The sequence below is a fragment of the Nerophis lumbriciformis genome, linkage group LG25 (assembly GCF_033978685.3).
Source record: "Nerophis lumbriciformis linkage group LG25, RoL_Nlum_v2.1, whole genome shotgun sequence".
In the NCBI taxonomy this organism is placed as follows: Eukaryota; Metazoa; Chordata; class Actinopteri; order Syngnathiformes; family Syngnathidae; genus Nerophis; species Nerophis lumbriciformis.
In genome coordinates, this window is record NC_084572.2 from 12,595,469 (window position 1) to 12,657,500 (window position 62,032).

Consider the following 62,032-nt stretch of genomic DNA (forward strand, 5'->3'; position numbering starts at 1 on the left):
GCACAATCTCAATTTGATTAAATGTGAGCACCCCTCGCCACCCCGTAAGGGACAAACTGTAGAAAATGGATGGATGGATGAAATATATCAAAAACACAGATCAATCCCACTTACATACCTGCCAACTTTTGAAATCAGAAAAACCTAGTAGCCAGGGTCCAGGGGCCGCAGGCCCCGGTAGGTCCAGGACAAAGTCCTGGTGGGGGGTTCAGGCTTCGCCCCCCGACGCAAAATGATTATTAGCATTCAGACAGGTTAAAATGTTGCTAAAACCATCACTTTTCTATCAGTCACAGTGACTTTTCAAAACAAAAATATTACAGCAAAAATCATATGGGTTGATTGACATGTTTATTCTGTAAGCTAACTTCAATAGTTTGAAATTATTTTGACAGTTAATGCCAGTTATCCTGTCAACCTTTCACAAGACTTCAATTTGTTAATTGAAAGTATAAACAGTATAAACACTTTTTATAGTAAACAAATGGTAAAACAGTACTAAACAATTCCATTAAAAAAAAATTGGTGTCATTATTAACTTTCTGTCCAAGCTTGTATAATCTACTGCCTTGTTCAATTGTAAAAAATATTCTGTGCCTAAAATTCACATTTCTATCACAATTATCATACTGTAAACATGGTAAGCTAACTTCATTAAAATTAATAGTCCTGTCAATAGCATGGAATTACAATTCAAATGTAGTTTTTTTGTAAGCCTTTCAAAAGAATTCAAAATATGAAAAATTAATGAAAATTAATGTAAGCCATCAGACACTTGAAAAGTGGCACATCACATCTCTAATGTAATCATTTTAACTTTTCAACAGAAATAGCACTGCAAAAATATTAAGGACATACTTCTGTATTTTGGTAGTTATGCTGTCAACATTTAACAAGATTTCTTCAACTTGGACTTGAAAGCATAAATAGTATAAACACTTTTAACAGTATAACAGTACTAAACAATTCCAATAGATAACATTGGTGTCATTACCTTTTTGTGGCTAAAATCCGAAAAAGGTTGAAAGTTTTCCACTTGTATCGCTAGCAACGGCATTAGACTTGTGTTTTTTTGTCCCAACGCGGTCTTTTACATCGCTAATTCCTCCGTGTCCGATCGAAAAATCTTGTCTGCACAAGGTGCAATTCGCGTAGTTTTCACCCTTTTTGGAACGGATAATTATTCCCGGATAGGCTTTTGAATATTCTTCACGGAAACTGCAGTTTTCTTTTCGGTTTAAGACTCGTTTGCGATTTTTCTCCGGCTGATTCCATGATCGTTCGCTCGTTTGGAAACAATGCCTCGTGCTTGGCAGCGGTGCTATAAATAGCCTCGCGCATTTAAAAATTTTTTTTTTTTTTAATTAATGAAAAAACGTATTTTTTATCACTGCAACCGTAACCCGGAATAGGTTGATGAAAACCGTACTAATTACGGGAAAACCGGAGTAGTTGGCAGGTATGCACTTATGTATTTTCTTCCAGTAAAAAACAAAATGATGACTCATGCTTATCAGTCACAGCGAGTACTTTGAACACATCTTTTGTGAGCCAACAGAACTTTGAGATGAGGTTTGACGCTGCAGTTTTGCCGACTACTCTGCAGAGGGCAGTGTTCATGTATCATATTAATGTTAAACTCAATGGATTGTCATTAGTCCACTTTATGTTCTTTGTTGCAAACTGGTTCTGTGTCAACTATACCTGCAAAAAAATAAAAGAAATAAAAAAATACCACAAAGCTCATTTTACCTTTGCTTGAATCACAGACACTGCACAAAAGAGGGTGGAGCGGTGGCATAGCTGCGTGACCTTTCACCTTTGCGTGTGTGCCTTGATGGCGCACAGTAAATCAGCACATAAGGTCAGTTAGTGTTTTGGGAAGCCACACAATGCCATCTTGTATTGTCTGATTTGGTCACTTTATTAGGCACAACTGCTAAAAACTGTGTAAAAAAAATCCGCCAATTTTGAGTGGTCACGATACAATTGCTTGCAGTGATATTGTTAGAAAATATTATGATATCGTACATGTTGGCAAGATATTTTGTTAATATCATATGTTGAATTATTCTGCTATTACCACTGCTGTATCGTGATACTATTTTATCATTATACTAAACGCAATCATCGTACATTCACTGTATATCCGTACCATTAATAAATGATAAATGATAAATGGGTTGTACTTGTATAGCGCTTTTCTACCTTCAAGGTACTCAAAGCGCTTTGACACTACTTCCACATTTACCCATTCACACACACATTCACACACTGATGGCGGGAGCTGCCATGCAAGGCGCTAACCAGCAGCCATCAGGAGCAAGGGTGAAGTGTCTTGCTCAGGACACAACGGACATGACGAGGTTGGTACTAGGTGGGGATTGAACCAGGGACCCTCGGGTTGCGCACGGCCACTCTTCCACTGCGCCACGCCGTCCCTTAATTAATAAACATGGTAAATGATTACAATAATATCATATCATGAATCATGACAATGGGTGGTTATCGTTCGATTCCTGAATGGTGATATAGAGTGTACAGTATATATCACAGGCCAAATCACGTTATATAACAACATATCGTAAATTACTCTGTGATTTCCACCACAGCGAAAAGCGACAATCGCTGAGTCGTGATACCATTGATACCAAAGGCCAAAGAAATCTTGATATCGTATCATATTGTGCCTTAAACCTGTGCCTTTTCACAGTAACCCTTCTAACAATTGCTGTATTGTGACATTGATATTGTTGGCAAGCTATTTTGCTAATATCACACGTTGAATTACTCCGTAAATGGTATATAAGTAAATAGAATTTGATGCCAGCAACATGTTTCAAAAAAGCTGGCACAAGTGGCAAAAAAGATTGAGAAAGTTGTGGAATGCTCATCAAACACTTACTTGGAACATCCCACAGGAGAACAGGCTAATTGAGAACAGGTGGGTGCCGTTATTGGGTATAAAAGCAGCTTCCATGAAATGCTCAGTCATTCACTTTGTGAACAAATGCGTGAGCAAATTGTGGAACAGTTTAAGAACGTTTCTCAACCAGCTATTGCAAGGAATTTAGGGATTTCACCGTCTACGGTCCGTAATTTCATCAAAAGGTTCAGAGAATCTGGAGAAATCACTGCACGTAAGCGATGATATTACGGACCTCCGATCCCTCATGCGGTACTGCAACAAAAAGCAACATCAGTGTGTAAAGGATATCATCACATGGGCTCAGGAACACTTCAGAAAACCACTGTCACTAAGTTGTTCGCTACATCTGTAAGTGCAAGTTAAAACTCTACTATGCAAAGCCAAAGCCAATTATCAACAACACCCAGAAACATCGCCGGCTTCGCTGGGCCCGAACTCATCTAAGATGGACTGATGCAAAGTGGAAAAGTGTTCTCCTCAGTTCTCAAACGTTTACTGAGTGTTGTTAAAAGGAAAGGCCATGTAACACAGTGGTAAAATTGCCCCTGTGCCAACTGTTTTGCAATGTGTTGCTGCCATTAAATTATAAGTTAATGATTATTTGCAAAAATAAATTAACTTTGTCGGTTCGAACAGTAAATATATTCTTTTTGCAGTCTAGTCAATTGAATATAAGTTGAAAAGGATTTGCAAATCATTGTATTCTTTTTTTTAATTACGAATTACACAACGTGCCAACTTCACTGGTTTTGGGTTTTGTAGTTACACTCATCAAACGATTAATCAAAGCAACAGAATAAATATTGAAGTTTATTCTAATCGATTAAATCGATTACTCGTTGCAGCCCTGTAGTGGTACTACTGTTATTACTGGTAAATGATCATTTCGTCTTTGTAGTGACTACTACAGGAATAGACCATCATAGATTTGCGGTATACTGCACTATCAATATAAAAATGTTGTCAAAATAATGTATTGGGAGTAGGGTTGTACAGTATAGTAGAGTAACACGATACTAATGAATCATATTCGGTACTTTATCGCCTCTGAAAGGTACCGGTCTACACCTACATCCACTGTAATGATACCAAGTACAGTAGACTAGACTTCCTTTTTATTGTCATTCAAATTTGAACTTTACAGTACGATAAGAGCAACATTTCGTTGCATTAGCTCGTTGTAGTGCAGGATAAAAGAGCAATAAGGTGCAGATATAAATAAATAGATTACTGTACAGATAAATATATTGCACTTTTGCATATGCATCCACGTTTATTGATGTATGTTATATTGTCTTTATATTCCAGCGACTTAATCCGTTTTTGGGGGGAATTAAGGAGATTATTATGATGCGTTCAAGAGTCTTATGGCCTAAGGGAAGAAGCTGTTACAGAACCTGGAGGTTCTGCTACGGAGGCTGCGGAACCTCTTTCTAGAGTCTAGCAGTGAAAACAGTCCTTGGTGGGGGTGGGAGGAGTCTCTGCAGATTTTCTGAGCCCTGGTCAGGCAGCGGCTTTTTGCGATCTCCTGGACAGGAGGAAGAGGAGTCCTAAAGATCTTTTCCGTCGTCCTCACCACTCTCTGGAGAGACTTCCAGTCTGAGGCATTGCAGGCTCCAGTCCAGACAGAGATGCTGTTGGTCAGCAGGCTCTCTATAGTGCCTCTGTAGAATGTGGTGAGAATGGGGGGAGGGAGCTGTGCTCTTTTCATCCCACGCAAAAAGTGCATGCGCTGCTGAGCTCTTTTTACAAGAGCTTCGGTGTGTAGGGACCAGGTTATATTGTCAGTTATCTGCACCCCCAGGAACTTGGTGCTGCTTACCATCTCCACTGCTGTGCCGTTGATGAAGAGTTGAGTGTGTGGCTGGACTGGTAGCATATCTCGTCAATACTACTATGATTACGTCAATATTTTTTGGCATCACATCTTTTTCTTTTTTTTTTTAATGTATATTATGTTTATAAACTCAGGAAATACGTCCCTGGACACATAAGGACTTTGAATATGACCAATGTATGATCCTGCAACGACTTGGTATCGGATTGATACCCAAATTTGTGGTATCATCCAAAACTAATGTAAAGTATCAAACAACAGAAGAATAAGTGATTATTACATTTTAACAGAAGTGTAGATAGAACATGTTAAAACAGAAAATAACCAAATATTAACAGTAAATGAACAAGTAGATTAATAATTAATTTTCTACCACTTGTCCTTAATCATTTAGACAAAATAATAGAATGGAAAATAACACAACATTTTACTGCATATGTCAGCAGATAAATTAGGAGCCTTTGTTTGCTTATTTACTACTAAAAGACAAGTTGTCTTGTATGTTCACTATTTTATTTAAGGACAAACTTGCAATAAGAAACATATGTTTAATGTACCCTAAGAGTTTTTGTTATAAAAGCCAATAATGCAATTAGTACCGGTACCAAAATATTGGTATCGGCACAACACTAATCTGGAGTTGTTCCCACTATTGTACAACACTGCGATATCGCATACAGAAGCAAACAAAAACACATTGGTGAAAATATTGTAATCATATCATATCTACTCCCTAAAACAACATGTCCTAGGTGACTCACAGCATGCTGTACTTGTGTAATGTTTGCCATGTGTCCACAATGTCTGGCAGATCTATTTGCAGAATAATACTTACAGAGGCCTGAATGATGTCGATGAACTCCACCGCCTCTTTCTACCACTTTGTTGCAGCCTCGCCCCTTTGTGTGATCTTCAAGTAATTGTACTGCGTGAGTCAGTGCTGATGTGCGGACCCTGTGTGGCAGAACGTGCACTTGATAGGGGAGTGTGCTATTTGCTGGCACTGTGAATCATAGGCGCCGATCTACATTTCTGCCAGTGGGTGATCGGTGTGTGTGTATTAGTGTTGTCCCGATACCAATATTTTGGTACCGGTACCAAAAGTATTTCGGTACTTTTCAGTACTTTTCTAAATCAAGGGGACCACAAAAAGGGGCATTATTGGCTTTATTTTAACAAAAAAAATCTTAGGGTACATTAAACATATGTTTCTTATTGCAAGTTTGTCCTTAAATAAAATAGTGAACATACAAGACAACTTGTCTTTTATTAGTAAGTAAACAAACAAAGACTCCTAATTAGTCTGTTGACATATGCAGTAACATATTGTGTCATTTATCATTCTATTATTTTGTCAACATTATTAATGACAAGTGGTAGAAAATGAATTATTAATCTACTTGTTCATTTACTGTTAATATCTGCTTACTTTCTCTTTTAACATGTTCTATCTACACTTCTGTTAAAATGTAATAATCACTTATTTTTCTGTTGTTTGATACTTTACATTAGTTTTGGATGATACCACAAATTTGGGTACCAAGTAGTTACAGGATCATACATTGGTCATATTCAAAGTCCTCATGTGTCCAGGGACATATTTCCTGAGTTTATAAACATAATATAAATTAAAAAAGAAAAAAGATTTTGTGATGCCAAAAAATATCGATGTAATCATAGTTGTATCTACTATATACGCTATTGTTTGTGGTATCATTACAGTGGATGTTAGGTGTAGATCCACCAATGGCGTTTGTTTATATTGTAGCGTCCCGGAAGATTTGGTGCTGCAGGGAATTCTGGGAATTTGTTCTATAGCATGGGTGTCAAACTCTGGCCCGCGGGCCATATTTGGCCCATGAGGCAATATCAAATCAACATTAACATTAGAGCTGGCCCGCCGGTGTTATACAGCGGCTGTGCCGCTGTAACACCACATTCACCGCTAACATTCATACTTGCCAACACTCCCTATTTTCAGTGCCCCTCTCGAAAGTCTCCCGGGGCAACCATTCTCCCAAATTTCTCCCGATTTCCACCCGGACAACAATATTGGGGGCGTGCCTTAAAGGCACTGCCTTTAGCCTCCTCTACAACCTGTCGTCACGTCTGCTTTTCCTCCATACAAACAGCGTGCCGGCCCCTGTCACATGATATATGCGTCTTCTACACACACATAAGTGAATGCAATGCAGACTTGATCAACAGCCATACAGGTCACACTGAGGGTGGCCGCATAAACAACTTTAACACTGTTACAAATATGCGCCACACTGTGAAACCACACCGAACAAGAATGACAAACACATTTCGGGAGAACATCCGCACAGTAACACAACATAAACACAAAAGAACAAATACCCAGAACCCCTTGCAGCACTAACTCTTCCGGGACGCTACAATATACACCCCCCCGCTACCACCAAATCCCGCCCCCCCAACCCTGCCCACCTGATCCCCGACATTAATGAACTAGCATCCCAGAAAAGATGCCAGGTATCTGGCTTGGGCCCACCAGATTAGATCAGTGTGTTGCAAACTGAGCCGTTTAAAGTCCTGAATGGTTGGTTTATTCATTGTTATTTTATTTTCAAATGTATTAGCCTGTGGAAAAAGTTAATGTTGACCTCAGAAGGCTGCAAATAGAAAAGAGGCATTCAATTTTTTATTTACATTTGATTTAATATACCATTGATATTTTTTTGTTTGTTTTTGACAGTTGATTTTGCACTATTAAGTTATATAAGCATTGCTTGTTCCATATTCAGTGTTAAAGCAAATCAGTGTAGCAAACGGAGCAATAATTAACGTTTTATTCATGCACTTTCTCTTGCTACTTCAAGGCTTGAATGTTTGATTCATTCATTATTGTTATTTTATTTTCAAATGTATTATTAGCCTGTGGAAAAAGTTTATTTTGATATTTACCTCAGAAGGCTGCAAATAGAAAAGAGGCATTACATTTTTATTTAAATTTTATTTGATATGCCATTGATATTTTTTAATTATTATTATTATTATTTGAAACTCGATTTTGCATGTCACTATAAAGTTATATAAGCCTTGCTTGTTCAATATTTAATGCAAAACTTGTTTGGGTCCCTATTAAAAGGTTAATTGGTTCAACCTTGGCCCGCGGCTTTGTTCAGTTTTACATTTTGGCCCACTCTGCATTTGAGTTTGACACCCCTGTTCAATAGTGTTTATGTTGTGCTGCAGTGCAAAAATATTCTTCCAAAATGTGTTTGTCGTTGTTGTTTAGTTTGGTTTCACTGTATGGCACATATTTATGACAGTGTTAGCATTGTTCATACTGCCGCCCTTAGTGTGACATGTATGGCTGTTGAGTAAGTATGACCTTTATTCTCCAGTGTGCAGTGTTTTCAAAGTCAAGATGAATGTGTTATTAGTTTATTATCAGGCACAATGAAATCTTGGTTAGGCTTTGTTAATTATACACTATATGATTTGTGACTTTTTTATTATGTTTAATGGACCAAATACGCCACAAAATTAACAACAACAAGATTGTTTTTTCAATAATTATTATAAAGATTGAAAGCTGCCATCAACCCCACGTGGGTGCTCGGGCCCCGAAGCACCCACGGGATCGGCGCCTATGCTGTGAACGTCTTTACCGCCCATTTGAGCTCATATTTGTTGGAATGGCACATTTGGATAATGCATGTAGCAGTTCTGATCATGTCAGTGACACACGTCTAAAGGGAGGCTTGACATTTAATAACAGCACTTATGTGAATAAAAAGGACAGTTCCTTTTTATTCAACGCATCTTCGGGCTCTTGACTAAGTACTGTGGAACCTGTCAGTATTTGACACGTTTCATATGGTAATCACGTCCTAAATCCTATTCACACGTTTTTTTTTATCTTTATGACTTGACACACTTTTACTGTACATCCTCTCCAACACGGCCACACAAAGAAATGGTGATGTGAAGATGAGAGAAAATGGACTCCTGGAGTGCATTCTGTCGGAGGTGTACCCAAAGGCGACACTCTCGTCCAAATAACCCAAATTGGTGTCATGCTGGACATGAATAAGGAGATGAATAATTTACAGGAGGCCACTGAGGCATATCTCTGACGCATTTCTCCGCAAACATACTCTGGCAGCAAAAAGAGGACACATTTATTATAATATGATAGTTCAAAAAATATGTTATCTTGTTATCTACCTTGATAGATCACAAAAAACAGCAGAGCACTCCTGTGATGCAGATTTTTAACGAGCACTTTTTTGTAGTTTGGTTTGGTTAGGTAGAAGTTTATTTCGGATATGTATACAGTCTCAATTATGATACATCACATATTTAAAAATGTTTCCTTTACATGTCTAAAAAGAAGTAGGTAGAAGCAAAGGTTATCTAACCCTAACCCTTTTCTACTTCATAGCAATTACTAACACATACAGTATGTTCTCTTTTGTACAGAATTGACATCCATTCATTCTTAATACAACAGTTCTCTTTATAAATATTTAAGTCAGTTATGAGTCACTCAATGAGATGAATAATATCTTCTTTTCAATAAGTTCATGACGTTTTTCGTAGTTTGAACAACCTCTTAAATTGTATCATATTAGTACATTGTTTGATCTATTTACTTCATCCATTCTATTATTTAATCCGTCATACAGATTTCTTAAATGTATTAAGTGTTGTACGTGCATACAAATGTTTTAAATTAGATTTTCCTCTAAGGTTATATTTGTCCGCTTTTGTCGAGAAGAATTGTTGTAGATTCTTGGGTAGCAGGTTATAGTTTGCTTTGTGCATCATTTTAGCTGTTTGCAAATGCACCAAGTCATTGAATTTCAATATTTTCGATTCAATAAATAAAGAGTTTGTAGGTTCTTTATATCCAACATTATGTATTATTCTAACTGTCCTTTTTTGTAGCAGAGTTAGTAAATGAAGCGCACATTTGTAGTTGTTTCCCTATATTTCGACACAATAACTCAGATATGGTAACACTAGTGAGCAGTAAAGAGTGTGCAGTAGAGATGCGCGGATAGGCAATTTATCTCATCCGCAACCGCGTCAGAAAGTCGTCATCCATCCGCCATCCACCCGATGTAACGTTTGATCTGAACTGCATCCGCCCGTTGTTATATATCTAATATTAATTAAAAAAAAAAAAAAAGGGTGAAAACTACGCGAATTGCACCTTGTGCAGACAAGATTTTTCGATGGGACACGGAGGAATTAGCGATGTAAAAGACCACGTTGGGACAAAAAAACACAAGTCTAATGCCGTTGCTAGCGATACAAGTGGAAAACTTTCAACGTTTTTCGTCGCCCAAACAGATTCTTTGGATGTGATAAATGCCGAAGTTTTATTTACGGAGGCAATAATTGAGCATGGACTTCCAATCGCACTGGCTGATCACATGGGACAGTTAATAATGTAATGCAACCTTTAAAAATCATTACGCGGTGATCGCGATCCCAAAAATAAACTTTTCTTGCATGATAATGTCCAGAAAATTTCGCTTTATATTACTATAGAGTCCTTTTAACGAATGAGTTTGATGGTTTATCACAAACCTTAAATGAAATTCCATGGCCACCGTCCTGCTCTCTATATCAACCAGGGTGAGCCCCACCCCTTTCGTGAGCGCACTGAGCGCGGAGTGACCCCTTTTACGTGCCCCGGGCAACAGGGGTGGCAAGCAGGTAAGCTGCGCGGGCGGAGCGCGCGGAGTGACCCATGTTACGAGCCGGGGGTGGCGGGCAGGTAAACTGCTTACCTGCTGCGCGTGACGCCGGCCGCGGCGAAAGCGGACGAGGCGGGGTGTCGGTGCGGTGGGCGCGGTAGTGACCCTGGACGTGCGTCGGGCCCTTCTCGCGGATCGCCTCAGCTACGGCTCCCGGTGGGGCCCTCTCGGGGGAAGGGGCCTCGGTCCCGGACCCCGGCGAGGCGTCCCTTCTCCGCTCCGTAAAAGTGTCCATCTCTTTTCTTTTTTTTTCTTCTGTTGTGGCATATGCAGCAGGTGCCTGCTCGTTTTTCGTATGTGGGTAACAACATTTAACTATGTATATATATTTCCCAATTGGTTTAACTGCCACCCGCAAAAAAAAAAAAAAAAAAAAAAAAAAAAATCTAATTAATCCGCCCGACCCGACCCGCGAGCCGATAAAATCTTATTTTTTTTAATTTCATCCGCCCGATCCGCGGATAATCCGCGGACTCCGCGGTTGTGTCCGCAAACCGCGCATCTCTAGTGTGCAGTGATTTTTGGTCTAAAACGTATTTCGCTTTATTCATTATAGAAATATTTCTTGCCACCTTAAGTTGCATATATTTTACGCAAGACTTCCAGTTCATTTTATCATCAATTATTACACCCAAAAATGAATTTTCTTTTACCCTTTCAATATTTACTCCGTCTATCTGTATTTGTGTTTGACTTTCCCTTATACCAGGGGTGGACAATTAATGAGCAACCCGAACACTGCTGGAGGGCCACACCGACAATATTTCAATTTTTGATATACCGTAAGATAAACAATAATAATTATAATATTTTCATTTAACCTAACTTATCTTCATACAGAAGCAGCTGGCTTTTGATGGTTTTATTTTCAACACTTTCTTACACAACACTTCCTGATGTATATTACAATGCAAACATTTCAATTTCTGTCACTTTATCCTGCATCCTCTTTGTTGTGAACGTAGCACGCCTGTAAGGTGATTGGCGAAGCAGGAGGAAGCGTTGCTGTTGCGGAAATGAGGAGTGAGGATAGACGTGCGTGTGGAAAGAACGAGATAAGTTGAGCTGTGTTAGTATAGGTTGCTCAATAAAAGTTTAAAAAGAGCGTCAGACTTGGTGTGCACTTCTTCTGGACGCTACAATTGGTGTCAGAAGTGGAATGAAATGCCTCCCAGTTCGCTTTGCCATCAAACCTGGAAGTCTTCATTGAGGGCGGAATTCTCCCATGCCAAGCTGCACCTGTAGTGACACTGCCTCTCTCTGCGCAAAGTATTACTTCTGACACCAATTGTAGCGTCCAGAAGAAGTGCACACCAAGTTTAACGCTCTTTTTAAACGTTTATTGAGCAACCTATACTAACAACACAGCTCAACTTATCTCGTTCCTTCCACACGCACGTCTATCCTCACTCCTCATTTCCGCCACTCAAGAACATCAACTTCAGCAGGTCGTTACACTATATTCTTTAAACACAGCAACATGTGTACCACACATTAAGCACACGGCTTTACCTTTCATTTCTGTAAAGAAATACTTGGCAGTCCATGTCTTGTTGAAAACACGCCATTCCTCATCAACTTTTCTTTTTTTAGCGTCTCACTTGTCGCTGTGCACCTTCACTCACACCCGGACATACGCCCATAATTAACACTTTTCAAAATAAAAGCAGCACAGTTGTGTTGCACGCACGACATTAGATGTTTTTTTTACATTTATTTTGTAATTTGTGATTGCCGCTGTTCACATTCACTCACAATCGCGCACGAGCATACGTCCACACAGAAGTAACACAAATAACACTTTTCAAAACAAAAGCAGCACACTCGAAATAGATACTTTTTTAAATGTATTTTGTAATTTATGATTGGAGGCAGCACGGTGGAAGAGGTTAGTGCGTCTGCCTCACAATACGAAGGTCCTGAGTAGTCCTGGGTTCAATCCCAGGCTCGGGATCTTTCTGTGTGGAGTTTGCATGTTCTCCCCGTGACTGCGTGGGTTCCCTCCGGGTACTCCGGCTTCCTCCCACCTCCAAAAACATGCACCTGGGGATAGGTTGATTGGCAACACTAAATTGGCCCTAGTGTGTGAATGTGAGTGTGAATGTTGTCTGTCTATCAATCAATCAATGTTTATTTATATAGCCCTAAATCACAAGTGTCTCATAGGGCTGCACAAGCCACAACGACATCCTCGGTACAGAGCCCACATAAGGGCAAGGAAAAACTCACCCCAGTGGGACGTCGATGTGAATGACTATGAGAAACCTTGGAGAGGACCTATCTGTGTTGGCCCTGCGATGAAGTGGCGACTTGTCCAGGGTGTACGCCGCCTTCCGCCCGATTGTAGCTGAGATAGGCTCCAGCGCCCCCTGCGACCCCGAAGGGAATAAGCGGTAGAAAATGGATGGATGGATTTATGATTCGCCTCACGCGGGCCCGACAGGGCCGCAGAATGCCCAGGTCTGCCTTATACTGTAACCAAATAGCATTATTTGAGATTTACTGAGATTCAAAGATTGTCTGTTTTTGTCAAACCATCTTTTTAATTTGTTCATGTCTGTTATTATTTGTGTTATCTTCTGTGTGTTCTCGCCTGGACAAAATGTTGTCGTGTCCTCTGCAAATAACTTTAAGTTTAACTTTCTAAACTTAAATGAGAACAAGACGGAAATTATTTTATTTGACTCAAAAGTCAAACAATGCTCCCCCCAGTGACCTGGACTCCCTGATGACTTATTTCAAACCCACAGTCACAAATCTTGGTTTTAAGTTTGACAGTTATTTTGAATTGGAACACCAGATTAACTCAGTTGTACGATCTAGTTTTTATCATCTAAGACTTTTAGCAAAAATTAAATCAGTTTTATCTTTTAACGACTTTGAGCAGGTAATTCTTTTATGCTTTTATTTCATCACGTTTGGACTACTGCAACTCTCTCTACGTTGGAATGAACCAGGCCTCAATCGCTCGATTGAAGTTAGTCCAAAATGCTGGCACTAAAAAACATGAATACATTACCCCCTTTTTAGCGTCCCTTCACTGGCTCTTTAATGAGTTTTAAATCACATCTTAAGATATATTTTTACTCTTTGGCTTTTAAACCAGCATGAGAGATGAGAGTTGTGTGATTTTAGTCTATTTTATTTTCTCCGATGTATTGTCTGTATTTATTATTTTATAGTTAAATGTTTTAACATTACTGACTCTCCTAGTATGTATGTCTCAACTTCTGTGCAGCTCTTTGTGAAACTTCTATTGTTTTTTAAAATGTGCTATACAAATAAAGTGGATTGGATTGGATTGGAAGTCCTTCGTTACTTTACAAATGGCGATAATTTTGAAATTGAAAAGTCCCAGCATAGAATTTCTGACATACAGAGAATCTTTGACTAGTGTTTTTTGTAGTAGATTACTAAAAACAGCAGTGGTCCTTGTAATTTAGAAAATCTTAGCATAGCGTTTTTATCGTAGATTACTAAAAACATGCAGAAGATTGTTGACTAACATTTTCATAGAACATTACTAAAAACAGCAGAGCATTTATATCATACAAAGAATTTTTGACTCACGTTTTTGTAGTGATTACTAAAAACAGCAGGTTCCTGTCGTAGAAAAATCTTTGCATAGTGTTTTTATCGTAGATTACCAAAAAATAGCAGAGGATTCCTGTCATACTGAGGATTGTTGACTAATATTTTCATAGAAGATTACTAAAAACAGCAGAGCATTTCTCTCATACAAATAATTTTGGACTCGTGTTTTTTGTAGTGATTACTAACAACAGCAGGTTCCTGTGGTAGAAAAATCTTTGCTTAATGTTTTTATCCTAGATTACTAAAAATAGCACAGGATTCCTGTCATACAGAGGATTGTTGACTAATATTTTCATAGAATATTGCTAAAAAAAAGCAGAGCATTTCTATCATACAAATATTTTTTTACTTGCATTTCTGTAGTGATTATTAACAACAGCAGGTTCCTGTCGTAGAAAAATCTTTGCATAGTGTATTTATCATAGATTACTAAAAATAGCACAGGATTCCTGTCACACAGAGGATTTTTGACTAATATTTTCATAGAAGATTACTAAAAACAGCAGAGCATTTCTATCATACAAATAATTTTTGACTCGCGTTTTTGTAGTGATTACTAAAAACAGCAAGTTTCTGTGGTAGAAAAATCTTTGCTTAATGTTTTTATTGTAGATGACTAAAAATAGCAGAGGATTCCTGTCATACAGAGGATTGTTGACTAATATTTTCATCGAAGATTACTAAAAACCGCAGAGCATTTCTATCATACAAATAATTTTGGACTTGCGTTTTTGTAGTGATTACTAACAACAGCAGGTTCCTGTGGTAGAAAAATCTTTGCTTAATGTTTTTATTGTAGATTACTAAAAATAGCACAGGATTCCTGTCACACATACGATTTTTGATTAATATTTTCATAGAAGATTACTAAAAACAGCAGAGCATTTCTATCATACAAATAATTTTTGACTTGCGTTTCTGTACTAATTACTAACAACAGCAGGTTCCTGTCATAGAAAAATCTTTGCATAGTGTATTTATCGTAGATTACTAAAAATAGCACATGATTCCTGTCACACAAGAGGATTTTTGACTAATATTTTCATAGAAGATTACGAAAAACAGCAGAGCATTTCTATCATACAAATAATTTTTGACTCGCGTTTTTGTAGTGATTACTAAAAACAGCAAGTTTCTGTGGTAGAGAAAAATCTTTGCTTAATGTTTTTATTGTAGATTACTAAAAATAGCAGAGTATTCCTGTCATACAGAGGATTGTTGACTAATATTTTCATAGAAGATTACTAAAATCAGCAGAGCATTTCTCTCATACAAATAATTTTGGACTCGCGTTTTTGTAGTGATTACTAACAACAGCAGGTTCCTGTGGTAGAAAAATCTTTGCTTGGTGTTTTTATCGTAGATTACTAAAAAATAGCACAGGATTCATGTCATACAGAGGATTGTTGACTAATATTTTCATTGAATATTGCTAAAAAAAAAGCATAGCATTTCTATCATACAAATATTTTTTGACTTGCGTTTCTGTAGTGATTACTAACAACAGCAGGTTCTTGTCACAGAAAAATCTTTGCATGGTGTATTTATCGTACATTACTAAAAATAGCACAGGATTCCTGTCACACAGAGGATTGTTGACTAATATTTTCATAGAAGATTACTAAAAACAGCAGAGCATTTCTATCATACAAATAATTTTTGACTCGCGTTTTTGTAGTGATTACTAACAACAGCAGGTTCCTGAGGTAGAAAAATCTTTGCTTAGTGTTTTTATCGTAGATTACTAAAAATAGCACAGGATTCCTGTCATACAGAGGATTGTTGACTAATATTTTCATAGAATATTGCTAAAAAACAGCAGAGCATTTCTATCATACAAATATTTTTTGACTTGCGTTTCTGTAGTGATTACTAACAACAGCAGGTTCCTGTCGTAGAAAAATCTTTGCATAGTGTATTTATTGTAGATTACTAAAAATAGCACAGGATTCCTGTCACAGAGAGGATTTTTGACTAATATTTTCATAGAAGATTACTAAAAACAGCAGAGCATTTCTATCATACAAATAGTTTTTGACTCGCGTTTTTGTAGTGATTACTAAAAACAGCAAGTTTCTGTGGTAGAAAAATCTTTGCTTAATGTTTTTATTGTAGATGACTAAAAATAGCAGAGGATTCCTGTCATACAGAGGATTGTTGACTAATATTTTCATAGAAGATTACTAAAAACAGCAGAGCATTTCTCTCATACAAATAATTTTGGACTCGCGTTTTTGTAGTGATTACTAACAACAGCAGGTTTCTGTGGTAGAAAAATCTTTGCTTGGTGTTTTTATCATAGATTACTAAAAATAGCACAGGATTCCTGTCATACAGAGGATTGATGACTAATATTTTCATAGAATATTGCTAAAAAAAAGCAGAGCATTTCTATCATACAAATATTTTTTGACTTGCGTTTCTGTAGTGATTACTAACAACAGCAGGTTCCTGTCATAGAGAAAAATCTTTGTATAAGGTTTTTATCGTAGATTACTAAAAGTAGCACAGGATTCCTGTCACACAGAGGATTTTTGACTAATATTTTCATAGAAGATTACTAAAAACAGCAGAGCATTTCTATCATACAAAAAAATTTTGACTCGCGTTTTTGTAGTGATTACTAAAAACAGCAAGTTTCTGTGGTAGAAAAATATTTGCTTAATGTTCTTATCGTATTTAATGTTCTTATCGTATTTTCATTGAATATTGCTAAAAAAAAAAAAGCAGAGCATTTCTATCATACAAATATTTTTTGACTTGCGTTTCTGTAGTGATTACTAACAACAGCAGGTTCCTGTCGTAGAAAATCTTTGCATAGTGTATTAATCGTAAATTACTAAAAATAGCACAGGATTCCTGTCAGACAGAGGATTTTTGACTAATATTTTCATAGAAGATTACTAAAAACAGCAGAGCATTTCTATCATACAAATAATTTTTGACTCGCGTTTTTGTAGTGATTACTAAAAACAGCAAGTTTCTGTGGTAGAAAAATCTTTGCTTAATTTTTTTATTGTAGATGACTAAAAATAGCACAGGATTCCTGTCACACAGAGGATTTTTGACTAATATTTTCATAAAAGATTACTAAAAACAGCAGAGCATTTCTATCATACAAATAAATTTTGACTCGCGTTTTTGTAGTGATTACTAAAAACAGCAAGTTTCTGTGGTAGAAAAATCTTTGCTTAATGTTTTTATTGTAGATGACTAAAAATAGCAGAGGATTCCTGTCATACAGAGGATTGTTGACTAATATTTTCATAGAAGATTACTAAAAACAGCAGAGCATTTCTCTCATACAAATAATTTTGGACATTACTGACTCTCCTAGTATGTATGTCTCAACTTCTGTGCAGCTCTTTGTGAAACTTCTATTGTTTTTTAAAATGTGCTATACAAATAAAGTGGATTGGATTGGATTGGAAGTCCTTCGTTACTTTACAAATGGCGATAATTTTGAAATTGAAAAGTCCCAGCATAGAATTTCTGACATACAGAGAATCTTTGACTAGTGTTTTTTGTAGTAGATTACTAAAAACAGCAGTGGTCCTTGTAATTTAGAAAATCTTAGCATAGCGTTTTTATCGTAGATTACTAAAAACATGCAGAAGATTGTTGACTAACATTTTCATAGAACATTACTAAAAAAAGCAGAGCATTTATATCATACAAAGAATTTTTGACTCACGTTTTTGTAGTGATTACTAAAAACAGCAGGTTCCTGTCGTAGAAAAATCTTTGCATAGTGTTTTTATCGTAGATTACCAAAAAATAGCAGAGGATTCCTGTCATACTGAGGATTGTTGACTAATATTTTCATAGAAGATTACTAAAAACAGCAGAGCATTTCTCTCATACAAATAATTTTGGACTCGTGTTTTTTGTAGTGATTACTAACAACAGCAGGTTCCTGTGGTAGAAAAATCTTTGCTTAATGTTTTTATCCTAGATTACTAAAAATAGCACAGGATTCCTGTCATACAGAGGATTGTTGACTAATATTTTCATAGAATATTGCTAAAAAAAAGCAGAGCATCAAATCAAATCAAATCAAATCAACTTTATTTATAAAGCACATTTAAAATTTACCACAGGGGTAGCCAAAGTGCTGTACAATGAGCAGGTTAAAAGATAAAACGAGTACCGAGCAAACACAACACAACACAAACAGAACATGATAAAAAAATAAATAATTAAAGTAGAATTAATAAAAACATAAAAACATAAAAACAGGATCACAGCAGGTGTATTATGGGGCGCCATTGCAGGATGGATATCACTCAGTGTTAAAAGCCATGGAATAAAAGTATGTTTTTAAGAGAGATTTAAAAACAGGAAGAGAGGAGGCTTGTCTAACACTCAGGGGTAGGTCGTTCCAGAGCTTGGGAGCAGCAACGGCGAAAGCTCTGTCACCTCTAAGCTTCAGCCTTGTGTCAGGGACCGTCAACAGCAGCTGATCGGCTGATCTTAAGGATCGGGTGGGGCAGTAAGGCTGAAGGAGGTCGGAGAGATAGGTTGGCGCGAGGTTGTTTAGACATTTAAAAACAAATAAAAGGAGTTTAAAATGTATTCGGTAACGCACAGGGAGCCAGTGAAGGGACGCTAAAATAGGGGTGATGTGCTCACGTCTGCGGGTCTGTGTTAGCAGACGAGCAGCAGAGTTCTGTACGAGCTGCAGGCGGGCGAGGGAGGCCTGGCTAATGCCAACATACAGGGCATTACAGTAATCAAGACGAGTCGAGATAAAAGCGTGGATTAATTTCTCAAGATCATGTCTTGATAAAAGCGGTTTCACTTTCGCTATTTGGCGTAATTGATAAAAGCTTTTTTGAACGACGCTGCTGATTTGTTTTTCGAATTTAAAATCTGAGTCAAACTTTACCCCCAGGTTTGTGACAGAGTCGCTGAGATACGGGGTCAGAGTGCCGAGGTCAACGTTGGGGGAGGGAGAGCGACTTGGACCGAACAACATAACTTCTGTTTTGTCTTCATTTAGGCTCAGGAAGTTAGCTGAAAGCCAGACTTTGATGTCGTGCAGGCAGTCAATAAGACTTTGAACCGTGTTATTTTGTGCCATGGGAAAATAAATCTGGCAATCATCGGCATAAAAATGAAATGCAATACTGTACTTCCTAAAAATAGAACCAAGGGGGAGAAGGTAAAGCGCAAATAAAATTGGGGCAAGGATTGAACCCTGGGGGACCCCATGTGGTAAAGGAGCTGTGGACGACATAAAACTGTCTACTTTTACACAAAAACTCCTGTCGGTTAGGTACGACCGGAACCAGTTGAGGGCGGCGCCCTTAATGCCCACACAGTTCTCAAGACGAGTGATTAAGGTGGCGTGGTCGACGGTGTCGAACGCAGCAGACAGATCTAAAAGCACCAGGACAACATATTTACCAGAATCAGTGGACAGGAGGATATCGTTAAAAACTTTTAGAAGCGCTGACTCTGTGCTGTGGAGGGCTTTAAAACCGGACTGGAACAGCTCAGTGATACCATTATCCTCTAAGAAGGGCAGCAACTGACTGTAGACAACCTTCTCTAATATTTTGGAAATGTATGGAAGATTAGAGATAGGTCTGAAGTTAGAGAGGAGAGAGGGGTCGAGGCTGGGTTTTTTAAGTAGAGGTCGTACCACTGCATGTTTAAACTCTACTGGAACTATTCCAGAAGAGAGGCTACTATTGATAATGTTAAGGACACTTGATCCAATAGTAGCAAGTACCTCCTTAAACAGGCGAGGTGGGAGGGCATCTGCAGGAGAACCAGAGGGCTTCATATGACTAACTGTGTCACTTAAAAAAGAAAAGGACACCGGCTCAAACTGATGGAAAACAGAAGAGAAATGCAGGGGAACAGAAGGGTCATATGAAGGCTGAGATAGACTGGCTCTAGTTGACACAATTTTGTCAGTGAAAAAATGGAGACAATTTTCACAGAATTCAAAAGAAGCATCAAAACCAGCAGATTTGGGAGCATCAATGACAGTGTTAATAGTTTTAAACAGAACTCTGGGGTTGTTACAGTTAGAAGATATAATCTGAGATAGATATATATTCATTTCTGCTTTTACAGTCATCTGAAAGGAAAACAGGCTTTCTTTAAAAATGGCAAAGGACACATGCAGCCTGTCTTTTTTCCATTTTCTCTCTGCTCTTCTACATACGCGCCTGGCAGCCCGAGTGACGTCATTCAACCAGGGTTGAGGCGTGGTTTTAGCGCGGCGGCATTTGAAAGGCGCGATCGTGTCCAGTGTTTGTGAACAGATAGAGTTGAACCCAGAAACCAACTCTTCAGTATTCAGACACACAGATGCTGCAGAATTATCATCACAAAGAGTCAAAAAAATAGAGGAGAACCGAGCAGGAGACGAAGAATTAAACATGCGAGAGCGTTGGGGCGGTGCGCACAATTTAACTGGACACTGCGTGGCAATATCAAACAGGATCGGCATGTGATCAGAGAACACAGCGTCGCAAATGTCCAAATTAAAAACACACAAACCATACGAGAGCACTAAATCGAGTGTATGCCCGCGTTCATGTGTAGAACCACACACAGACTGTACAAAGTTAAATGAGTCGATTATATTCAGGAAGCTCCTGGAAAGCGGCTCATCTGGGCAGCAGGTGTGAATATTAAAATCACCCACAATAAGGACACGATCATATTTGGGCAGGATTTCAGCCAGAAATTCAGAAAAGTCAGTTATAAAGTCTTTGTGGTACTTGGGTGGTCGATAGATGACGGCACACAGGACGACATCAGAAAGACCCAGTTCAAACATGCACAGTTCGAAGCTTGAAAAGGAGGATTGTAGGCGGATCTGACGGCATTTAAAGTCATTTTTAAAAACGACTGCTAATCCTCCTCCTTTTCGACCGGACGGCCGTGGGGAATTAAAGTAGGAACACTCCGAAGGCAGAAGTTCATTAAGAGGGGCGGACTCACCGGCTCTCAGCCATGTCTCCGTCACACAGAGGAAGTCCAGTCCGCGGGAAGTGAAGAAATCCTTCAGGATAAACGTTTTGTTTGTCAAAGATCTTGCGTTCACAAGACCGAACCTGGCGGGGGCCAGCACGTCCAAGGCCGCAATTAATCCGGGTGGGGCCCGACACACAGCCCGCAGGTGGCGGTGATCCACCCCGCGCCTCCGGGGGCGGGGACAGCAGGAGCGACGACGGCAAGCTTCTTCCTCCAAACCAACGATAGGAACCAGCCAGGAGCCGATCGGATCGAGCGAGCGTGGGTGCAGGAGGAGACCGGATACCGCACCATTCATCCTTCGGGGAGCCACGGGAAGCCGGGCCAGGAGTGCCCTAACTTTCACCAGCTGGCCGCCACGTTTACCGCGGCGCCGGAGACGCTTCCGCCGGGGGAGAGGAGCCAGGGGGCGGGAAAGGAAGGCAGGAATCCGGCCAGGTGAAAAAGCTGACTGGGACGTCGAAAAACCAACGTCGAAGTTGATCATATCAGTGGGAGAGGGGCAAAGATCCAACAGTGTTTGGCGGTCATACACAAGCAGTGAGCTGACAGAGACGAAAATAGACGCAAAAAACACAAAAACGAACAGAGCTGACAGCGAGAGACGGCAGGCCAAAGCACATACTGGCGCCATCTTGCATCGGGGCGTGGTCAATCCACATTTCTATCATACAAATATTTTTTTACTTGCATTTCTGTAGTGATTATTAACAACAGCAGGTTCCTGTCGTAGAAAAATCTTTGCATAGTGTATTTATCATAGATTACTAAAAATAGCACAGGATTCCTGTCACACAGAGGATTTTTGACTAATATTTTCATAGAAGATTACTAAAAACAGCAGAGCATTTCTATCATACAAATAATTTTTGACTCGCGTTTTTGTAGTGATTACTAAAAACAGCAAGTTTCTGTGGTAGAAAAATCTTTGCTTAATGTTTTTATTGTAGATGACTAAAAATAGCAGAGGATTCCTGTCATACAGAGGATTGTTGACTAATATTTTCATCGAAGATTACTAAAAACCGCAGAGCATTTCTATCATACAAATAATTTTGGACTTGCGTTTTTGTAGTGATTACTAACAACAGCAGGTTCCTGTGGTAGAAAAATCTTTGCTTAATGTTTTTATTGTAGATTACTAAAAATAGCACAGGATTCCTGTCACACATACGATTTTTGATTAATATTTTCATAGAAGATTACTAAAAACAGCAGAGCATTTCTATCATACAAATAATTTTTGACTTGCGTTTCTGTACTAATTACTAACAACAGCAGGTTCCTGTCATAGAAAAATCTTTGCATAGTGTATTTATCGTAGATTACTAAAAATAGCACATGATTCCTGTCACACAAGAGGATTTTTGACTAATATTTTCATAGAAGATTACGAAAAACAGCAGAGCATTTCTATCATACAAATAATTTTTGACTCGCGTTTTTGTAGTGATTACTAAAAACAGCAAGTTTCTGTGGTAGAGAAAAATCTTTGCTTAATGTTTTTATTGTAGATTACTAAAAATAGCAGAGTATTCCTGTCATACAGAGGATTGTTGACTAATATTTTCATAGAAGATTACTAAAATCAGCAGAGCATTTCTCTCATACAAATAATTTTGGATTCGCGTTTTTGTAGTGATTACTAACAACAGCAGGTTCCTGTGGTAGAAAAATCTTTGCTTGGTGTTTTTATCGTAGATTACTAAAAAATAGCACAGGATTCATGTCATACAGAGGATTGTTGACTAATATTTTCATTGAATATTGCTAAAAAAAAAAGCATAGCATTTCTATCATACAAATATTTTTTGACTTGCGTTTCTGTAGTGATTACTAACAACAGCAGGTTCTTGTCACAGAAAAATCTTTGCATGGTGTATTTATCGTACATTACTAAAAATAGCACAGGATTCCTGTCACACAGAGGATTGTTGACTAATATTTTCATAGAAGATTACTAAAAACAGCAGAGCATTTCTATCATACAAATAATTTTTGACTCGCGTTTTTGTAGTGATTACTAACAACAGCAGGTTCCTGAGGTAGAAAAATCTTTGCTTAGTGTTTTTATCGTAGATTACTAAAAATAGCACAGGATTCCTGTCATACAGAGGATTGTTGACTAATATTTTCATAGAATATTGCTAAAAAACAGCAGAGCATTTCTATCATACAAATATTTTTTGACTTGCGTTTCTGTAGTGATTACTAACAACAGCAGGTTCCTGTCGTAGAAAAATCTTTGCATAGTGTATTTATTGTAGATTACTAAAAATAGCACAGGATTCCTGTCACAGAGAGGATTTTTGACTAATATTTTCATAGAAGATTACTAAAAACAGCAGAGCATTTCTATCATACAAATAGTTTTTGACTCGCGTTTTTGTAGTGATTACTAAAAACAGCAAGTTTCTGTGGTAGAAAAATCTTTGCTTAATGTTTTTATTGTAGATGACTAAAAATAGCAGAGGATTCCTGTCATACAGAGGATTGTTGACTAATATTTTCATAGAAGATTACTAAAAACAGCAGAGCATTTCTCTCATACAAATAATTTTGGACTCGCGTTTTTGTAGTGATTACTAACAACAGCAGGTTTCTGTGGTAGAAAAATCTTTGCTTGGTGTTTTTATCATAGATTACTAAAAATAGCACAGGATTCCTGTCATACAGAGGATTGATGACTAATATTTTCATAGAATATTGCTAAAAAAAAGCAGAGCATTTCTATCATACAAATATTTTTTGACTTGCGTTTCTGTAGTGATTACTAACAACAGCAGGTTCCTGTCATAGAGAAAAATCTTTGTATAAGGTTTTTATCGTAGATTACTAAAAGTAGCACAGGATTCCTGTCACACAGAGGATTTTTGACTAATATTTTCATAGAAGATTACTAAAAACAGCAGAGCATTTCTATCATACAAAAAAATTTTGACTCGCGTTTTTGTAGTGATTACTAAAAACAGCAAGTTTCTGTGGTAGAAAAATATTTGCTTAATGTTCTTATCGTATTTAATGTTCTTATCGTATTTTCATTGAATATTGCTAAAAAAAAAAAGCAGAGCATTTCTATCATACAAATATTTTTTGACTTGCGTTTCTGTAGTGATTACTAACAACAGCAGGTTCCTGTCGTAGAAAATCTTTGCATAGTGTATTAATCGTAAATTACTAAAAATAGCACAGGATTCCTGTCAGACAGAGGATTTTTGACTAATATTTTCATAGAAGATTACTAAAAACAGCAGAGCATTTCTATCATACAAATAATTTTTGACTCGCGTTTTTGTAGTGATTACTAAAAACAGCAAGTTTCTGTGGTAGAAAAATCTTTGCTTAATTTTTTTATTGTAGATGACTAAAAATAGCACAGGATTCCTGTCACACAGAGGATTTTTGACTAATATTTTCATAAAAGATTACTAAAAACAGCAGAGCATTTCTATCATACAAATAAATTTTGACTCGCGTTTTTGTAGTGATTACTAAAAACAGCAAGTTTCTGTGGTAGAAAAATCTTTGCTTAATGTTTTTATTGTAGATTACTAAAAATAGCAGAGGATTCCTGTCATACAGAGGATTGTTGACTAATATTTTCATAGAAGATTACTAAAAACAGCAGAGCATTTCTATCATACAAATAATCGTTAACCAGCGTTTTTGGTAGTAGATTACTTAAAACAGCAGTTGTCTCTGTAATATAGAAAATCTTTGCAAAGCATTTTTATCGTAGATTACTAAAAACAGCAGAGGGTTGCTGTCTTACAGAGGATAGTTGACTAACATTTTAATAGACAATTACTAAAAACAGCAGAGCATGTCTATCACACAAATAATCTTTGACGAGCGTTTTTGTAGTGATTACTAAAAACAGCAGTGTGGAAGTCGCTCCCTACCCGTTCCACGGATATCGCATCACAAGAGCGAGGCGTGCCGTTTTAACAGTGTTTTATTTTTCCAAGCAGATTTCCACCACAATCTTTCCATGTAACTTTTTCTCCAGTCTCTCTCCACCTCACCACTAGTACAACTAAAGAGCTGGCCGTTCACTTTTAAAGACAACAGATGATTAGCTTAACACGTTCCAGCTGTGAAATCTAATCACCTGCCAGCTGTGTCTCGCCGTCCCGCACATGCCCCGCCCCTAGCTGATGGTGCTCCGCCCTTGACACCATTGCCAGAGGCGGTGACCTTTGCTCCTGCAGGCGCGCTGACGCACTTCCCCCCACAAGCAGGTTCCTGTCATAGAAAAATCTTTGCATAGTGTTTTTATCGTAGATTACTAAAAATAGCACAGGATTCCCGTCATACAGAGGAATATGTTCATCGAAGATGACCAAAAACAGCAAGGTTTTGATCACACATAGGATCTTTAATTGGGGGTTAAATCACCAAAATGATTCCCGAGCGCGGCCACCGCTGCTGCTCACTGCTCCCCTCACCTCCCAGGGGGTGGAACAAGATGATGGGTCGAATGCAGAAAGTAATTTCACCACACCTAGTGTGTGTGTGTGACTATCAGTGGTACTTTAACTTAACTAGTGTGTTTTGTGGTATATTATTAAAAATATCAGAGTACTTCTGGTAAACAGATCTTTGAAGAGTGTTTTTTGTCTTGGATGACTAAAAACAGCAGGGTGCTCCTGTCATGTGGAAGAAAAAACATGTTAGTTGGGATTTAAAATAATACTGATGTTATGAATATGTTTTTATTGATATTAACAGTAGGTATTCAAGATTTAAAGGAGGACATCTAAAACCAAGATGGTTTGGAGCTGATGTTTCCCAGGCATGTCCACACCCCTCTTAATCATGACGATTGTGAACAACACAAAACCTCCAGTTTCATTCCAAAGTTCAACATTTTACTGCATGACTCAAGACCACAAGAGGCGCTTTTATTCGAGCACGTGCACTCTGGACCGCCGTCGTTCACCTGCAGAATCCAGATCAACTTTATTGCACCATAATCTAAGTAGCCTACGGGATTATGTATGGTTTGGTCATTCTGGGGACCCGAGGGCCGATTCAGAAGCTCATTAGGTAAACGCCAATTTAGCGAGCGCATACACAAATAATGATGCTGTTAATAGGAGCAAAGTAGGACAGCCCTATGTCCAATTACAAACCCTGTTTCCGTATGAGTTGGGAAATTGTGTTAGATGTAAATATAAACGGAATACAACATACTTGCCAACCTTGAGACCTCCAATTTCGGGAGGTGTGGGGGGGGGGGGGGGGGGTGAGTATATTGACAGCTATATATATATATATATATATATATATATCCTGAAAATATGCAAACAAAACTGTGTTTAGATAATTGATACTTCAAACTTGCATAAATAAATATTAAGGAATATAACATAACTTGGCTTCTTAGAGCTTCAAAATGTAATGAATAAAATGTTAAAGTTGTTGATAAACAAGCAATTATTTTAATAATTAAATATGGTCATTTTAAATTAATTATTATGATCATTTAAAATTAATTATTTCAAATATGCTTATTTTAATGTATAATTATATGGCTGGGTGTAATAAGGAGTCAGAAAAAATAAAAATAAAAATATAATTAATTTTGATGTTTTTAGCAAAATATAGTAAAACATTAAAAAAAATTTTTAAATTAATATATATATTTATTTTTAGGTAAGATAAACATAATAATACCATTTATCTGTAGTCTGGATGATTTAGTTCTTGTCACCCTATTGTCCTCCCGTCATGAAAAAAGGCTGTCCTCACTTAGGTTGCATGGAGCTGGAGGGGGCGTGGCCTCCAGTTGCGGCTGAAAATCGGGAGATTTTCGGGAGAATATTTGTCCCGGGAGGTTTTCGGGAGAGGTGCTGAATTTCGGGAGTCTCCCGGAAAATTCGGGAGGGTTGGCAAGTATGGAATACAATGATTTGCAAATCATTGTATTCCGTTTATATTTACATCTAACACAATTTCCCAACTCATATGGAAACGGGGTTTGGTTTACTAACAGCTGTCAGTATGATGGCGTGCATATGTTACATTCATACAAGTCAGTCAAAACTAAGCAGTATCTTTTTTGTTGTGATCAGCCAAATCAAAAATAATGTGGAATAAACACTAAAAATGGAATACAAAATAGGGTTAATGATCATTACATGAAAACAGTTACTTTGTTAGTCGTCACGAGGCTCTGAGGTTGTAGTGTTCTCCAACCAGAACCCAAAGTAGTCCACCTTCCTGGAGGACTCTTCTTCCTTCAAACACACTCCCTCAGCCCTCGGCCTCGGAAAAGTTATTATTATTTTTTTTTATACTCTCAGTGTCTGGTCTCGTTATTGACCTTCCAGCTTGTGTCCGTTGACCAGGCCCGACTCCCACAGGCGCACGAGAGGAGTCTTGTGTCTGGAGCTGTGGGAAGTCTGCAGCACCTGAAACCATGGCAAGGATGCACAGTAAGAGAGAGAGCGATCGTGGCCAGGATACCAAAAGAAGAAGAGCACATGTGAAAATAGGAAGGAGAAAAATGGACATTCCAGTCAAACTCTGAGTTGTTCAACAGGCAGAAGCGTTTGAGGATCAAGGCCCGGGTGGATTACAATAGACGACTATTCTAGGGCTGCAAGGATTAATCGATTCAATTCAACGAAAAAAAGCTTTGATTTATATTCTGTTGATTCCATTGATCAACAGGTGTGGCGTGGCTCAGATGGTAGAGCGGTCATCTAGCAACTGGAGGGTTCCGGATTTGTATTCATCTTTGAATGGGTGAATGTGACGTATAGTGCAAAGCACTGTGGGTATTGTTTCAGGTAGAGGAAGCGCTAAATAAATACATACCTTTATCCTTTAGTGAGTTTAACTAATAACAATTGATCAAGTCCAGACCACATGGAGTGCCCGGAACCTTAAATATGTGTACGTAGGGACCTGCTCAGTGGCCTAGTGGTTAGAGTGTCCGCCCTGAGACTGGAAGGTCGTAAGTTCAAACCACGGCCGGGTCATACCAAAGACTATAAAAATGGGACTCATTACCTCCCTGCTTGGCACTCAGCATCAAGGGTTGAAATTGGGGGTTAAATCACCAAAATGATTCCCGAGGGCGACCACCGCTGCTGCTCACTGCTCCCCTCACCTCCCAGGGGGTGGAACAAGGTGATGGGTCAAATGCAGAGGGTAGTTTCACCACACCTAGTGTGTGTGTGACTATCAGTGGTACTTAATCTTTTAACTTAATATATACAGGTAAAAGCCAGTAAATTAGAATATTTTGAAAAACTTGATTTATTTCAGCAATTGCATTCAAAAGGTGTAACTTGTACATTATATTTATTCATTGCACACAGACTGATGCATTCAAATGTTTATTTCATTTAATTTTGATGATTTGAAGTGGCAACAAATGAAAATCCAAAATTCCGTGTGTCACAAAATTAGAATATTACTTAAGGCTAATACAAAAAAGGGATTTTTAGAAATGTAGGCCAACTGAAAAGTATGAAAATGAAAAATATGAGCATGTACAATACACAATACTTGGTTGGAGCTCCTTTTGCCTCAATTACTGCGTTAATGCGGCGTGGCATGGAGTCGATGAGTTTCTGGCACTGCTCAGGTGTTATGAGAGCCCAGGTTGCTCTGATAGTGGCCTTCAACTCTTCTGCGTTTTTGGGTTCTGGCATTCTGCATCTTCCTTTTCACAATACCCCACAGATTTTCTATGGGGCTAAGGTCAGGGGAGTTGGCGGGCCAATTTAAAACAGAAATACCATGGTCCGTAAACCAGGCACGGGTAGATTTTGCGCTGTGTGCAGGCGCCAAGTCCTGTTGGAACTTGAAATCTCCATCTCCATAGAGCAGGTCAGCAGCAGGAAGCATGAAGTGCTCTAAAACTTGCTGGTAGACGGCTGCGTTGACCCTGGATCTCAGGAAACAGAGTGGACCGACACCAGCAGATGACATGGCAACCCAAACCATCACTGATGGTGGAAACTTTACACTAGACTTCAGGCAACGTGGATCCTGTGCCTCTCCTGTCTTCCTCCAGACTCTGGGACCTTGATTTCCAAAGGAAATGCAAAATTTGCATGGTTGGGTGATGGTTCGGGGTGCCATGTCATCTGCTGGTGTCGGTCCACTCTGTTTCCTGAGATCCAGGGTCAACGCAGCCGTCTACCAGCAAGTTTTAGAGCACTTCATGCTTCCTGCTGCTGACCTGCTCTATGGAGATGGAGATTTCAAGTTCCAACAGGACTGGGCGCCTGCACACAGCGCAAAATCTACCCGTGCCTGGTTTACGGACCATGGTATTTCTGTTCTAAATTGGCCCGCCAACTCCCCTGACCTTAGCCCCATAGAAAATCTGTGGGGTATTGTGAAAAGGAAGATGCAGAATGCCAGACCCAAAAACGCAGAAGAGTTGAAGGCCACTATCAGAGCAACCTGGGCTCTCATAACACCTGAGCAGTGCCAGAAACTCATCGACTCCATGCCACGCCGCATTAACGCAGTAATTGAGGCAAAAGGAGCTCCAACCAAGTATTGAGTATTGTACATGCTCATATTTTTCATTTTCATACTTTTCAGTTGGCCAACATTTCTAAAAATCCCTTTTTTGTATTAGCCTTAAGTAATATTCTAATTTTGTGACACACGGAATTTTGGATTTTCATTTGTTGCCACTTCAAATCATCAAAATTAAATGAAATAAACATTTGAATGCATCAGTCTGTGTGCAATGAATAAATATAATGTACAAGTTACACTTTTTGAATGCAATTACTGAAATAAATCAAGTTTTTCAAAATATTCTAATTTACTGGCTTTTACCTGTATATATATATGGGACAGTGGCCAAGACGCCAATTACTGTGCACACCCAGTGTAGTTTATACACAATATAAAATAAAAAAAAAGACTATGACTAAAACTACATTAAAAACTGCTGTCAAAATTAACACTTATGACATGTGTTTTTAATACGTTGCATGATTATGTGCCGCCGAACATGCGGCGGACCGGTACTTTTCAGAGGCGGTATAGTACCGAATATGAATTATTATTATCGTGGTACTATACTAATACCGGTATACAACCCTAGCATACATGCAGCATACATGCGAAAATACATTTAGCATACACTGCAAAAAGTCAGTGTTCAAAAACAAGAAAAAAAAATACAAAAATGAGGGGTATTTTATTTGAACTAAGCAGAATTATCTGCCAATAGAACAAGAAAATTTGGCTTGTCAAGACTTTCCAAAACAAGTAAAATTAGCTAACTTCAATGAACCCAAAAATACCTTAAAATAAGTATATTCTCACTAATAACAAGTGCACTTTTCTTGGTAGAAAAAAAAATATGAGACCTTTTTGCTCAATATGTAGAAAAATATTCTTAAATTAAGTAAATGCGAGTGCCATTATCTTGACATAACATTACATTTACTTATACTAAAAACAAATGTATTGTTCTTAATGGAAATTCAAAAAGGCAACCGCTTGTTATTCTCGTGGTTTCCTAGCCACTCAGGCAAATCATATGGTCTAAAAATGCATTTTTCCATCGACAACATGACATCATTGCGCCAAGTGCGTGCTCTTTCAGTCAATTAGTGCGCATATATACAGCCCGGAACCCCGGCCAAAATGTTTTTAATTGTAATTTTGAAGAATTTAGCTGAATGTGCATGAACTATTTCTGTTCAAAATTGTTAGAAATGTCACATGTTAAATGTTTAAATATCAACTGTCAGTTTACTGTACTGTGCCAACTGTACTACTATATGAGTACCTATTTTCTCTTGTTTCATTGAAAATAAAACAGCAAAGTCCATTTGGCTGTCATCTTTTTTAATTATGAGACACAATTGTGTCAAAGTCATGATTTTTTATTTAAAGCTTGAAATAAGAAATTATGAAAAATCAGTTTTATACTTGTGAGTGTTGATGACACAGCTTTGCAACAGTTGATATTCTAGTTTCAAGCATGTTTTACTCAATATACCGTATTTTTCGGACTATAAGTCGCAGTTTTTTTCATAGTTTGGCCGGGGGTGCGACTTATACTCAGGAGCGACTTATGTGTGAAATTATTAACACATTACCGTAAAATATCAAATAATATTATTTAGCTCATTCACGTAAGAGACTAGACATATAAGATTTCATGGGATTTAGCGATTAGGAGTGACAGATTGTTTGGTAAACGTATAGCATGTTCTATATGTTATAGTTATTTGAATGACTCTTACCATAATATGTTACGTTAACATACCAGGCACATTCTCAGTTGGTTATTTATGCCTCATATAACGTACACTTATTCAGCCTGTTGTTCACTATTCTTTATGTATTTTAAATTGCCTTTCAAATGTCTATTCTTGGTGTTGGGTTTTATCAAATGAATTTCCCCCAAAAATGCGACTTATACTCCAGTGCGACTTATATATGTTTTTTTCCGTCTTTATTATGAATTTTCGGCAGGTGCGACTTATACTCCGAATAATACGGTATACTAATACTGGTATACAACCCTAGCATACATGCGAAAATACATTTAGCATACATGCTAGCATACGAATAAGGTTTTGCCCACAGTCGACGGATCAGACTCGACCATGTAACTCTTTAGGCAAAAACCGTCCTAATTTCCACTCCAGTTAGATAAGTTCCCCCTTGAGGCGAGATTTAGCCAGACTAATTTAGCAGCCGAAGCCTGCAATGGGTTTGTTTATTCTTAAACTCTAATCAGCAGTTTGGTCGAACAGATAAGCAAACAGCCGGCAAAAGAAAGAGAGAGAAAGTGAGACACAAAGTAACGGAAATTAGTGCAATTGACTTCCTTGTCTTTCTCATAATGACTGCAACACACACACACACACACACACACACACACACACACACACACACACACACACACACACACACACACACACACACACGCACACACACACACACACACACACACACACACACACACACACACACACACACACACACACACACACACACACACACAATCACGACAAAGGTGGAATGTCAAGCAATACCATTTAAAGACAAGAGCACGCACGCACACACACACACACACACACACACACACACACACACCCCTCTCTCTTATCCATGAAGACAAGCTGCTTGCTGTGTGTTCTTAGCCTTATCAGATGTTTGTGTCCCACATTTGATGCAAAAGAAAGACTGGCATGGTCTCACCGGCCTTGAACAAGGACTCAAACGCTGTGGAATATTTCTTGTTTGGCTGCAGAAGAGTGATGGAACGCTCTGATATTCTCCTTGTCTTTAGAGACCGTGTCTGATCCTGATATTAGCTGGTATTATGGTGGAGTGTGTAAAATCCACGCAACTGGAGGAAATAATAGAAGCAACTTGGTTTACCTTTGGCTGGTTTATTGTCTCTCCGTGGTCCTCACCTGGGGGCCACACGCCGAGCTTTCCAACTGAGGGGCGGCCTGAAGGAGGCAGAAAGTATCAAAGTATTACTTTTGTAAAACAACAGACCAATATAGGATGCAAGTCCATACTAGGGTTGTACAGTATACCGGTATTAGTATAGTACCACGATACTAATGAATCATATTCGGTACTATACCGCCTATGAAAAGTACCAGTCCCCAACCCCCCCGCCGTCGTCATGTCATGACGTTACTGGTTTACGAGCAGATGAGCATGTTCGGCAGCGCACAATCACTGAGTATTTACTAGCAGACACAGGGTGTAGACAGAAAAGAGAGAACGGACGCATTTTGACTTAAAAACTAATGATAAAGGTGAAGTTATAACACTGAAATACCCTCAAGAAGAGGTGATTTTAGACATGGCTAGTTAGCTAGCAGCTAAAGTCCAACGCCAGTCTGCAGTGTTTTAGCTACTTCTAAATCACTAATCCACAAATAAAGTACGTTTCTTACAAGTATCATCCCTGCAGGACGAGGAATAGCTAAACATGTTTCACTACACACCGTAGCTCACCGGCGTCAAAATGTAAACAAACGCCATTGGTGGATCTACACCTAACATCCACTGTAATGATACCAAGTACAGGAACGTATATAGTCGATACTACTATGATTACGGACAATATTTTTTGGCATTACAACACCTTCTTTCGCTTATGTTTATAAACTCAGGAAATATGTCCCTGGACACATGAGGACTTTGAATACGACCAATGTATGATCCTGTAACTACTTGGTATCGGATTAATACCCAAATTTGTGGTATCATCCAAAACTAATGTAAAGTATCAAACAACAGAAGAATAAGTGATTATTACATTTTAACAGAAGTGTAGATAGAACATGTTAAAAGAGAAAGTAAGCAGATATTAACAGTAAATGAACAAGTAGATTAATAATTCATTTCCTACCACTTGTCCTAAATAATGTTGACAAAATAATAGAATGATAAATGACACAATATGTTACTGCATATGTCAGCAGACTAAATTAGGAGCCTTTGTTTGCTTACTTACTAATAAAAGACAAGTTGTCTTGTATGTTCACTATTTTATTTAAGGACAAACTTGCAATAAGAAACATATGTTTAATGTACCCTAAGATTTTTTGGTTAAAATAAAGCCAATAATGCCATTTTTTGTGGTCCCCTTTATTAAGAAAAGTATCGAAATGTATCGAAATAATTTTGGTACCGGTACCAAAATATTGGTATCGGGACAACACCAGTCCATATACCAGGACTATTCAACTGGCGGATGACACGTACCGGACTCCGGGTTCAGTTCAAAACCCGTATTGACATTTTAACCTTGCTAGCAAACAGAACACTGGGGTTCAAACTTATGATTGACATAACTGAAGTGTTCCTTTAAATCCTTACCACATTTTTTTCATACTGTGATTTATGTAACTAAGGCGTTGCCGCAGCTTGTTTACTTCAGATACCGTCAGTAGTCATTTGTTCAACTTCTTTAGTTGTACTAGTGGCGTTCCTCAAGGTCTATTTTAAGTTCTCTCTTTGTCATCTTTTGGGTTCAGTTAAAAAACCCGGAAAAACTCACATTTTTGCAGCAGATTCACAAAACAAGGGCTGTCATATAGATCAGTGGTCCCCAACCTTTTTGTAATTGCGAACCGATCAACGCTTGAAAATTTGTCCCACGGACCGGTGGGGAGATGGAATTTTTATTTTTTTTATTTTATTTATTTTATTTTATTTATTTTTATTTATTTATTTATTTTTTAATAAAAAAATACAATCATGTGTGCTTACGGACTGCATCTCTGCAGACTGTATTGATACATATTGATATATAATGTAGGAACCAGAATATTAATAACAGAAAGAAACAACCCTTTTGTGTGAATGAGTGTGAATGGAGGAGGAAGGTTTTTTGGGTTGGTGCACTAATTGTAAGTGTATCTTGTGTTTTTTATGTTGATTTAATTAAAAAAAACAAAAGCATTTTTTTTTTTTTTTTTTACATTTCTTGTGTTTGGTGGTTGGGGACCACTGATATAGATGATCTTTGACTGGCCTTTTTGGAGATGGTCCTTAAAAACTCCTGTAATTAAACCAAACTAAATATATACACCAAAATCAAATATAGTACAGTATAGGAAAGGAGTTCATTTGGGCCCTTTTGTCACGGTTTACGGTTTACCAGACACATGAAAATGCGCCATCTGGGTTTGGGGGGTGCACGATCCACTTTAGTTGCCAGATGCCAGTAGAGTGTGTAGTATCTTAAAATTAGTTTTGTGGCAATTCCAACTCTGACCACAGGAGTGGCGCTTTCCATCATTTTCGGCAGACTTCATTGCAAAATGATTAACCCCCCTCTCTTCCTCTCACGCGAGATCCACCCAAAAATGGGGCCATAGAAATCCCTTCCCTACTGTAGATGACGCCGGTTCTACAGAATATAGAAAATAAGACTAATAGTCCGGTCCTTAGCTTTCTGGAAATGTGGCCCCCAAAACAATATAGTTGAATATCATTGCAAAGACCTTCTAAATTGTTGTCATACAACATTTCAATGAAGACAAAGACAGACCGTGTCCACACTAGTCATATATATTAGATATTACATGAGTGTTTTATTGTTTTAAAGAAGTCTCCTATGGAAAAAAAAAATAATTACGCTTAGCTGTATTAGGAATCTGTTAACAAAAATGCTGGTCAAAGATCCTCAATACCAGGGGTGTCCAAACTCTTTGCCTTGGGGGACACATTGGGCTAAAAAATTTTGACTGGGGGCCGAAAGCCGACTATACACATGTATATACGTGTGTGTGTGCGTGTGGAAGTGTGTACATATTAAATTAATATATTGGATACATAATTAATAAATAATACAATTGTAAATAATGTAATTGGATATTAACAGTATGTGAAAGTTCGGCCCTTGTTTACTTCCGTGACAACCTCCTTAAAGTTTTGTAATCAATCAGAAATATGCAGCAGCTAAAATGCGCCAAACATGGAGAAGTGTGGAGAAAGTGTCTTGTATGTTTCCAATCATGCATTGTAGTGGATTTAAATGGGTGTCATTTTGAATTTTTTTTTTATAGTTTATTGGCCAGGTTTTTACAGTAAAATCTGACTCTTTTTTTTTACAGTGTAGCCCTGCAGACATTTCATCAATGATTGTGGAGCATGAAAACAAACAGTATGAATATGTATTATATTTGGGGGCCAAAGGAACTGACATGAAGGACCAAATTTGGCCCACGGGGCCCACTTTGTGCATCCCTGCTCTATACTATTACTTCTACTGGAAAAATTCCAGTCAAGGATTTTATAAATATGACAGGACCTATATGCTGTTTTTAGGGAATCTACTACAAAGATCCTCTATATTGCCCGTCACCCCCCTGCTTGGCACTCAGCATCAAGGATTGGAATTGGGGGTTAAATCACCAAAATGATTCCCGAGCGCGGCCACCGCTGCTGCTCACTGCTCCCCTCACCTCCCAGGGGGTGAACATGGAGATAGGTCAAATGCAAAGGATCATTTCACCACACCTAGTGTGTGTGTGTGACTATCGTTGGGACTTTAACTGTAACTTTATATCACCGGAGTGCTTTATGTTTTTTAAGGATTTACTGGAAAAAAAATCTTGTTAAAGATTCCATGAACAAGACAGCAACTGTATGGCGTTTTTAAGGAATTTGCTACAAAAATGCCAGTCAAAGGGGATATGTTGTTTAAAGGAGCTTCAGAAAAAAACACGAGTCAAACATCCTGTGTGTATGACAGAACCAGCCCATCTTTTGGCAGATTTTTACCATGGCTGGGAATCGAACCCATATGCCCTCTGCCAAAAAAGGCCGTAATGTGTACCATTAAACAATTGTGGATCCTTGTTTTTAAGGAATGTGCTACAGAAATGTTCATCAAAGATCTTATATATAATAGTAATAGTGTACTGTTTTTAGGAATCTGCTGCAAAATGACTAGTTAAAGATCTTACATTATATATAACAGGAGTGCTTTGCTGTTTTTAGGAATCAACAACAAAATGCTAGTCAAAGATCCTATATTAAAAGTTAAAAGTTAAAGTTAAAGTACCAATGATTGTCACACACACACTAGGTGTGGTGAAATTTGTCCTCTGTATTTGACCCATCTCCTTGTTCACCTCCTGGGAGGTGAGGGGAGCAGTGAGCAGCAGCGGTGGCCGCGCCCGGGAATCATTTTTGGTGATTTAACCCCCGATTCCAACCACTGATGCTGAGTACTTTGCTGTTTTCGAGTAGCTAAAAAAACAATGATAGTCAAAGATCGACTGGGACCGTCTGTTGGTTTTGAGGAAACTGCTGCTAAAAAGGCCAGTCAAAGATCCAACATACAAGTTTAACAGTGGCAGTAAGCTGCTTTTAGAAATCTGCTGCAAAATTACAAGTCAAAGATTTTAAAGTATATAGGAGTGCTTTCCTGTTTTTATAAATCGGCTACAAAATATTTGTCAAAGATCCTCTATTTAACAGTAGCAGCATGCTGCTTTTAAGGAATTATTGCAAAAATGTTAGTCAAATATCCTCTACTTAACAATAGTAGCCTGCTGCTTTTAAGGAATTATTGCAAAAATGCTAGTCAAAGATCCTCTACTGAATAGTAAAGGCCTGCTGCTTTTAAGGAATTATTGCAAAAATGCTAGTCAAAGATCCTCTATACATAGAAGATTTGTTAGGTGAAGACCTTACAGTATACGGTATCACATGAGGGCTTGGTTCCTTTTACGGAATTTTTGCTGTTTTTTGGAATCTGCTACAAAAATGCCATCCAAAGATCCTCGACAGGAGCACTCCACTGTTTATAGGAATCTTCTACAAAAACACCAATCAAAGATCTTCTCTATATCAGGACTTTCTGTCATTTTTAGGAATTTGCTAGTATTTTAAAAAAGCTGAAAAAAACATCTATAAAAGGATTATTTGTGGTGCGTCATCATTAGAAGTGTTCTGAGACACACCTTGAGCATTTTGTCATGAAGTCGTGACGCTCTTGATGCTCCGTGGTACAAAGAACGTGAGCAAACCCTCCCTGACAACAAACGTAGAAAGGAACTTTAACACATTGCTCCTGCAGTTTTCTTATGATGCTAGATTTAATAACGTTGGTAAGAATTGTCCATACACACGCACGAGTGCAGTAGTTTTTCACCAAGTACCACCTCAGAGAAAACTTGGCTCTCAAAGTACCACCAAAATGACAAATTATAAAATACAGTTGCACAGCAGGCCCAAGTATTCATCAAAAACCAGGCAGAGGTTTTATTTAACAAGTATATTTTTGGCAACGGTAACATTACACACAGTTTGAACAGTAACACTGTGTTTGAAAATAGGGGAATAAAACACTGTACTTTAATCAAGTTATTCTTTGGCGTGAACTAGATGGAGCCCACGTACCGCGAGTGGTACAAGTACCACAGGTTGAGAATCACTGTATTAGCGTATGTAATGATGGGATATATTGGAACTAGAGATGTCCGATAACATCGGCCTGCCGATAAATGCGTTAAAATGTAATATCGGAAATTATCGGTATCGTTTTTTTTATTATCGGTATCGTTTTGTTTTTTTATTAAATCAACATAAAAAACACAAGATATACTTACAATTAGTGCACCAACCCAAAAAACCTCCCTCCTCCAAAAAGGGTTGTTTCTTTCTGTTATTAATATTCTGGTTCCTACATTATATATCAATATATATCAATACAGTCTGCAAGGGATACAGTCCGTAAGCACACATGATTGTGCGTGCTGCTGGTCCACTAATAGTACTAACCTTCAACAGTTAATTTTACTCATTTCAATTAATTACTAGTTTCTATGTAACCTGGTTGTCCTAATTAGGCATAATAATGTGTTAATTCCACGACTGTATATATCGGTTGATATCGGTATCGGTTGATATCGGTATCGGTAATTAAAGAGTTGGACAATATCGGAATATCGGATATCGGCAAAAAGCCATTATCGGACATCCCTAATTGGAACCCTACTATATATGATGCTACTATTACGCCATGTATAAAAAATAATAATGATTATAATTGACATCGTTGTATCGTTCTTGACTTATCAATTTGCAGTGAGTCGTATAAGGCATATTTTTAGTTTTCAACCTGCAAACTTGTGATTAAATCCTACATAAGCAAAACATTCTGTACACTGTAAAAAAAATACACAAATAAATACATTTTACGGTAAAAACTGGCAGTTCAGTGTCCAGAATTGTACCATAAAATTTACGGTGAGTTTCACAGTGCATTACTGTAAATGGAAAACCGGTGCCAAAGTTATTTTTCCAATAAAATTCTGGCAGTTCTTTTTTAAACCCTAAAATATACGGTTGTTGCTTTTACAGTGCATTGCTGTAAGTAAATAAAAATTAGCACCACCGTTATTTTTATGGTGAGATTCTAGTAACTGAATTGCAAGTTGTGTTTTTTGACCATAATATTGCAGTCGTTGTGTTTACATTACTGTGAATGGAAAAACGGTACCATTTTTATAGTAAAATTCTTGCAACTGAGCAAATGTTTTTTTTAAGAAATGACTTTCTAAGGTTTACTACCCCAGATAGGACTTGAACCCACAATCCCTGGCTTAGGAGGCCAGTGCCTTATCCATTGGGCCACTGGGGCCCTGCTGCCAAGAGTCCTTCCTAACAGAGTGAAGCACTCACCTGCTGTGTAGCCGCTTCCTCCCTTGGATGCTGAGCCAGGAAAAGCCGGACCAGATGCCTGGAGGCTTCTTCTCAGACCACCTCCCGCTCCTCCCATTGTTCCCCCCTCGTCCCCATACAAGTGGACCCTCTGTTTGCGGAGCTCCTTCTCCCTCTCTTGATCCTCCCGGATATCCTGCTCCACTTTAACAACGTTTGAAGGGGAGCGCAGCGTGAAGAAGGGGTTCTTATTGGCCGCCATCTCTTCGTCCTTTGAACCGGACGGGAAGACATGAGAAGCTTTCGGATTAACGCGGATGAGGCCGTCTACCTCCATGTTGCCGTGGTGGATCTTCCGTCCCGGGACAGTCATGTTGTTCTCCACAATGATGATCTGGCAGGACGTGCCCTCAGATAAGCCCGGTCCTCTTGCTTTAGGAGAAGTGTAAGCAGCTTCTATGCTCCTTACAGTGGATGCCTGTGACGAGCTGTCATCGTGGCTCTCCCCTGAGGAGCTGTCGCTGCTGGAGGACCAGGATGAAGTCTTGCTCCTGCTGGGAACACTCTCAAGGGGATCTCTGTGGTTCTGAAAAGCCTCGAAAAGCTTCTTTTTCTCTTTAAGTTGCCGAACTGTGCCTTTGTGGTAGGCACCGGGAACCTTACCCAGCTTGACCAGATCTTGTTCTCTGCGAAGCTCCTCGCTGATCTCCTGCTGCACCTTCTTGCTGGCCAGCTCCCTGTCTAAGCCTTGGTACTTGTCCGAGCTGGCAGAAACGACCTGATCGAGAAGGGTTTTCCTCAAAGGGATATCGACGTACTCTGCAGATGTATTTTGCATTCCCCTGGACCTTCTCAGACTATGTTCACGTTCGATGGCCCGTCTGATCTCCTTGTCAATCGGGGTCTCTTTGGGTAGAGTCGTTGCAGAGACGTTCGAAGTGCTACGTGGTGAGAAGTCTGCGGATAGTCCGCTGTCACTCTGGCTGTCATCGCTTGAGTCGCTTTCCATCCTGATTTGTTCTTCAAGATTTTCTTGAACGATTCCTTCCCCTTGTGCAACCACCGTGTTCCTTTCCAGTCTGCCGTCTTTCTGTTCTCCTGTTTCGCTTTCTCCCTCTGTCCTTTGCCCCACCCGGCCTGCCTTCTTTTCTCTCACGGTGACAGCACAGCCTTTAGACGCTGCCCCGTCCTGATTGGACAGCTCCATGGAAACGGCAGACAAAGGTGCAGCGGTCTGGCCCAGCACCTGTTGAGCAGCTTCCTGGTTTGCTCCCTTAGGGGTAGGTCCTTGTAGGCCTTGGGGCAGGAGCTCCCTTTGCTGGTTGTCTGAGGGAACTACATCTGCAGAGTATTCACAACTGATCACGATTCTAGGACAAAAATAAATGTCCTTCGTTGTCTCCTCTTCTCCTTCATCAGTAGAATTAGGTGTTTCTTGTTGGACATCACCTGTTGGGATATTTCTTGGTGGACCAATGTTAAAACTGCTCAGAGATTCTAAGTCTTCATTTGAGTTCAACTCGACCCCACTGCATTCCGACACCTCTTTCTCCAGGCATGTCTCGCGAGATGAGGCACCAAGGGACGGAGAAAGAGGTGACCGGAGAGCCTCATGAGAATCTTGAACTAATTCTGTCAGTATTTCTTCCGCTTGGTCTCGGAAAACCTCATTGTCCTCTTCTGGGTCCACTCTGGGACCTTTTGGGTCCGGCACAGAGGAACTGAGGCTTGCGTCGCCTTGCATCTGGCAGTCTCGCGCTTCATGCGAGTCGATTGAACCCTCTTCTTTTTGCAGGGACACTGTTGCCATGGTGACTGATCCCTCTCTTTATTTTAGTGAGGATCTTTGATCTGTAGCCAAGTCAGCCTGGACTGAAAAGGACACAGAGCACCAGAGGGATCGTTGTTTATGACAAAGCCAACTACTGTGTCTTAAAATGTACTGTAACCAGGACTAAAACACACATTGAATCTGATCGTCCACAATATGTACAACCTCTGTAATCCATAATGATTTGGGCCCCTTTTTAACTTATTAACTTACATTTTATTTAATCAGCTTAAAGCCTGGTGGTAAACATGCGGACTGTACACACACAGAAACACAATTCCTATTCTTGAAAAATAGTACTTATTAAAAACAAGGCAGAGGTTTTATGTAACACGTGAATGTAATATTTTTGGCCACTGTAACATTTAATACAGTTGGAACAGTAACACTGTGTTTGATTATAGGAAATTAAAACACCATTTTAATATTTTTTTTAAATGTTACTTATATCGTAACTAGGGTTGTACGGTATACCGGTATGAGTATAGTACTGAGATACTAATGATTCATATTCGGTGCTATACCGCCTCTGAACAGTACCGGTCCGCAATGTATGATCCTGTAACGACTTGGTATCGGATTGATACCCGAAATTGTGGTATCATCCAAAACTAATGTAAAGTATCAAACAACAGAAGAATAAGTCATTGTTACATTTTAACAGAAGTGTAGATAGAACATGTTAAAAGAGAAAGTAAGCAGATATTAACAGTAAATGAACAAGTAGATTAATAATTAATTTTCTACCGTTTGTCCTTAATAATTTTGACAAATTAATAGAATGGAAAATGACACAACTTGTTACTGCATATGTCAGCAGCTAAATTAGGAGCCTTTGTTTGTTTACTTACTACTAAAAGACAAGTTGTCTTGTATGTTCACTATTTTATTTAAAGACAAACTTGCAAAAAGAAACATATGTTTAATGTACTGTAAGATTTTTTGTTAAAATAAAGCCAATAATGCAACCTTTTGAGGTCCCTTTATTTAGAAAAGTATCGAAATAATTTTGGTACCGGTACCAAAATATTGGTATCGGGACAACACTAATCATAACCGACTGGGTTCTATGTTATGTTCCACTTGAGTTCAATGTTTAGCAGATGTTGTGGTTTCCCATGGCCTTGAAGGCATCATTGTTACATGCAGCTTTCTCTGCCAATGTTTGCCTTTGTTTACATGTGCAAGATTCGGTTATAGAAATGACAAACTAAGACGGTTTTGTTTGTGTATATATTTTGGCGTCGATTACGACCCGCAGTTGTCCGACTGTATAACGACTTCCTATGAAGGTTAATAAACCTTCGACAACCGTTTTGGTCACGTCAATACAGCATTTAAATTGGGTTGTCAAAAAAAAAGAAAGGACCGTATTTTTCGGAGTATAAGTCGCACCGGAGTATAAGTCGCACCTGCCGAAAATGCACAATAAAGAAGGAAAAAAACATATATAAGTAGCACTGGAGCCCGGCCAAACTATGAAAAAAAACTGCGACTTATAGTCCGAAAAATACGGTAGATAGTTTTTTGTGATTTTTTTGACGTACCTAGTTCGAGAACCACTGGTTTCCTTGAAAAAAAAAATCTGCTTTTTCTGTCATTAACATTGACATTTCATTGACGTGTGTATTAATATTAATAAAATAATAATAAATAGTTATAATAATTTATAATAATTAATAAAACTAAGCAAATGTTTTTTTATCAAAGTATTTTTTTCTAATCGAGCTAATCGGCTTGATCAATTAATCATCCATCCGTCCATTTTCTACTGCTTGTCCCTTACATTGCAGCCCTATATGACATGTATCAAGTGGAACAAGTGCACAGTTCTGTAAAAAGTCATTTAAAAATTGAGCGTTTTCACGTAACGTCGCCAATCGGGAAGTCCGCCATATTGGAGGGATCCCAACATAATATATATGATTATTATTTGTATTTATGTCAATAATAATATAATTTAAACATAGTAAAGTGTGTTTAACGAAAAGGGATTGTGGATTAAAAAAAAAGTTACATATCTTATTTGTGTATATCTATCTTTTAATATCACAAGAACAACAAAATCTTCACATTATTAAAAATACACAAATTAAACTTGCCCTCTTTTGCGTGAGCAGCAGTGTCCCGAGGTGGTACATACTCAGGATTTTGTCCAAAAATGTAAACAAAAAGAGTACATAATATATCACATTTTCCACTGTTCCACTTACCTGCTCACACTGATGCTGATGCACGCACACGACTCCACTCACATCTGCACAGTGCTGACCAGCGATCGCTGTCCAATATTCCACGATGAAGAATATGCACACGGGGGCAAGAGGCTTACTTTATTGCCGCTGTGGATTAAGAAATGCTCAACTAATCCTGTTTGGGAGTGACACGTGTTACTTTTGTAAGCCACAGGACAAAATGGGAGCCATGCCTATAATAACAACGCATAGTTCGGTATGGGTTAGTGCAGTGACGTGCGGTGAGGTTGATGGCTGGTGAGGCACTGACTTCATCACAGTCAGATTTACAAACATATGAACCCTACAGAGTATCTTATTCACCATTTGATTGGCAGCAGTCAGGGGTGCCGCTAGGGATTTTGGGCCCCATGAAAATAATCTTTACAGGGCCCCAAACACAGTGTCATTATTTTTTCTGTATTATAATTTCATCATCATTAGGGGCCTCTCTGGGCCCCCCTCCATCATGGGCCCCTAGAATCCGCCTCCTTTACCCCCCCTTTTCGGCGCCCCTGGCAGCAGTTAACGGGTTATGTTTAAAAGCTCATACCAGCATTCTTCCCTGCTTGGCACTCAGCATCAAGGGTTGGAATTGGGGGTTAAATCACCAAAAATTATTCCCAGGCGCGGCGCCGCTGCTGCCCACTGCTCCCCTCACCTCCCAGGGGGTGATCAAGGGGATGGGTTAAATGCAGAGGACAAATTTCACCACACCTAGTGTGTGTGTGACAATCATTGGTACTTTAACTTAACTTTAACTTTACACATACAAACTGTAGCACACAAAAAAAGCACATTTAATAAAAAAAAACGTTATTATGGTCTTACCTTTACTTAGAAATTAAGTCCATGCGCCGCAACTAAAGCCCTCACTTAAACTTTCCACGTGCAAGATTGAATCTATTTAAAAAAGTGTAACTGAGGGTTTATAAATGTCGCCTATACTGTATGAAACTACAAAATAACAAACACGGAGGCTCCAGTTTACACGAGGACCACTTTATTTACATTCTTTCAAAAACCTCCGCAACGTGACATCACTTCCGCTCTTAGCGCCTTCAAAATAAGAGTTCAAGGCATATACTGTATAACAGCGCATAACAGGAACTTAACATCACAAAGAGGAAAGCCCATGAAAATAGGTTACAAAAGTTATTTAATAAGAAGCCAAAAAGTGCAAAAACAATAATGTTCGTGTTGGAGGAGTTGTGAATTAGGTACACCTGCAGTCTGCAGGTGTATCTAATGTTGTGTCCCTGCAGTCATTCACAACTCCAACACCAACATTATTGTTTTTGCACTTTTTGGCTTCTTATGAAATATTTTTTTTAAATAGATTCAATCTTGCACGTGGAAAGTTTAAGTGTGGGCTTTAGTTGATATAACAATCCTACGGCGGGGGTGCAGGAGGCGAGCCTCAGTCAGTGCGTCTTTTGCAGCCGTTTTATGATCGCTCAGCACAAGAAATACTTTACACACATACAGTTGTTGACAAAATACACTGTACATTATATACCTCAGCTAACTAAACTATGGAAATGTATAATATAATTCATATAGCAATACAGTCTCACTGCACAGCAGGCCAGCAGTTAGCCGAGTCATTGCGCAATCCATGTTGCGGCACTGAGTGACGTGCCTCAACTGGCTGCTGTTCACCGCACCGTCTCTTCTCAGTATTTGAACGGCAAATGTGAAAATTCAGCGATTTTGAATAAAAATAATCTAAAACTGGTGAAGTTAAATGGAAAATAACTTTATAGTATAATCACTGGATACATATAACAATTTAATTATTTTATTTTCTTTTTTAAAAATTTTTTCTTTCCATGATGGCAGGTGAGGCGGGGCCTCACCTGCCTCTAGTGACTGCACGTCACTGGGTTAGTGTTTATCATATCACCTGCGGCTTCTGTCAGCACGCCGCAACTCAACATGAGAACTGTAACACACCAGCGATAACGCAACGTCACGATAAATCAAGATGATTGACATCAACCCGAATGTAAGACGCAATATTTACACTGGGAAAATGTCTGAAAGAGACAGGTTGTCTTTTTTTTTATTATTGGCGACTAGTGATCTATACATGCAAAACAACAAGTAGCGACCTCAACCTCTCCTCAGCAAGTTGGAGCTTTTTTTCCTTTCACTCAACAGGCAATTTTTTATTTAACATTCTTGGCTCTCATGCAAGTGTAAAAAGGAGTCAACCGCTGTGTACATCTTATATAGAAACCTTTTCACAATTCAACTGATACCAAAACCCGGTACCTGGGAATCGGTATCAGTAGATGTATAGTAGTAGTAGGGGTGGCGTGGCCGTGCCAGCAACCGTAGGGTTCCTGGTTCGATCCCCGGCTTCCACCAACCGAGTCACGTCCGTTGTGTCCTTGAGCAACAAACTTCACCCTTGCTCCTGATGGGTCATGGTTAGCGCCTTGCATGGCAGCTCCCGCCATCAGTGTGTGAATGGGTGAATGTGGAAATAAGGTGCTTTGAGTGCCTTGAAGGTAGAGTATAAACCATTTACCATTTTAGTAAAATAACCCATCCATCCATTTTCTAACACTTGTCCCTCTCATGGTCATGGGGGTGGGGGGAGCCTATCCCAGAAGACAAGGTACACACATTATATATATATATACATATATATATATATATATATGTTCACCAAAAATATGTATATATGTATGAAAAAATATATACACACAGAAAAGTATATACATAAATATACATACACACACATTTTTTTTCATATATGTACTTTTTTTGTGTATATATATATATTCTTATGTATATGTATATTATGAAAAAAAAATATATATACACACAAAAAAGTATATATGAAAAAATGATACACATACATGTATATATTAAGGGTGTGGGAAAATTTTTTTGAATTCGAATCGCGATTCTCAAGTTGTGCGATTCAGAATCGATTCTCATTTTTTTTAAAAACGATTTTTGTTGTTGTTATTATTTAAAAAAATATTTTATTTTTATTTTTATTAATCAATCCAACAAAACAAGACACAGCAATAACATAACAATGCAATCCAATTCCAAAACCAAACCCGACCCAGCAACACTCAGAACTGCAATAAACAGAGCAATTGAGAGGAGACACAAACACGACACAGAACAAACCAAAAGTGTCAAGACTTTGACTTTGGCGTGGTTTGTTTTCCCATGGTGCAAAAGAATTGGACCGGACATGGCGTGAAGTTAAATACGTGATTTAATAATAGACTATAAAAAGTATAAACAAAAGGCGCGCACAAGGCGGGGAGCAAACTTGGCTAATAAAACAAAACTAGCACAAAGGCAGAACTATGGACAAAAAAAGGAACAAACCAAAGGCGCTCAGAGCAGAGGTACAAAACAGTGGCTTGAATAAACAAAAAACTTACGTGGCAAGAAAAGAGCAGCATGAACTATGACCTGGACAGAGTAAGCAGTGTGTCAAGAGAGCAGAGCATGAATGTGATGTCGCCAGGCCGACCAACAGAAAATGAAAAGCTTAAATAACACAGACATGATTAACAACAGGTGCATGAGTGCAAATGAATCAGGTGTGTGACATGAGGACAGGTGAAAACTAATGGGTTGTCATGGAAACAAAACGGGGAGTGAAAAAAACAGGAACTGACAAAATCCAAAAAAGCACATGGCTAAACAAAACATGATCACACAGACATGACAAAAAGTAGTGAAACAAAAATAAATATTATCAACAACAGTATCAATATTAGTAACAATTTCAACATAGCAGTGATTAAAAATCCCTCATTGACATTATCATTAGACATTTATAAAAAAAAAAAGAAAAAAGAACAATAGTGTCACAGTGGCTTACACTTGCATCGCATCTCATAAGCTTGACAACACACTGTGTCCAATATTTTCACAAAGATAAAATAAGTCATATTTTTGGTTCATTTAATAGTTAAAACAAATTTACATTATTGCAATCAGTTGATAAAATATTGTCCTTTACAATTATAAAAGCTTTTTACAAAAATCTACTACTCTGCTTGCATGTCAGCAGACTGGGGTAGATCCTGCTGAAATCCTTTGTACTGAATGAATAGAGAATCCTTTTGAATCGGGAAAAAATTGTTTTTGAATCAAGAATCGTGTTGAATTGAAAAAAAAAAATCGATTTTGAATCGAATCGTGACCCCAAGAATTGATATTGAATAGAATCGTGGGACACCCAAAGATTCACAATATATATATATCATTTTTTATATATATACTTTTTTGTGTGTATATATATATTTGTATGTATATGTAAATATATGAAAAAATTTGTATTCATGTGATATATATATATATAAATCATGAATTTGATTTACACCAAAATATGAATATATGAATAGATTATACACATTTTTATATATATATATTCATGATTTATATATATATAGTTTCACCAAAAATATGTATGTATATGAAAAAATGTATACACACAAAAAAGTATAATATAAAAAGTTATGTATATATATATATTTTTTTTTTATATGTACTTTTTTGTGTGTGTTTGTGTATATATTTTTATGTATATGTCATGTCTGTATTATCATGTTTTGTTTCAAGTCATGTTTTGTTTAGTTTCTGTCTTTTCACTCCCTTGTCTGGTCACCATAGCAACCATTAGTTTTCACCTGTCACGTCACGCACCTGTTTCACGTCTTGAGTCACGCACCTGTTTTCGTTAATCATGTCCATAGTATTAAAGTTAATTCATTTTCTGTTGTTCAGCCTGACGACCTCGCACCCCATATATGCTTCTGCACACTCCTCTATGATCCTGCTTCATGTCCCTTGTCACAGTAAGTTTTGGTTCCATGTTTATAGTCTTTTTGTTTTTCATAGTTTATTCTCCGCCATTGTGCGCGCTTTTTGTTTGATCTTTTTTTAAAATAAATAAATCATGTACCTTGGTTCCCGTCTCGCCCGTGCCAACTTTCCGCTGCATCCTGGAAAAGCAAACACCCCGGACCAAGTCGTGACAGTATATGTCTATTATGAAAAAAATATATATACACACAAAAAAGTATATATATATGAAAAAATTATATATACATATATATATATATATATATATATATATATATATATATATATATATATATATATATATATATATATATATATATATATATATATATATATATATACATCATTTTTATATTTATACTTTTTTGTGTGTATATTTCTATTTGTATGTATATGTATATAGATGAAAAAATGTGTATTTATGTGATGTGATATGTATATATTTATTTGTATGTATATGTATCTTGTGTTTTTTATGTTGATTTAATAAAAAAAAAATATATATATATATATATATACAGTATATATATATATATATATATATATATATATATATATATATATAATTTTTTTAATTTCGTATGCGGCCCGGTACCAATCGATCCACAGACCGGTACCGGGCCGCGGCCTGGTGGTTGGGGACCACTGCTTTAGGGGACCTGTTTTTTTGTCCCCATACCGTCAGAGGTCCCCTAAAGGTGACTGTGTAAACAGAGCGATGTCCCCATTAAGTAAGCATTGCCAGAACACACACACACACACACACACACACACACGCACACACACACACACAATGTGTTTGTGGAATGGAGGACATCCAGCAGTTACTTAAGTACTTTATTTTTCTCCAAGGTCTGGGCCACAGAGCACCAAGTGTGAGTCAACAAGACCACATTTCAAGCGCCTGGGTGGACTCTGCGGCCCCCTCAGGACAGAGCTCCTTGCTGGGATGCAGCCAAGCAGGCGCAGGCATGTTCAGACACTCCACCTGGGCCCTGAACTCCTCCTTCTCCTCCTCCGTCAAGACTCTCCTCCTGCTGAACAGGTAGGCCTGCATGGCGGCGCCGCCTGTGTCGAAGCGCATCACCAAGCAGTCGGCGCAGGACGTGCGCAGGAAGGTCACCGTGACGTTGGCCATTTCCCGCTCGTCGTAGGTCAGCGTGCTGCCCTCCAGCGTCACGTTGTGCAAGTAGCTGTGACACTTCCCCTCCCTGTGGATTTTGGTGGTGTAGGAAATGTTGCCGCTGGGACTCACCAGCACGTCGATGCTGGCGCTGTCTCTGAGTTTGAAGTTCTCCAGTTGTGCCGGCTCGCGGAAACCGGCGGAAACCCAAGCCCAGCGACCGGAGGAAAGGCGAGGGTCCACCGCATCCGAAGGCCGGACTAGTTGGTCACAGGCGAGGGGTGCTGAGTTAGCTGCGGACCAGCAGCAGCTGCAGACCACCACCATGACGCCCCAAGCCAACACGCCACTCCGCGTACCAGACATTTCACCCAGCTGCTCCGCACTCCAAATCATCTTTTTTGCTTTTATACTTTTTTTTTTCAGTTGTGCAATCCCTGCAGTTGAACCACGCGTCTTTATTTGCACTGTGGAAGAGTCCACAAACAAGACCAACCAGACAAAACAAGTACCAATCTTTTTATCCCCATACTGTTTACTTTTCTCCCTGAGATTGGTAGGTCATGAGTTCAAACCCCGGCCGAGTCATACCAAAGACTATAAAAATGGGAGCCATTACCTTCCTGCTTGGCACTCAGCATCAAGGGTTGGAATTGGGGGTTAAATCACCAACAATGATTCCCGGGCGCGGCCACCGCTGCTGCTCACTGCTCCCCTCACCTCCCAGGGGGTGTAACAAGAGGATGGGTCAAATGCAGAGGGTAATTTCACCACATCTAGTGTGTGTGTGACAATCAGTGGTACTTTAACTTTAACTTTTAACTAGGGATGTCCGATAATGGCTTTTTGCCGATATCCGATATTCCGATATTGTCCAACTCCTTAATTACTGATACTGATATCAACCGATATCGATATCAACCGATATATACAGTCGTGGAATTAACACATTATTATGCCTAATTTGGACAACCAGGTATGGTGAAGATAAGGTACTTTTTAAAAAAATTAATAAAATAAAATAAGATAAATAGATTTAAAAAAAAATTATTGAATAACAAAGACAGTAAAAAAATATAAAAACAGTTACATGGAAACTAGTAATTAATGAAAATTAGTAAAATTAACTGTTAAAGGTTAGTACTATTAGTGGACCAGCAGCACGCACAATCATGTGTGCTTACGGACTGTATCCCTTGCAGACTGTATTGATATATATTGATATATAATGTAGGAACCAGAATATTAATAACAGAAAGAAACAACCCTTTTGTGTGAATGAGTGTAAATGGGGGAGGGAGGTTTTTTGGGTTGGTGCACTAATTGTAAGTGTATCTTGTGTTTTTTATGTTGATTTAATTTAAAAAAAAAAAAAAAAAAAAAAAAAAAATGATACCGATAATAAAAAAAACGATACCGATAATTTCCGATATTACATTTTAACGCATCTCTACTTTTAACTTTAACTTGAACTCCACAGTATTTTGAGTTGTTTGTGGATTCTCCAACATAAAACATGATGGAGCTCCTCAGCACATTTCCTACAGCTCCCCGGTGCCGATGTTTTGGCGAGACATGCTTCCAATCGGCATTGATGCGCACCCTGCATCTGCGCGTGTGTATGAATCCAAAGAATACGAAAACATAGCTGCGCATGAATGGACTCCAATTGTTACACGAAGGGGTTTCCAAAGTGTGGCGTTGGGGGCCATTTGCGGCCCGCAGCTAATTCTACTGTCATGACTTGGTCCTTGGTGTTTGCTTTTCCGGAAGGCAACGGAAAGTTGGCTCGGGCGAGACGGGAATGTGAGTACATATTTTATTTTTACAATAACAAAAAGAACAAACTAAAGGTGCGCACAATGGCGGAGAACAAACTATGAAACCAAAAAGACTATAGCACAAAGGCAATTAACTAAGAACATGAAACAAAACACTTACTGTGGCATGGGACTGTGAACATGGCTTGAAAAGATAAAGAGTGTGCAGAGCATAAATGCGATGTCGCCAGGCTGACCAACAGAAAAAGAAAAGCTTAAATAACACAGACATGATTAACGAAAACAGGTGCGTGACTCAAAACGTGAAACAGGTGCGTGACGTGACAGGTGAAAACTAATGGGTTGCTATGGAAACAAAACAAGGGAGTGAACAACCAGAAACTAAAATGTCCAATAACTAAACAAAACAAAACATGACTAAAACAAAAACATGATTACCCAGACATGACATCTACATTCAAAAGATGCTATTAAAATAACATTAAAAAGTGGAATAAAAGAGCATATAGGTGACATGTAACGAGAACAAGTTGTAATGTTGAATAATAACACAAAGCTGCCATGCAGACGTTTTTTTTTCTTGAAATAATTATAATGAATCAAAATCAATGTTATAAATCAGGAGATGTCCAAATCTTTTGACTTGGGCGCTGCATTGGGCTAAAAATGTATGTATTATATATATATATATATATATATATATATATATATATATATATATATATATATAATAAAATAATTTTCTATAGTTTTTAGTAGTATTCTTTTCCCTAAAAATCAGAAGTTATTTCAGAACAAAACACATCATTCATGCTAAATCGGCATTAATTTAGAAATAAGGGATCATGAAGTGCCTTTTTGTTTTACAACATACTGTACGTTAGAGCAGGGGTCCCCAACCACCGGTCCGAGGACCAGGTACCGGTCCGTGAAGCATTTGCTACTGGGCCGCAGAGAAACATTAAATCATTTATAAAGACTGCATTTTCTCCGACTTAACTTTGGCCTGTCCCACTAGACCAGGGGTGTCAAACTTGTTTTCATTGAGGGCCACACCGCAGTGATGGCTGCCAATAGAGGGCCGCTTGTAACAGTAAATAATTAATGAATTTGCCTGTGAATTTAAATATATATTTCTTAAATTTCTTACATAAAGAGTAAAAAAAATCTGTTTATTTTACAGAAAAAAAGATGCCAGACTTTTACTGTAAAATTTATGGTGTTTTTTTTATTATTATTATTTTTAAAACATATTATTGTAAATAGAAATACAGTACCGCTGTTTAATTTTATTTTGGCAATTCAGCTGCCAGTTTTTTTTTACCATTATAAAATGTGGTACCATAAAATCATCAACCATGGATTTAAAAAAAAAAAACTGACAGCTCAGTCGACAGAATTTTACTGTAAAAAAACAAACATTGTTCGTTATTTTTCAACTTGCAGTAATATGCTGTAAAAAAAACCTCTCTAAATTTGACAATAAAATCTATTGGTCATTTTTATAGTGTACAATTTGATGGATAACTTGCTTCGAAACCATACGTTAAGCAGATATTTAAAGGGGAACATTATCACAATTTCAGAAGGGTTAAAATCATTAAAAATCAGCTACCAGTGGCTTATTTTATTTTTCGAAGATTTTTTCAAAATTTTACCCATCACGCAATATCCCTAAAAAAAGCTTCAAAGTGCCTGATTTTAACCATCGTTATAAACACCCGTTCATTTTCCTGTGACGTCACACAGTGATGCCAATACAAACAAACATGGCGGATAGAACAGCAAGCTATAGCGACATTAGCTCGGATTCAGACTTGGATTTCAGCGGCTTAAGCGATTCAACAGATTACGCATGTATTGAAACGGATGGTTGTAGTGTGGAGGCAGGTAGCGAAAACGAAATTGAAGAAGAAACTGAAGCTATTGAGCCATATCGGTTTGAACCGTATGCAAGCGAAACCGACGAAAACGACACGACAGCCAGCGACACGGGAGAAAGCGAGGACGAATTCGACGATCGCCTTCTAACCAACGATTGGTATGTGTTTGTTTGGCATTAAAGGAAACTAACAACTATGAACTAGGTTTACAGCATATGCAATACATTTGGCAACAACATGCACTTTGAGGGTGCAGACAGCCCAATTTTCATCAATTAATATATTCTGTAGACATACCCTCATCCGCTCTCTTTTCCTGAAAGCTGATCTGTCCAGTTTTGGAGTTGATGTCAGCAGGCCAGGGAAGCTAGGGTCCATCTCTGTCGTAGCATAGCTTTCGTCGGTAAAGTGTGCGGAACAAACGTCCAATCCTTTGGGCCACTGGTGCAACTTGAATCCGTCCCTGTTCGTGTTGTTACACCCTCCGACAACACACCGACGAGGCATGATGTCTCCAAAGTATGGAAAACAGTCGAAAAAACTGAAAATAACAGAGCTGATTTGACTCGGTGTTTGAGAAAATGGCGGATTGCTTCCCGATGTGACGTCACGTTGTGACGTCATCGCTCCGAGAGCAAATGATAGAAAGCCGTTTAATTCGCCAAAATTCACCCATTTAGAGTTTGGAAATCGGTTAAAAAATATATGGTCTTTTTTCTGCAACATCAAGGTATATATTGACGCTTACATAGGTCTGGTGATAATGTTCCCCTTTAAGTATTTATTTGGATTTTGACCAACCAAGTTAGATAATATATTTGTTGCAATATTGGACACAATTTTTTCCCTTTGTCAAACTAGAAAAATTTTTTAGTAAGAAAATAAAGAAAGAAAATATAAGGTATTTTATTGACACATTATTTCCAGGCTTTTGCGGGCCATATAAACTGACGTGGAGGGCCAGATCTGGCCCGCGGGCCTTGAGTTTGACACCTGTGCACTGGACACAGCAATGAGCTTGTTTATAGATGTACAACAAAACTCCTCATAGGAAGTTGCCATTTATTATAACTTTCTGACATGATACAATGCACATTAATGAACATAACAAATATAAAGGTGACAAGATTGTAGCCAAAGGCTGATTTCCATCAGCATTTCATTGCAAAGAAACAAGCCCAGGGTTCCCACTAATTCAGTGTTAGAGTGAGTTGTATTTTTCACAATTGGGAAGCCGGTTCTTGAAAATAATGCCTACATTAAAGCGGTCCGTGGTGCAAAAAAGGTTGGGTACCACTGAGTTAGAGTAATGATGTGATGTCAGTTCAAGATGGCGTAACGTTGATGTGGGTGTCACCATGGCAACCTACACTGAGTCAGTCTTACACTCCGGCCTCAAAACAACGGCTGTGTGTGGAGTCATAGTCACTGCATAGTACTGCTATGCAAGCTTTACAGTGACTACTCTAAAGTACAAGCAAGTTTAATTCCCTGTTTCTATTGTCCCTCGAGAAGATACACTGTCATAAAAATGCTTTATGACATAATAGAACTTTGCAAATTGGGCGTTTTTTCTTTTTTGGGCGTGGAGGGGGGAGGAGGGTCAACTTAATGGGAAGTGTGATGATAGTCATAGAAATGTAAGTAATAAAGTTGCACAATATATAACATGAGGTTGAGAAAAGGGTTGCCTTCAAGGTAGTTTCCCAATGAAGACAAATAGAAAAGTCCTAATTCCACGGGCCTACTGTGGCAAATATCATGAAGCAACGACACACAGTTCACTCTTGTTCAGGGTCACTGAGCTGGAGACTATCCCAGTTGACTTTGGCTGAGGGGCAAAATACAACATTTTGCTACGTAAATGCCACAGATCACATATTTCATGGCATGACCTTAAAGTAAAATTCACATAGGAGACAGTTTTTAAATGACAATGTAATGTTTACCGTATTTTTCGGAGTATAAGTCGCACCGGCCGAAAATGCATAATAAAGAAGGAAAAAGACATATATAAGTCGCACTGGAGTATAAGTCGCATGTTTTGGGGAAATGTATTTGATAAAAGCCAACACCAAGAATAGACATTTGAAAGGCAATTTAAAATAAATAAAGAATAGTGAACAACAGGCTGAATAAGTGTACGTTATATGAGGCATAAATAACCAACTGAGAACGTGCCTGGTATGTTAACGTAACATATTATGGTAAGAGTCATTCAAATAACTATAACATATAGAACATGCTATACGTTTACCAAACAATCTGTCACTCCTAATCGCTAAATCCCATGAAATCTTACACGTCTAGTCTCTTACGTGAATGAGCTAAATAATATTATTTGATATTTTACGGTAATGTGTTAATAATTTCACTCATAAGTATAAGTCGCACCCCCGGCCAAACTGTGAAAAAAACTGCAACTTATAGTCCGAAAAATACGGTAAACCATAGGAGGATAAAGTCATGACATTACAATTGAAAATGTTCATAATATACCATAAAAGGTGATATTACAAGAAAAATGTCCTAACGTAACAAGAATGTACGATAATGAATGTCTACTACATGCTGTTAGCATCTTAGCACATACACACGTTAATGTCATAATGTACATGTTACTAATGTGCTAGCACACGCTATAGAGCTACAATTTGCTAACGTCTTAGCATACATACACTTTAACATCTCAACATACATTGCTTATGTCCTAGCTACATGTTGCTAATGTTTTAGCATACATGTTGTAAATGTCTTTAGCATACATGTTGCTAATGTCTTAAGCATACATACGCGTTAACTTATTAATGTACACGTTACTAATGTGTTAGCATACGCTATATAGCTACAATTTGCTAACGTCTTAGCATACATACACGTTTACATGTCAACATACATTGCTTATGTCCTAGCTACATGTTGCTAATGTTTTAGCATACATGTTGCTACTGTCTTTAGCATACATGTTGCTACTGTCTTTAGCATACATGTTGCTACTGTCTTTAGCATACATGTTGCTACTGTCTTTAGCATACATGTTGCTACTGTCTTTAGCATACATACGCGTTAACGCTTCATAGCCTATATGAGTTGCTAACATCTAAAGCAGTGTTGGAGGTACCGAACCCCACCAGTTTCGTATGCGCATTCACCGAACCCTTCTTTAGTGAAAAATAAAATGTTTAGTTTTTTTCAAATTCAAGACAAAGTTATGTTTTTTTACTGGTGCACAAAACGAACCGTGCATGAACATCACCTTGTTCAAAGAACAAAACCAACACAACAAATTACACACCTGCAAATCAGTCTGACTTCTGCTGTTGCCGTATCCGTAATACGCCGACAGGGAGAAGTTTTTATTTACACAATGAGTCGGGTGTGTCTTGACCTCCTCCGAACCCCTGAGGCCGACTCACCGAACCCCTAGGGTTCGATCGAACCCAGGTTAAGAACCACTGCTCTAAACATATATACTCGTTACTATCTTAGCATATATACAAGGTGCAAAGGTCTTGACATATACACGTTAACGTCTTAGCATATATTTGCGTTGTTAACATCTTAGCATATCCACTTTTTTTTTTTTTTTTACTAACGTCTTAGCATATGTACACGTTGCTAAGGTATTACAGTAGCACACATGTTGCTAACGTCCAAACATATAAACATGGTGCAAAGGTCTTAGCATGAATTCGCATTGCGTACATCTTAACATATACACACGTTTCCAACGTCTTAGCATGTACATTACTATCGTCAGCATGTTGCTAATGTCTTAACATTTATACACATTTAACTATTTATAAGAACTTTATTTCATTAATGTATTCAATAATTATTTACTTTTTTTTAATTTTTATTTAATTGTTGTGTTCCAGTGCCTGGAGACTCTGGTGGACTCCCATTTTTGAGGCTGAGTTTGCCGAGGTAGTTAAGAAGCTCCTCAGTGGTGTGGACGAGAGCCGCCCAGAGTTCCTTAAGGCTCTGAATGCTGTCTGACGAGACTCGTTATACGTCAATAATGCAATGGAATATATTTACGTTATTCTCTTAGCATATAAATGTTGATAACTTGTAGGCATTATGTTACTGTCTTAACATATATACATGTTGCTAACGTCTTAACATAAAAAAGTTGTTCGTATTGTGGGACAAATAAAAAAAGTCCACCTCATACGTAACTAATGTCATGTATATGTTATTATTTTCTTGGCATATACATGTTGATAACTTGTTAAATATACATACATATTATTATACTAATATAATGGATAAATAATGAATAATTGTTATCGTTGGTTATTAAGAGTATGTGAAAGTTCGACTTCTACATTGTTTACTTCCATGACAACCTCCTTAAGGTTTTTTTAATCAATCAGAAATATCAAACAGCTAAAATACGTCAAACATGGATAAATGTGGAGATTTGTTTCGCATTTTTCCCATCATCCCTTGTAATGGATTTAATGTAATGGGTGTCATTTTGATTTTTTTATGTTGATTGGACGTTTTTTTTTTTAGAATATTCAAAAAGTTTAATAATGACATAGCATATACACGTTATTGTCTTAGCATATACATGTTGCTAGCTAATATACGTCACTAATGACATAGCATATATACATTATTGTCTAAGCATATAAATGTTGTTAGCTAATATACGTCACTAATGACATAACATATATACGTTATTGTCTTAGCATATAAATGTTGTTAGCTAATATACGTCACTAATGTCATAACCAGTGTTGGGTTAGTTACTGAAAACCAGTAACTAGTTACAGTTACTAGTTACTTTATTTCAAAAGTAACTCAGTTACTAACTCAGTTACTTACACCAAAAAGTAATGCGTTACTGTGAAAAGTAACTATTTAGTTACTTATTTTTTTCTCCTTTTTTTAAAGGCTCCCATTAATGCCCTTTTAGCCTTTGTTTCAGTACTGTTATTGCACTGGAGAATAATACAATGTGTTGATCAACTTGACATGCATTTGCATCACTTAACTCTGCTAAGCAATGTGGTCTACACACAACACACAAAGACAAAGATATGTTTCAAAGGGCCAATTTATTTCAGGCCACAACAAATTGACAAAACTATTTGAAATAGCTGCAACATAACATACATAAGTAACAAACCGCATAATAACAACATAGCTGTAAAGCTGGCTTCACCCAAGGAAGGCACACATGACATACACAAAGCCTAATCAGGCATTTTTTTTCTCTCAAGGAATTGTGAAATAAAATCATGTATTCAGGAGATCAACACTGTAGTGAAGCCCAGAAGACTCTACACATTTCCCCAGTTTTAGTTTAGAGAAAATGAAAGATTGGCCTGGCCCACTAGCATCCCTCTTTATGTTTGTGAACTTTATAGTCTATACATTTAGAGTGATGTGATAATCAAACACTCTAGAAGTCTAGAATGAAATAGTATATAAGAGAATTGACAGTGTGTACCTTCAATGATGAGCAGAGGCAGAGTTTGGAGTGTTTTCTTTAGCTCGCTTTCCATGTTTATGTACTCACTGTCCAGGTACTGGGAACATGTTTTCTGTGCCATTTGTTGTTTGATGCCGGTATCATGCTATTTAGCTGCCAGAAAACGTGTGACTCCACTGTAGAAATAGCCTGCATGTCTTCTAGCACATACGCTGCAATGGCTCTATCAATGTTGTCCTGGCTAGCATTGCCTCCGTTAAAATCCTTAGGTGGAGGTGAAGTGGCATCGGAGTCTGTGTCTCTCTTTACTAGCTTCGTCAAAGCATGTTGCTTATGTGGCGTGGCGAAGTTGGGAGAGTGGCCGTGCCAGCAATCTGAGGGTTACTGGTTCAATCCCCACCTTCTACCATCCTAGTCACGTCCGTTGTGTCCTTGAGCAAGACACTTCAACCTTGCTCCTGATGGGTCCTGGTTAGTGCCTTGCATGGCAGCTCCCGCCATCAGTGTGTGAATGTGTGTGTGAATGGGTGAATGTGGAAATAGTGTCAAAGCGCTTTGAGTTCCTCAAAAAGGTAGAAAAGCTATACAAGTATAACCCATTTACATTTATGTAGCTGTTTCAGCAGATTTGAATTGCTGTTTTGGGCAGTATTCCCGGGTGCGGTCACTGTTGCTACTCACTGCTCCCCTCACCTCCCAGGGGGTGATCAAGGGTGATGGGTCAAATGCAGAGAATAATTTCACCACACCTAGTGTGTGTGTGACAATCATTGTCACTTTAACTCTAAGTAGATGGGATCTTTGATCCAAGACACAACTTACATTTAACTAAAATGTTATTTTCTTTGTGCTCGACAAAAGAAAAGTAGTGACAATGTCTCCATGTAACTCGACTTCTGGCTTCGCCATGATGTCTTTTTAGTTGTTATGAGAGTAGCGTGTGTGTGTGTGTGTGGCCCTTTAAGAAATGACAGCATGTGAGGTGAGTGACGTCAGTGAGTGAGTGGGCGAGAGAGGTGAGGGAGCGCAACAGAGTGAATGCATGCAGGTGCTCTAGCTTGGTGGATGGCTGCGTGCAAGACACCAATAAAGTCACAATATTGCAACAAACCGCCGGCCTCGTCATTCACCCTCGAGTCCGGAGCTGTAAAGGCCTACTGCCGGGTAAAGTGAAGGGTGTTAGCCCCGAAGTACATAGGCCCTGGAGGAACGTCTCCCCTGCGCTCCGCTCCTCGGTCGAGGAAAGCACGCCTTTTCTTTTCCTTGTGAGACAGAAGGACGACACTTCTTCTGTTTCTAGCCGATACTACATTAAAAAATAACGTAAAATAACGCAGTAACGCATCATGTAGTAACGGTAACTGAGTTACTGGATATAAAAAAATAACGCGTTAGATTACTAGTTACCGCCGAAACTAACGGCGTTACAGTAACGCGTTACTTAGTAACGCGTTAGTCCCAACACTGGTCATAACATATATACGTTATTGTCTTAGCATATATCTGATGTTAGCTAATATACGTCACTAATGTCATAACATATATACGTTATTGTCTTAGCATATATCTGATGTTAGCTAATATACGTCACTAATGTCATAACATATATACGTTATTGTCTTAGCATATATCTGATGTTAGCTAATATACGTCACTAATGTCATAACATATATACGTTATTGTCTTAGCATATATCTGATGTTAGCTAATATACGTCACTAATGTCATAACATATATACGTTATTGTCTTAGCATATATCTGATGTTAGCTAATATACGTCACTAATGTCATAACATATATACGTTATTGTCTTAGCATATATCTGATGTTAGCTAATATACGTCACTAATGTCATAACATATATACGTTATTGTCTTAGCATATATCTGATGTTAGCTAATATACGTCACTAATGTCATAACATATATACGTTATTGTCTTAGCATATATCTGATGTTAGCTAATATACGTCACTAATGTCATAACATATATACGTTATTGTCTTAGCATATTCATGTTGTTAGCTAATATACGTCACTAATGTCATAGCATATACGTTATTGTCTTAGCATATAAATGTTGTTAGCTAATATACGTCACTAATGACATAGCATATATACATTATTGTCTTAGCATATATGTGATGTTAGCTAATATATACGTCACTAATGTCATAACATATATACGTTATTGTCTTAGCATATTCATGTTGTTAGCTAATATACGTCACTCATGACATAGCATATATACATTGTCTTAGCATATAAATGTTGTTAGCTAATATACGTCACTAATGTCATAGCATATATACGTTATTGTCTTAGCATATTCATGTTGTTAGCTAATATATACGTCACTAATGTCATAACATATATACGTTATTGTCTTAGCATATTCATGTTGTTAGCTAATATACGTCACTCATGACATAGCATATATACATTGTCTTAGCATATAAATGTTGTTAGCTAATATACGTCACTAATGTCATAGCATATATACGTTATTGTCTTAGCATATAATTGTTGTTAGCTAATATACGTCACTAATGTCATAGCATATATACGTTATTGTCTTAGCATATAATTGTTGTTAGCTAATATACGTCACTAATGTCATAACATATTTACGTTATTGTCTTAGCATATACATGTTGTTAGCTAATATACATCACTAATGTCATAGCATATATACGTTATTGTCTTAGCATATAAATGTTGTTTGTTAGGTAATATACGTCACTAATGTCATAGCATATACGTTATTGTCTTAGCATATAAATGTTGTTAGCTAATATACGTCACGAATGTCATAGCATATACGTTATTGTCTTAGCATATGAATGTTGTTTGTTAGTTAATATACGTCACTAAAGTCATAACATATATACGTTATTGTCTTAGCATATAAATGTTGTTAGCTAATATACGTCACGAATGTCACAGCATATATACGTTATTGTCTTAGCATATAAATGTTGTTAGCTAATATACGTCACTAATCTCATAGCATATATACGTTATTGTCTTAGCATATAAATGTTGATAGCTAATATACATCACTAATGTCGTAGCATATATACGTTATTGTCTTAGCATATAAATGTTGTTTGTTAGGTAATATACTTTACTAATGTCATAGCATATAAGTTATTGTCTTAGCATATAAATGTTGTTAGCTAATATACGTCACTAATGTCATAGCATATATACGTTATTGTCTTAGCATAAAAATGTTGTTAGCTAATATACGTCACTAATGACATAGCATATATACGTTATTGTCTTAGCACATAAATGTTGTTTGTTAGCTAATATATGTCACTAATGTCATAGCATATATACGTTATTGTCTTAGCATATAAATGTTGTTTGTTAGCTAATATATGTCACTAATGTCATAGCATATATACATTATTGTCTTAGCATATAAATGTTGTTAGCTAATATACGTCACTAATGTCATAGCATATACGTTGTTGTCTTAGCATATAAATGTTGTTAGCTATATACGTCACTAATGCAATAGAATATATATACGTTATTCTCTTAGCATATAAATGTTGATAACTTGTAGGCATTATGTTACTGTCTTAACATATATACATGTTGCTAACGTCTTAGCATAAAAAAAATGTTCGTATT

The 62,032-nt window shown here is 38.0% G+C and overlaps 2 protein-coding genes and 1 non-coding gene across 5 annotated transcripts; all 3 read right to left on the minus strand.

The window, feature by feature from the left end:
- Positions 1-26,338: 26,338 nt before the first annotated feature.
- Positions 26,339-43,646, minus strand: misp3 (MISP family member 3). Of its 3 annotated transcripts, XM_061983758.2 has the most exons (5): positions 43,286-43,646; positions 39,573-41,113; positions 39,263-39,512; positions 32,480-32,553; positions 26,339-27,510 (listed from the first exon to the last, which is right to left on the minus strand). In XM_061983758.2, exons 2-5 carry the CDS (start codon positions 41,049-41,051, stop codon positions 27,415-27,417), a joined length of 1,899 nt encoding a protein of 632 aa, XP_061839742.1. In that variant the 5' UTR covers positions 41,052-41,113; positions 43,286-43,646; the 3' UTR covers positions 26,339-27,414. The 3 variants fall into 3 exon arrangements, with proteins under 3 accessions (XP_061839742.1, XP_061839740.1, XP_061839741.1); XM_061983756.2 differs by having other exon boundaries at positions 39,263-41,113; XM_061983757.2 differs by lacking the exon at positions 43,286-43,646 and having other exon boundaries at positions 39,263-41,326.
- Positions 39,149-39,221, minus strand: trnar-ccu (transfer RNA arginine (anticodon CCU)). The gene has a single exon. It is a non-coding gene; the product is annotated as a tRNA-Arg (tRNA).
- A 5,331-nt stretch (positions 43,647-48,977) lies between the features above and the next one.
- Positions 48,978-49,681, minus strand: LOC140679810 (uncharacterized). Its single transcript, XM_072916031.1, has one exon. The coding sequence runs from the start codon at positions 49,671-49,673 to the stop codon at positions 49,035-49,037; it is 639 nt and encodes a 212-aa protein (XP_072772132.1). The 5' UTR covers positions 49,674-49,681; the 3' UTR covers positions 48,978-49,034.
- Between the last annotated feature and the right edge of the window lie 12,351 nt (positions 49,682-62,032).

Coding starts and splice junctions, on each gene's coding strand:
- LOC140679810 (XM_072916031.1), bottom strand. CDS start 49,673: ATGATTTGGAGTGCGGAGCAGCTGGGTGAAATGTCTGGTACGCGGAGT.
- misp3 (XM_061983756.2), bottom strand. CDS start 41,051: ATGGCAACAGTGTCCCTGCAAAAAGAAGAGGGTTCAATCGACTCGCAT. Junction 32,554..39,262: donor AGGAAGCGGCTACACAGCAG/GTGAGTGCTTCA, acceptor TGCCTCCTTCAG/GCCGCCCCTCAGTTGGAAAG. Junction 27,511..32,479: donor AGACAATAAACCAGCCAAAG/GTAAACCAAGTT, acceptor CCATGGTTTCAG/GTGCTGCAGACTTCCCACAG.